This window comes from Capra hircus, chromosome 16 (assembly GCF_001704415.2).
Source record: "Capra hircus breed San Clemente chromosome 16, ASM170441v1, whole genome shotgun sequence".
NCBI lineage: Eukaryota > Metazoa > Chordata > Mammalia > Artiodactyla > Bovidae > Capra > Capra hircus.
In genome coordinates, this window is record NC_030823.1 from 65,031,294 (window position 1) to 65,103,382 (window position 72,089).

The window sequence follows — 72,089 nt, forward strand, 5'->3', positions numbered from 1 at the left end:
TTTTCTCTCCTGTTATACTTGGCTGAGATGATGCTCAGCTCAGTAAAACCACTAGAGAGCTATGTGTGGAGAGGAAAGTGTGTGTGTGTGTGTGTGTGTGTGAGTGTGTATTTTTAAGTTACTTTGTTTCTTTAACCTTCCTGAGACTTGTGTACTAGTTCCAATAGCACTGTCAAATAGATTTTTCTGCAGTGATGGAAATGTTCTGCATCTGGCACTCCTTGCTCCAATAGTCGCTAGCCATATGTGACCAATGACACTTAAACTGTAGCTAGTGCAAATGGGAAAATAAAAATTTAACTTTATTTAATTTTAATTAAACTCTAAATGGTCACTTGGGACTAGTGGTTACTGTAGTGGACCTCACAAATTGAATGCCTGGTTTCTGGAATCTGATTGTTGCCAGCTGTGTGATCTTGGGTCAGCCTAATTTTTCTCATCTGTTGGATGGAGGTAATTATGTACCTCTTTCATAGGCTTGGTTTGAGGATTAAATGATATATGTGGAGCACCATGCTTGCTTTATGAAAAGGGATCAATAAAACTTAGCTGCTATTTATTATACAGTTACCATGGCTCCAATCCTTTTTATCTGCAGGAGTGTTTCATCTTTTTTTTTGAAAATTACCTGCTCTAAGTATTTGTAAGGTTCCCTTTGATGCACACTGTGGTCAAGAATTAATGCTTTTAATACTTGTTTTCTACTACCTTGCTGGTGGGGGTAGGACAGGAAGTTAGTGAATGTTTCTTAGTGAACTGACCCACCTGCAGGTCCTGAAATCTCATTTGCTTCCATGCTTCCCTCTGACCCTAATGTAGACTTGCCCAGGTGTCCTTGGTGAGAAAAAGGTCATATTCCCCTTCAACACTAGACTTAGTCAGAAAAGTGAAAAATGAAAGTCACTCAGGTGTGTCCAACTCTTTGCGACACCATGGACTACAGATATATAGAGTCCATGGAATTCTCCAGGCCAGAATACTGGAGTGGGTAGTCTTTCCCCTCTCCAGGGGATCTTCCCAACCAAGGGGTCAAACCCAGGTCACCTGCATTGCAGGTGGAGTCTTTTACCATCTGAGCCACAGGGGAAGCCCAAGAATACTGGAGTGGGTAGCTTATGCCTTCTCCAGCAGATCTTCCCAACCCAGGAATTGAACCAGGGTCTCCTGCATTGCAGGCAGATTCTTTACCAGCTGAGCAATCAGGAAAGCCCTAAGACTTAGTCAGAAGAATCCCCAAATAAGAGTATTGGGGCCACAAATGAACACTTTAATACAATAGCTCTTTCGGTTTCTATAGACACTTTCTCCAAGGCACTTATATAGAGGACAATTTTTGACAAGTTCTGGCAACTGCCACATCCTGTGTCCCTGCCACTGTGCCCACAGACTATGAAACCCTTAACCCCTGGTGAATTTACATACAGAATTCCTCTTTTCCTGTCTTCATACTGATGTGCTGGTCTCCCTTGGTTTAAGCCTTGTTATTTTCAGTGGAGGGAATATGAGTTCTAGGCTTTTTACTCCCATGAGATTTCTCATCTCTAAATAATTGAGAACAAAGTGGATTAAGTAGGAAGAGAGATAGTACCTAACTACCTGGTAGCATTTGAAGCCCACATGTAAATAGCTCTCTTGGGGAAAGATGAAGAGCCTTAGAGTCTTTACATCCACTCGTGTTTGAACTTTTTCAGCTCAGTCCCTGAGAATCCTAGCCCCATTCTTTTGTTATTTCTTTGTGTGATGAACTTTCCTAAACAATCACCAAAATATGGAAGTATTCATCTCATAGTAAATTCTTAACTTAGGGATTTGTAGACATCTGAGGAGATTTCAAGGCAGTCCTAGAGAGAACATTTGCTTTATAAGTCAACTATGGAGTATTAAATGAACTCACTGTGTTAGTAATAAAAATCTGTTTTTCAAAAGAGAGAGGTATATATGTTTTAATTTTTTTAAAAAGTGTTTACCTACTGGTTTTGGGGGGGTTTTCTCCAAATGCTTGTTTAAACAAAGAAATAATCAGTAGGTCTTATTTTGTATAGAAGGATAAAAAATTCAGTCCTTTGTGATGTGCAGTCGGAAAAAGTGTTTTGAAAATGCACAGTTATAACACAATAAATATTAATGTATAATAACTGCTTCACTGAATTTAAGCTTATGGGTTATGTATACATGCTTTAAATACTATTTCAACAGTAAATAAGAAATTCAACAAAATTCTGCTTATAAAAGACCTTAATGATATAAAAGTGAAGGCTACTGAAGGAAAAATAATACAAAACATCCTTCCACAACTCTTTTCCCTCATAATTATTAGTTAATGCTCCCATATGTTTTGGATTGACTTTCTTTTGAAATTTCCTTTATTTTTATGTTTTGATTTCATATGTAGTATTCATAATTCTTGGGTATACAAGGAAGAAGATATTATGAATAAAAGTTAATATTACTGGTTCAAGTGAGAAGTGCTATTACAATTTTACAATATTGTTTAATCAAAAAGTGGCTTTAATTATAGAGGAATATATAGGCAAAGCCAGAATATGGATGGCAGAATATTTCCTTTAACAAACCTACTGAAACCTGGAGGTTATTATCTTTTTTTCTACTTTTATTCTAGAGCTCCAATTAATATATATTTTATATATCTTTATAGGTAACCTTTTTTCATAGGTTACTGGAGTTCTGTTCCTTCTTTTTTCTCTTTTAAAAGCTATTTATTTATTAATTAGGAGAAAATCAAACAAAAGTTAAATAACATATATGCATGGGAGAGACCCAGGAAAACTGAGTAACTTGTGACATGACTCAGCCCCCATCTTTAATAATTCTTGCCTTAAATACCACTGTCAAACAAAGACATGAGAGGATATTGAGGGTGGGAGTCAGTTTTGGAAGGCTACAAAGAGAAGCACAGTAATTATGGTTAGTTGACTTAACGTTCAGAAAGTTGAAGACTCTCATGTATGACAACATTGTGTTTATTTCATTGCAAAGACACTGGTCTTCATTGCAACAGTTGTCAAGCTCAAAAGCAAAATTAGAAATATCAATTTTGTCTGTTATTTTAAGGACTATATGGTTCCATGTGACTGAATTTCATAGATAAATGAAGCACTGATATTTTCTTTAATAAGATTATAATCTCCTTATGGACAGAAATCAAGAATTATTTATTTAAAGTGTATTTCCTAGAGTAAGAACTACAATATTAGACATAGGTGAGTAAAAATACACCTTTTGACATCTACATAATTTATTTTTCACAGCCTCTTTAAAAGGAGCAGGGTGGATAGAAGGAATTCTACTTGCATACTCTGGAACAATTATTTGTTCATGTGCTTTCATCCTCTCATAGACATTTTGCTTTCTGTGTAGTTCACCTCTGTATCCTTGGTAGGGTTCCCCTGATGGCTCAAGTGGTAAAGAATCCACGTTGCCAATGCAGGAGACTCAGGAGAGGAAGTTTATATCTCTGGATTGGGAAGATCTCCTAGAGGAGGAAATGGCCACCCACTGCAGTATTTTTGCCTGGGAAATACCATGGACAGAGGAGCCTGGCGGGCAACAGTCCACGGGGTTGCAGAGAGTTGGACATAACTGAGCATGCATGCACTTATTCTTGGTAACCATCAGGTGCCAGCTCAGTGACTTGCACTAAGTGTCAAATGGCTTGACCTGAGGGCTTTGGAGTTAGATTCTCAGAGTCTGTATTTTCACTTTGCCAATTGCTAGTTGACTGACTTTTTGCTGATTATTATTCTTGAATCTCAGTTTGTTTATCTGTAAAGCTGGGAAACTGATGCACCAGTTATTATGAGACTTGCATAGAGAGATTTACCTAATCCAGGGTCTGTCTAGCATGTAATAAGTTCAGTTCAGTTCAGTTCAGTCTCTCAGTTGTGTTCGACTCTTTGCGACCCCATGAATCACAGCACGCCAGGCCTCCCTGTTCATCACCAACTCCTGGAGTTCACTCAAACTCATGTCCATCAGTCAGTGATGCCATCCAGCCATCTCATCCTCTGTCATCCCCTTCTCCTCCTGCCCCCAATCCTTCCGAGCATCAGGGTCTTTTCCAATGAGTCAACTCTTCGCATGAGGTGGCCAAAGTTGGAGTTTCAGCTTCAGCATCAGTCCTTCCAATGAACACCCAGGACTGATCTCCTTTAGGATGGACTGGTTGGATCTCCTTGCAGTCCAAGGGACCGAACACCACAGTTCAAAAGCATCAATTCTTTGGTGCTCAGCTTTCTTCACAGTCCAACTCTCACATCCATACATGACCACTGGAAAAACCATAGCCTTGACTAGACGGACCTTTGTTGGCAAAGTAATATCTCTGCTTTTGAATATGCTATCTAGGTTGATCATAGCTTTCCTTCCAAGGAGTAAGTGTCTTTTAATTTCATGGCTGCAATCACCATCTGCAGTGATTTTGGAGCCCCCAAAAATAAAGTCTGACACTGTTTCCACTGTTTCCCCATCTATTTCCCATGAAGTGACGGGACCAGATGCCATGATCTTCGTTTTCTGAATGTTGAGCTTTAAGCCAACTTTTTCACTCTCCTCTTAAGCACCAATAAATGTCTCCTCCTTTCCCTTCCTTATTTCTTTGCTTGGTGGATATTCTTTTCCCTTGTTTTATGCATGAAGTAATTGAAGTATAAAAAAGATATGTGACTTATCAAACTTCACTTTTTTTTTTTTCCCACACTGCTCAGCATTCAGAATCTTAGTTCCCTGATCAGGGATAGAACCTGTGCTCCCCTCAGTGGAATTCCACTGGACTGGACTGCCAGGGAATTCTTATTTTTGTATTTAGGAAAAGCACCGGAATTAGACTCTGTCTCTTGACCTCCTACTCATGTTTCTGGTATTTGACCATGCCATCTTGTGTTTATCTAACAAAGTCCATACATAGTTATTGGATTTAGGGACTCAAGCCCAGATGAAGCAATAGATAACAAATTTCAAGCAAACGACAATGAGGATTTCATGAATTGATAACAATGTTTTTTCATTGTAGGCTCAGTAAAAGACCTCTAATGTTAGTCTTATGTAAAGTTTGAGTTGAATGTGGCACAGTTATTGCTTTAAAGAATCTACAGATAGTAGAAATAAAAAGACATGAATCCAAAGGGTGATAATCTGGGACTTCCCTGGTCATCCAGTGGCTAAGACTTTACATGACCAATGCAAGGGGCCTGGGTTCAATTCCTGGTCAGGGAACTAGATCCCACATGCCACAGCTAAGACCTAGCACAGCCAAATACATACATACACACATATATACATACATAGGATGATAATCCATTGCAGAGCCTCATGAGCACTGTAAAGCACAATGGGAATTCAGGGAGCTGGGAGGGATCACTTCTTAATGGCAATATGCTTGGGCAGGTGTAAATATCCCCCCTCCATCATGGTGAGTAGGTTGAAGGGGACTCCAGTAATGCTCATTTTCAAGTTCTTCTGCCAATGGGACTTACTTCTTGTTTTAGGTGCTGTCATCATAGGAAAATACCTGGATTTGAGTCCAGAGAAAAAACTCTTTACTAAACCAGTTGTGCAGTAATTTTTGCTGTCTTGTCTGTCTGAAACAGCTGTTCTGGAAAGTATTGCCTTTTTTCCCCACATTTAATTAGTCACTAATGACCAATATGGTCTATAAATGAGTTCTTTGCCTATTGTTGATGATTCAAGTCAAGAATGGCAGATGGTTCCTTATGCTGAATTCTCCAACAAGCATTTATTACAAGAAGATGAATGCCTCAAGTTCAACAGAACAGCCAAGAGCAAACAGTTTGCAAACTTCCAGGGTTCCTAATGTGGGGATATTTCACCACAGGATGCTTCACCACAGAGTTCAGCCTTCTTTTTGAAGCTGGCCTTCCTTTTTGCTTTCTTCGTTCTCCTTTTTCCCTCACTGCCTCTTCTCTCCCTTTCTTTTTGCTTTTTTTGTTTGTTTTTAAAATTTCTTGTGTTCCTACCCAAGAGGAGTATACAAAAGAAATAGAAGCTAAGATTTACTCCCAGGTGGAATTGGCAATAAATTTAAAGAGATTAAAAACTTGAAACATAAAAAGATGTATGTGTGAGGCAGACCAACCTATGTACTTAAAAGTGGAGAGAATTCACAGTAAGTGATCAGTTTGAGGTGGGGTTTTCCAGGGAAGTTTCTTGAAGTTGATTTGCTTGCTTTCTTTCCTGCTTGCTCCAAAGCAAGTTATGTCAGGTTCTAGTCATTTGATTTCATATGCATTTTGTTCTTTACCTGCATCATCAGCTTATCTACATTTTGGGGGGTTTATCATCCAAGCTGAGTGATACGTAGCATTCTTATCTTGTTCCTCACTGTTTATATAGTGGTCAAACTTAAGGCTGATTTGTGATCAGTATTTTTATTCTCTGTATATTCTTTTTTTTTTTTTTAAGGTATATTTACTTCCTGGATTACAAAGCACTTTTCTTTTCTTTTCTTTTTTTTTTAATTTTTTATTTATTTATTTGGCTGCTCTGGGTCTTAGTTGTAGCATGTGGGATCTAGCTCCCTGACCAGGGATCGAACCTGGGCCCCCTGCACTGGGAGCTCAGAGTTTTAGCCACTGGACCACCAGGGAAGTCCCTCTCTGTATATTCTTATGTTGGTCTGTGGGATTATAATAGTGATGTCCAGGTGATGGTGATAATAAGAAGGCTTGTTTTGAGCACCATTTAATTCCATACTCCAAATTAAAACTTCCCATTGGTCCAACATTGCCAGGGAAATCTTTGGGGGCACAAAGGCACAGAACTAATATTTACTGAGGACACGCCAGCTATATACTGTGCTGTGTATTCTAGACAAATCCATTCAACGTTTGTTTATAATAACTTCAGCATACAGAGGAAAGAATTGAGGTATAAAGAGATATGTCAGCTTGCTGAAGATCATATGACTGGTATATGCTGGAGCTAGAATTCAAACCGAAGTCTGCCAAATCTGTACCATTTCCACTGTGCTTAAAAGCTGCCTTACTGTAGGACTTCTAAAGAGTTTTGAGATACTGGGAATGCAGCGGAATCCCAGACATGCCCCTGCCACCAAAGCCACCACCACTGCCCCTGTGGGAAGAACTGGAGTCAAGGGCTCATGGTGGTTCCAGGAAATGCTGTGGAACCTGAGTGATGTGTGTGAGGAGGGGGCCAGGGAAAGGGGGATGGATAGTGTGTAAAAGAGGTTTCTCTATCATCAGTTTTATGTTCGGCTCTGAACACTCTGCAGTAAAGAACATGGGTGTCCCCAAAGTTACAGCTCTGTAGTTACATTGGTCTCTCACCCTGCCTACTGTTCATAGTACCAGTATTGTCTCTGTGGAGTCTAGGTGGTGTCATTCACCTTATAGATCCAGAACCAGTATCCCCCTCTGATGGTCTTAGGGCAGGGACCAGTCCGCTGATTCAGTCTCAGTCAATTGTTATTGTGTCTCATTCCCTCAAGGGTCTCTTTGCCTTTTTTGGCATTCAGCCTTGGACAAAGCCAATTCAGGCCAATGCAGTTCATCCCATTAGTGTGTTTAAAAAAAAAATTTACTTATATGGCTGCATTGGGTCTTAGTTACGGCCCCTTTGATCTTTGCTGCGGCATGAGGAATCTTCAAGTTGTGGTATGTGGGATCTAGTTCTCTGACCAGGGTTTGAACCCGGGCCCCCTGCCTTGGGACCATGGAATCTTGGCCACTGGACCCACCAGGGAAGTCCCCATCTCATTAGCTTTTATAGCTTTGAAATCTCTGGGTAAATACATAGTAATCTTGGTTGCTTTTCCTTAGAAGGCCCTGGGTTCTTTATATAAATTGCACACCTCATTTCCAGAAATCTTCATATCCTCTTTTCAATGGTATGAGAGAGGAGTGGCTTGCCCTCATCTGTTAAATACAAAAGGTTGCTCTCTAATTTACTCAAAATGTAATCTCTGTTTAATGTCAGAATGAGAGTAACCAAAAACATGCTCCTTTCTAAATGAGATGACAGTACTGTCTGTGGCCTGGGTATTTCCTGAGCTCAGCCGTAGCTTTGCATCCCCTCACTTGCTCATCCTGTTGCCATCCATGAACCAAAGGGGACTGGAGGTCAAAGAAAGGCAGTAGCAGGAAAGCCCATTTAGAACAAAACACAGACACACCAGAGCTGAAGGAGGGAAATACCTGAGTGATGGATGGGGAGGGAAGTGAGGGAAAGAATTTTTAATACAGAAGGGTTTTGATTTTGAGGCAGCTTCTTCCTTGTAGTGTAGAGAGATATACCATTTGGAACTAAGCTTAAGCTTAATGAGAAGCACTGGGCTGGAAGAAGCACAAGCTGGAATCAAGATTGCTGGGAGAAATAGCAATAACCTAAGATATGCAGATGACACCACCCTTATGGCAGAAAGTGAAGAGGAACTAAAAACCTCTTGATGAAAGTGAAAGAGGAGAGTGAAAAAGTTGGCTTAAAGCTCAACATTCAGAAAACTAAAATCATGGCATCTTGTCCCATCATTTCATGGGAAATAGATGGGGAAAGAGTGGAAACAGTGCCAGACTTTATTTTTTGGGGCTCCAAAATCACTGCAGATGGTGATAGCAGCCATGAAATTAAAAGACACCTACTCCTTGGAAGGAAAGTTATGACCAACCTAGACAGTATATTCAAAAGCAGAGACATTACTTTGCCAACAAAGGTCCATCTAGTCAAGGTTATGGTTTTTCCAGTAGTCATGTATGGATGTGAGAGTTGGACTGTGAAGAAAGCTGAGAGCCGAAGAATTGATACTTTTGAACTGTGGTGTTGGAGAAGACTCTTGAGAGTCCCTTGGACTGCAAGGAGGTCCAACCAGTCCATTCTGAAGGAGATCAACCCTGGGATTTCTTTGGAAGCAATGATGCTAAAGCTGAAACTCCAGTACTTTTTGGCCACCTCATGCGAAGAGTTGACTCATTGGAAAAGACTCTGATGCTGGGAGGGATTGGGGGCAGGAGGAGAAGGGGACGACAGAGGATGAGATGGCTGGATGGCATCACTGACTTGATGGACATGAGTTTGGGTGAACTCCGGGAGTTGGTGATAGACAGGGAGGCCTGGCGTGCTGCGATTCATGGGGCTGCAAAGAGTTGGACACGACTGAGTGAACTGAACTGACTGAACCTTAAGCTTCCAGCCTCTCACTTGCATGGGACTCTTCCAAGGCCTTGAGAGGGATTCTACAAATTATTGTCTATAATTTTATATTCTTTTACTTACAGAAGTTCCTCTTCTTTTTGGAGGGTTTATCATCCAACCCAAGCTGATGGTTGCTTAGTGTTCTTATCTTGTTTGCCACTGTTTATATGGTGGTCAGACTTAAGGCCAATTTGTCACCTGATCTCAGGCCCCTAGCCTCCAGAGCAGTCAGAAATACATTTGTGGTAAGTCACCCAGTCTCTGGTGCTTTGTTATGGCCGCCCTAGGAAGCTAGTGTGTGTGTGTGACATTCCTTCAGGATTTTGTTCTTTTCCGTATACTGTGAACTTTCACATATTTTCTGTTGTATTCAGATTGAAAAGCTCTCCCCTCATTTTTCCTTTTTTTTTTTCTTTAACCACGAAAGCTCTGGGCATAACACTTCACAGTGGTGATTTTTGCCGCAAGCTAGACTGACTTGATGCTATTTCTGTTTAAACTGCCAGCAAGATTTATTGAGAAGCTGGTGAAAAAGGAGGACAATTCAAATTAATTTTGCTGAAATGTACCAGAGGATGTAAATAACCCATGGCTTGAAAATCTGGTTTAACAGACCTGTCAGTCCAGAAAAAATTGTTGCTGGAGAGGGAATAGCAGAAAAGGTTATTAAAGTACAGACTTATCATGGAAAGAGTGGTTTTGATCTGTATTTTGAATAACATGGTTGAGGTTAGTAATATGTTTATTTCAGAACAAGATGATGAATTTCTGTAATTCTTTGGTGTGTTCATAATCAACTGCAGAGTCAGAAAATGATGTGCTCTGTACCCCTCAAAGGCTGGATTCAGAGGGGAAAAAAACCCACATCTTGATTAACCGTAATTCATTAACCAGAGTTCATTTACAATCTTCTCTTAGGAGAAAAATGTATGATAACAAAAAACAAACACAAGACATTTAAAAAACAAATAATCAAATATCTAGAGTGTTATCCTAAGATTCAGTATATATTCAGGCCAATCTCATGTGTCATGTACATCTATATCCAAGTATGAATTATTGGCAAAAATTAGGATACTGAGGTAATGCAAATCTTCAATCATCAGAAGCTGAGTTAAAAGTTTGTTTATTAAGCAGCATTTACTAAGGCAAGAAAGTAAGCTGGTTATATTAAGAAAGCATTTTCCATAGCAAGGGTAAAAACAAATGAGCTTTCCTATTTGTTGTTTAAACAAGAGCTTTAAAGAGTAAACATCAGTCCTTAGAAATAGAGGTACTGTGTTTCCAGTTCCACTAGGAACAGCCTTTTCCTACTAGTCACTCCCATGTAAATGTTGACTTGGCCTTCAAAACTTCCTGATATTAAAGACAATAATTTTTTTAATTTAAAAAAGGCTTTTCTGAGAAAATATGATTGTCAGTCCCTGGCACCCATCTGCAAGAACTGCTGGGTGGGCAACCATTTGCAAGGAGTCTTTCTCCGTGCATACTGCAACCCCCTGGCCTGAACCTCCATCCTCTCTTGCCTGGACCACTTCAATAGACTCATATAAAGCCTGTGTGCATGCTAAGTCGCTTCAATCGTGTCCGACTCTTTGCAACCCCATGGATAGTAGCGCACCAGGCTCCTTTTTCCATGGGATTTTCCAGGCAAGGATATTGGAGTGGGTATTCCTCCAGGGGATCTTCCCAACTCAGGGATCAAACCCACGTCTCTTATGTCTCCTGCACTAGCAGACAGGTTCTTTACCACATGCACTACCTGGGAAGCCTCCTATAAATCCTGCCTTGTTTTAATCCTCTGTAGTCTGTGCTCAATACAACAGCCAGTGTGATAATATAAAATATGTGTGTCATTTCATGGTTTTCCTTATTTCAAACCCCCTATGACTCAGAGTAAAAACCAAAGTTCTAACAGTGGCCTCCATGATCCACCCTGACCTTCTGTCCCTTCTGTCACTGGCTTGATTTGTCCTACTCACCCCCCTCTACTCTGGTGGTGGTGGCCTCTTTACTATTTCATAATCCTGTCAAGCCTGTTCCTTGTGTCTGGAATATTCTTTCTACAGGTATTTATTTACCTGACTGCTTCCTGCATGCACCTTTGAAATTTTGCTCAAATGTCACTCTTTCTGAGAGTCTCTTCTCTCACTTTAAAGCAGCCAGCTGGACTTCCCTGGTAGTCCAGTGGTTAAGAATCCCCCTGCCAATGTAGGGGACACAGGTTCAATCCTTGGTCAGGGAAGATCCCACATGGTGCGGGGAAGCTAAGCCCATGGACCACAACTACTGAAGCCCACGGGCCCCCTAGAGCCTGTGCTCCCCAACAAGAGATGCCGCTACAATGAGAAGCCCTGCAACAAAGAGTAGTCTCTTCTTGCCTCGACTAGAGAAAGAGCCCGTGTGCAGCAACAAAGACCCAGTGTGGCCAAAAATAGATATTAAATAAATTACTAAAAATTTTAAAAAGAATAATAGCAAGTTAAAAAAAAAAAAAAACACCACAAAAAAAGCCTGCCAGCCCTCCACAGCAGCATTTCCCATTCCCTAGCCCTGATTTGTTTTTCTTTATCAGTCTTATCACTGAGGACTTAGTCTCTACTTATATGTTTGATTGTCCTTCTTCCTGCACTAGGATTTAAACTCTGTGAAGGCAGGGATTTTAGTCTATTTGTGCACTGTCTTGAGTCCTGTTTGGTCCATAGGAGAGCCAGTAAATATTAGTTTAAGGAATGAATGACTGGTGAGGACTTTCCCCAGTAACTTATTTACTTGTCAAAGGTGTCAGAAAGAAACTAAATGAAATTCTAGCAATGGATTAGAGTTCTTAATGAAATGGAATGAAACAGAGGAAAATAATAAAGCATTTTGTTTAGTGCCATCTTGCATTCTGTGGAATTTGACATAACATAAAAAAGCAAAAAGAGATAGATTGATATTTCTGTAATAATATCTCCTTCTATATATTAAGACAATAAAAGAAACAGCAGGCTACAAACATTCTCTTTCAAAATAATATTTCTTCCATTGTTTTTTATCTAATCACATAATTTATAAAAAAATGAAAGATGATGCTATAAAAGTGCTGCACTCAATGTGCCAGCAAATTTGGAAAACTCAGCAGTGGCCACAGGACTGGAAAAGGTCCGTTTTCATTCCAATTCCAAAGAAAGGCAATGCCAAAGAATGCTCAAACTACTGCACAATTGCACTCATCTCACACGCTAGTAAAGTAATGCTCAAAATTCTCCAAGCCAGGCCTCAGCAATACATGAACTGTGAACTTCCTAATGTTCAAGCTGGTTTTAGAAAAGGCAGAGGAACGAGAGATCAAATTGCCAACATCTGCTGGATCATGGAAAAAGCAAGAGAGTTCCAGAAAAACATCTATTTCTGCTTTATTGACTACGCTAAAGCCTTTGACTGTATGGATCACAATAAACTGTGGAAAATTCTGAAAGAGATGGGAATCCCAGACCACCTGACCTGCCTCTTGAGAAACCTATATGCAGGTCAGGAAACAACAGTTAGAACTGGACATGGAACAACAGACTGGTTCCAAATAGGAAAAGGAGTACGTCAAGACTGTATATTGTCACCCTGCTTATTTAACTAATATGCAGAGTACATCATGAGAAATGCTGGGCTGGAGGAAGCACCAGCTGGAATCAAGATTGCTGGGAGAAATATCAATAACCTGAGATATGCAGATGACACCACCCTTATGGCAGAAAGTGAAGAGGAACTAAAGCCTCTTGATGAAAGTGAAAGAGGAAAGTGAAAAAGTTGACTTAAAACTCAACATTCAGAAAACAAAGATCATGGCATCTGGTCCCATCACTTCATGGGAAATAGATGGGGAAACAGTGGAAACAGTGTCAGACTTTGTTTTTCTGGGCTCTAAAATCACTGCAGATGGTGATTGCAGCCATGAAGTTAAAAGATGCTTACTCCTTGGAAGGAAAGTTATGACCAACTTAGATAGCGTATTCAAAAGCAGAGACTTTACTTTGCCAACAAAGGTCCATCTAGTCAATGCTATGGTTTTTCCAGTGGTCATGTATGGATGTGAGAGTTGGACTGTGAAGAAAGCTGAGCGCTGAAGAATTGATGCTTTGGAACTGTGGTGTTGGAGAAGACTCTTGAGAGTCCCTTGGACTGCAAGGAGATCCAACCAGTCCATTCTGAAGGAGATTAGTCCTGGGTGTTCTTTGGAAGGAAAGATGCTAAAGCTGAAACTCCAATACTTTGGCCACTTCATGCGAAAAGTTGACTCATTGGAAAAGACTCTGATGCTGGGTGGGATTGAGGGCAGGAGGATAAGGGGACGACAGAGGATGAGATGGCTGGATGGCATCACTGACTTGATGGACATGAGTTTGGGTGAACTCCAGGAGTTGGTGATGGACAGGGAGGCCTGGCCTGCTGCGATTCATGGGGTTGCAAAGAGTCAGACACGCCTGAGTGACTGAATTGAACTGAACTGAATGAGTCGTAACCATTTTCCTGAAGTTTGAAAAGTGAAAATCCATTGATGCCTTTTTTATTGTTGCTATTGAACAGATTTTTTAATGAAGCTTAATTTATTGAGTTTTATCATTGCAGGTAGCTGCTGATTATGGCTGCTCCTAAGAAGTGGATTAGAATATACTTTTTCTCCTTTCTTCTCAAATGAAAACCTAACATAAAATTAGCCATTGATGATTTGTAGATGATGATTTCAGTATTTCACCATTTTGGCTCCCAGTGATTCAATATTCAGAATCTTATAGACGAGTACTTGCTTGGCTGCTCATTGGCAAAAGTAAGTGAGGCACTTAACCAGTGTAAAATGATGGATATGATTTACATATGCTCTCAAAGTAGTAACCTACTTCCTGGGCAAGAACATCTTTCATAATAGCAAAGTACCAAAATACATGATTTTCCCTTCAGATAGTGATATAGAAGACCTGAGTTTCCTCATGGTGTATATTCTTGTTTTCTCCACATCCCTTAACAACTCTAGCATCTATCAAAAGCTTGGCTTGGAGAAGTAATATTTTAATACATCAAGGGAAAAGAAAGTAGAAGGCAGTGAGTATTTGCATGTTAATAATATTTTCTCCGTAAGACCAACCACAATTTCTTACCAGTTGTATTTTCTTTATGCTATGGCTGCCAGGAAGTTCCAAGCCAGGTTTATTCATAATTTTAGTAACAAAATGAGCACTTAAAGCTAGCATATTTGCTTCTTCCAGGTACTCTTGGCTTTCAGATAATTGTGCATTTTCATTTCAATTGCATTACTGTGTATGTCTGTAGTGAGCATCTGAACATCATTTTATAAAATGTATAGATTATAAAAGAAACAGAATCTTGTTCTAGTCCTGAATGTCTGTTCCTTTTCACCTTTCTTCCTACTCCAATTTCAGCAGCATGATACAAATTTCACAAAATGAAAAACAACAGAATTACTTTGTTTACATTGCATTATGTTCTAGGCCTATGTCACTAACAGTACTGACAGTATATATAGGCCATGTATTAATAATTGGATTGTTGTATTGGATTACTGAATTATAAAGACAAATGAAACAACCAAACTGAAGATTTTGCAGTCTGAAGGGAATCAAAACCAATACAATATTGTAAAAAAAAATAAGAAGAAGAAATAAATAAAACAAAATTAGCGAATTGCAGTGTGATTTTGATACTATGTTCTTATGTCTGTGAATTAGAAGGTCAAATGCTGGAGTGTGAGCTCAATGAGCTTGTTAAGGGGGCTCGTCTGTTTTAGTGAGCTTATCCCCAGTGTCTGAAATATAGTACAGCCTCAATGAATATTTATTGAATGACTATTGAATAAATCCAGTTTACCATGTAGGATCTATGTATAAAGTATACATGAGTAGTGAAGCCTCATTCAGTTGTGTTTCTAAGTGAAACATGGACTGAGTGGTGATGGGAGGGAGGAAATGACAGAGATGTTTCCGTCTAGAACCTGCATAGTTACAGATTTGATATTTTCCTTCCTTGGATAGATCTAGATTTCCATTTGCTGTTGTTTTCCTCTGCTCAAAGGACTCCCTTTAACATTTCTTATAGGGAAGGTTTGCTGTTGATAAATTCTTTCAGCTTTGTATGTCTCAATTAATCTTCATTTCACCTTCATTTTTTAAAGTTATTTTTACTGAGTATAGAATTCTGGGTTGACAGATTTTTATCTTTCAGTGCTTTAAGATGTTGTCCCATTGTCTCTTGGTTTTGTTGTTTACAACAAGAAGTCTGCTGTCATTTTTATCTTTGGCTCTCTGTACTTAATTTCTTTTCACTGGTTTCTTTTTAAGATTTCTCTTTATCAGTGGTTTCAAGAGATTTGGTAATGATGTGACTTGGTAATGATGTGACTCAGTATAGTTTTATTCATATTTCTTGTTTTGGGAATTTTTAAGATTCTTGGCTCTGTAGTCTTCATTTTCATCACATTTGGAAATTTTGGAAAAAATTATTTCTTTAAGTAATTTTTTTCTCTTTCACCTCTCCTTTGGCAGCTTATTTGCCCAGATATTAGGCTGCTTGAAGCTGTCCCACAGATCACTGATACTCTGCTCATTTTTCCCCAGTCTTTTTTCCTCTGAGTTCCACTTTTGGTAATTTCTGTTGCAGTGTTTTCAAGTTCAGTAATTATTACTTCTGCTCTGTTTAACCTGCTATTAATTCCTTCCAGTGAATTTTTCATCTCACACATTATATTTTTACATCTCTAGAAGTTTCAGTTGAGTCCTCTTATATCTTCCAAGTCTATGTAACAATCATACCACTTTCTTCTAACTTCTTGAACAAGCAGAACACAGTTTTTTAGTAATTCCTCTAATGGCTTTATCAAATACTAATTCTATTGTCCCTATTGTTTCATTTCAACTGATTGACTTTTCCCAGTATATGGTGTATATTTTATTGTTTATTTGAATGCTTGGTGTTATAGATTGAATTGTGTACACCCTCTCCCCTCCCCACCCTGGCTTATATGTTGAAGTTCTAACCCCCAGTACCTAAGAATGTGGTTTTATTTGGAGATAGGGTTAAAACAGAGTTGGTCAAGTTAGAAAGAAGTCATTAGGGTGGCCCTAACTGAACCCAGTATGACTGGTGTTCTTCCAAAAAGGGGAAATTTAGAGACACATACATAATTAGTCAAGTGAAGAAACACAGGGAGAAAGTGGCCATCTACAAATCAAGAAAGAAGACCTGAAACATCCTTTCATTCCTGAGAAGGAACCAACTCTGCCAACACCTTAATCTCAGATTTCTAGCCTCAGAATTGTGAGACAATAAATTTCTGTTACTTAAGCCAACCAGTTGGTGTTACTTTATTACCCAAATCCTAGCAAACTAATATACTTGGTAAGTTTTGATCGGATGCAGAAATGGTGCGTTTTACCTTTTTGGGAACTGGATATTTTTGTATTCTTAACCTCAGAGTTACAGCTCCTTAACTCAGGCATATTGTGGGTCCCAGCTGGAAAGGCTTGGTTTTCCCCTGTGTATTTCTTATCTACTCATCAGGCTAACCTAAGTGTGTTCTCATGGTTAAGGCCAAGGAACATGATTGGAAAGAGAGCAAGGTAACTGGATAAATTACATGAGTGAACCCCAAATCAAAAGATATAATAATAGAGGACCATTCAGTTCAGTTCAGTTCAGTTCAATTGCTCAGTCATGTCCGACTCTTTGTGACCCCATGAATTGCAGCTCGCCAGGCCTCCCTGTCAATCATCAACTCCCGGAGTTCACTCAGACTCATGTCCATCGAGTCAGTGATGCCATCCAGCCATCTCATCCTCTATCGTCCACTTCTCCTCCTGCCCCCAATCCCTCCCAGCATCAGAGTCTTTTCCAACAAGTCAACTCTTCGCATGAGGTGGCCGAAGTACTGGAGTTTCAGCTTTAGCATCTTTCCTTCCAAAGAAATCCCAGGGCTGATCTCCTTCAGAATGGACTGGTTGGATCTCCTTACAGTCCAAGGGACTCTCAAGAGTCTTCTCCAACACCACAGTTCAAAAGCATCAATTCTTTGGCGCTCAGCTTTCTTCACAGTCCAACTCTCACATCCATACATGACCACTGGAAAAACCATAGCCTTGACTAGACGGACCTTTGTTGGCAAAGTAATATCTCTGCTTTTGAATATGCTATCTAGGTTGATCATAGCTTTCCTTCCAAGGAGTAAGTGTCTTTTAATTTCATGGCTGCAGTCATCATCTGCAGTGATTTTGGAGCCCCCAAAAATAAAGTCTGACACTGTTTCCAGCGTTTCCCCATCTACTTCCCATGAAGTGATGGGACCAGATGCCATGATCTTCGTTTTCTGAATGTTGAGCTTTAAGCCAACTTTTTCACTGTCCTCTTACCATAATAAATCTTCATAACCAATTTTATGGCCCTTGATATATGAGGTCAACTTACACTTTAGAAAGAGTATACAATGTTACCAGCAATGTATATGTATCAGATCAGTTCAGTTGCTCAGTTGTGTCCGACTCTTTGCGACTCCATGAATCGCAGCACGCCGGGCCTCCCTGTCCATCACCAACTCCCAGAGTTCACTCAGACTCACATCTGTCGAGTCAGTGATGCCATCCAGCCATCTCATTCTCTGTCGTCCCCCTCTCCTCCTGCCCCCAATCCCTCCCAGCATCAGAGTCTTTTCCAATGAGTCAACGCTTTACATGAGGTGGCCAAAGTACTGGAGTTTCAGCTTTAGCATCTTTCCTTCCAAAGAAATCCCGGGCTGATCTCCTTCAGAATGGACTGGTTGGATCTCCTTGCAGTCCAAGGGACTCTCAAGAGTCTTCTCCAACACCACAGTTCAAAAGCATCAATTCTTCGGCGCTCAGCCTTCTTCACGGTCCAACTCTCATGTCCATACATGACCACAGGAAAAACCATAGCCTTGACTAGATGGACCTTAGTCGGCAAAGTAATGTCCTTGCTTTTGAATATGCTATCTAGGTTGGTCATAACTTTTCTTCCAAGGAGTAAGCGTCTTTTAATTTCATGGCTGCAATCACCATCTGCAGTGATTTTGGAGCCAAAAAAAATAAAGTCTGACACTGTTTCCACTGTTTCCCCATCTATTTCCCATGAAGTGATGGGACTGGATGCCATGATCTTCGTTTTCTGAATGTTGAGCTTTAGGCCAACTTTTTCACTCTCCTCTTTCACTTTCATCAAGAGGCTTTTTAGTTCCTCTTCAGTTTCTGCCATAAGGGTGGTTTCAGCTGCATATCTGAGGTTATTGATATTTCTCCCGGCAATCTATACCTGTTTTTTATATTGTCTATTCATCTTTGTGGTTTACCTATTGATTTATATTTTCAGTACTTGGTTATATACCTGTTTTTTCTCTTGAGAAACCTGGTTCTGAGCCATTTATATCATATTAATCTTCTTTTGTTTATGAATATATATAGCATAATTTCCTTATTGATTATCCTTGAAAGTAATTATCTAAATTCCAGAAATATTAATTTTTTCTCTCTCAATCAATGGAATTATGTTAATGCGTTTGGAGATATAGTCAGTACTGGCCTTTGTTTTAATAGGAATTTCCATATGATAAAGTCAGTTGACTTAGAGATGAGTGTGATTAAGTTCGAATATGGAAGTTAGAAATGGATTTAGAAGCAAAGACATTTAGAACTGCAAAGGACTAGAGAGCATCTGGTACAATGTCTTCTCTCTAAAGATATGTACAAGTAAGAAAACTGGAGCATAGATCAGTTTAGTTACTTGTCCAAAGTGGGGAAAAATAAAGTGATGCAGAGTCTGGTACTTAACAGATATGTAATAAGAATGTTTTGAATAAATAAAAAAATACAAGACTTGCATTTAGGTTTCCTATGTTTGGTACTCTCTTGATTGTTATCACCATTGAGGTATAATGTTTCTAGGATTGAAGACTAGCCTAAGCTACAGGACAGAGAGAGGCAACTGGCTCCATTTAGGGAAGCACAACATTTCAGGGTATTAAACATTTTTTTTTTCCTTAGTAAGAGATGGTGATGGCTTTCTACCAACATCCAAGTAGAGGATGTCTTCCTGTTCTCCAGAGGTGTGTGGGCCAACGGGTGAAGATGTGAATAAGGGAGAATGTCATGGCCTGGTGAAGGCAAAGGTGACACTAAGGAGGCAGCTCCTCAAAGCCTTTGGAATTCGGAGACAGACTAGGTTTATGACAAGTCCCATAAATTCATCTGTATGAATAATGAATGGATTGAATACCAAAAAAGTATATCCATTCCCAAAGTGAGGATGTAATTCTTGTGTGGAATTTGGTTTATTTTTAACTTTATGATGCTTTTAAAGCCTAGGATGTCAGCTCATCAGGAATGTTTGGTAAAGCTTCTCTTTTTGTAAATTAACTCTTTCTCAAATGAGGTACTAGAACTTTTACTAAATGACTAATCTGGTACCAGGCACAAGCCTGAGGTCTTAGCAGTGTTTCAACACAACACAATGGAAAAGACAGTCCTAGGTTGTTAACTACTGGTTTCCCACAGATCAAGAAAGGTTATCACTCAGTACAGCTATTTAGGCTCCTGGGGACCAGGAGAGGGATTGGACAAGGTCGTTATGCAGGAATGGATGGCCCAGCTCCCAAAGAACTGAGCTTAATCTCTTGCAGTTTTGTTTAGTAAGTATTTTATGGCTGACTGGCTTGCAAAATCTGTTTTCCATGGTCTGTTGGTGTTAATTATCAACAAGTATTGCTGGGTTTTTGCAACTGGTCCTGATAGGAATGCTCTGGAGGAAATAAAGACACAACAGTCCTGGAAATTTGGCCATTGTGGTGATAAGCTGTTGCTGCTGCTAAGGGGAATAAGAAACTCATCTTATAGATGTGATTTGCATTTTTTAGTCCACAACAATTAAGATTGACAGGATTTATGTATAAATTTTATAAAGTCATGAAGACAGTGGTGAACTCTCCTTGGTCTTTTTTTCTACTTGAAGACTTTGCATTCACTATTTCCTGTGTCTGGAACATGCTTGCTTGCTTCTTGGTGTTCAGGTCTTAGCTGAATGCCATCTTCTCAGAGAGGTCTTCCTTGATAACTCAGTATAAACTCATTTCCCCTGTGCCCACTCACTTCGTTTTCTCACACATCATTTTGTATGGTTTTCCTCAGAGCACTTATTATCTGGAGTGAAATGCTATATGTTTATTGTATGTCCTATTCTGGTGTTGAAGCTCCCAGAGAGAAATAATATTATCTGTCTTGGTCGCTGTGATATCCCAGAACTCAATAAATGCTTGTTGAGTAATTGAATGGCACACACATAGCTTATTCAGTGAGTCATAGAATCATGTAAGAAGTTCAGTTCAGTTCAGTTCAGTTCAGTTGCTCAGTCATGTCCGACTCTTTGCGACCCCACAGACTGTAGCCCACCAGACTCCTCTGTCCATGGGATTCTCCAGGCAGGAATACTGGAGTGGGTTGCCATTCCCTTCTCCAGGGGATCTTCCCAACCCAGGGACTGAACCTGGGTCTCCCGCATTGCAGGCAGATTCTTTACCATCTGAGCCACCAGGGGAGCCCAGAAAACTAACAAAAGTTAGTTTTCATGCTCATTAGAGATATTATAGAACATCTATAAAAGTTTCTACCTTGATAGTATTAGTTAATTCCAAAAGGCATGAAATATTAGTGAGTGATATATCCATTAAGTTCATTAGAAGGCAATAAGAATTGTGGCATGCAGCTATAGATGTCTTTTTAAATACATATCTTTATTTACTATTATTAATTTTGGCATGCCACACAGCTTTCGGGATCTTAGTTCCCTGACCAGGGATTGAACCCGTGCCCCTGCTGTGGAAACAATTGTAACCACTGGGTCTCCAGGGAGCTCTCTGTAGGTGTCTTTTACAAAATGTCCTTTGTTTTTTTCTGTCAGAATGTAGAATACTGTGCTGAGCAGCCTGAGGTCTGATTCAGAGTAATGGTTTTAAATGTTTCTGTATCACACCTTTATTGGAGACACCAAAGAGCGTGCACATTTCTCAGTTAGAGATGGGAAAAGGCAGAAGGAGACTTTGGGATATGACATGGAGAGATTTCTACCTGAGAAATTACCTAATTGTGGGGACACATGGGTGTGGTCAAGCAGCAAGTATTTGACATCAGAGAATGTAAAGAAGAAGAAGGAGAGAAGGAGAAGAAAACAGGCTGTGACTTCACAAGAGTTTATTTCACCTGAAAACACACTCGATGCAGAACCAAAAATAGACCCTGAGGTGGCCTGAGGTTGAGCAAAGAATCAAGGAGATTTAGCAAGTGTTGGCCCCTACACTGCCCAAATTTGAATCCTGACTCTCTCTTATAAACATTCTGAGACTCGGTTTGCTTGCCTGTAAAATGGGGATAATAATAGTAGCTTTCTTCAGATTTTGTCATGAATGTTAAATGAGTAATACCTTTGAAGTGGTTTAGAATGGAATGGGGCCTGGCACATAAATGTTAGTTTTTTACTTTTTTATATAGAAGGAGCCAAGTAGCCGGTTACATAGGAACTGATGATGGAGGAGTCAAGTATTTAATAGCATTAAAAAAGGTATTAGGAAAGAGAGTTGAGGGGAAAACAGAACAGGACTAGAATTGTTTAAGAAGCCTAAGGGAGTTAACAGAAGAGGCTGAAAAAGAGTTCCACTTTGGACTGTGGAACTGCAGTTATGGGTGGTTGGAGGCTAAAAAGCTTTGGAACATGAAGTTATCATGGACCCAGGAAAGCCACATGGACCCAAGTACTGGAAGTGGGATTGCCGAATGCCTACTTGGTGATACACACACAGTGTGTATCAGGGAATATCTAGAGCTTTTATCCTCTTAAGTATCTATGTGCTTCCTTGTTTTGGAGACCATGTTGAAATTTACGAGTTGGAGTCAATAGCACTGAGCTATAGGATCAGATGGGCATCCAACACTTGGAGGCAGATAAAAACACACCTTCTGGCAGAACCTGGATTATTTGCCTCAAAGCCAAAGGAATTTATAAGCAGGTTTATTAATTACAGGATGAGAAACTCTGGAAGTCTAATGAGCAGGGAGTGGTAATTGGAAAATAATACCACAGTAGTTGTAATGACTAATTATAAGGTCTAAATGTCATTGACATTGTTTTTATTTAGCAAGTTGGATTATAGTTTCATTTTACTGAATTTAAAACTGTTCAGGTTTAATGATGTCCTTAGTTCTCTAATCTTGTTTCCTCTATAATGTCTAAAGTTTCTCAACTGCAGATTGTCTTACCATCAAGGCACTCAGAGACTTTGGAAGTCCTGCCATGCTACAGCAGAGATGAATACTCGGCAGGTGAGCTGAGAGGCTTCTCAGAATAGCAGGGATTTAAGTTGGGTCTTAAGAAAGAAAAGAAACTGGCATTTATTGCATGCTAAGTGCCTAACACCTAAGCATACCAGGAACTTTACACATATCTCAGTTTTCTCCCACCATGCATTAGCGGGACTATCCTCATTTTACAGAGGAGAAACTAGGTGTCATAGATATTAGGTGACTTAATAAGAGGATATTGTCAGAGTCTGAATTGGAGATGTCTAATTCCAGAATCCGGATTCTTCCTTCTATACCATCTTCCTTCCACTGTTGCTTTAACAGATGAATGTGATGAGGGGGTGGGCAGAGATTTGTGGTGGGACAGGAAGGGAAAGGAGATGTGGAAATAGAAATTGACGTAGGATAATTTGATCCAATAAATAGAAGTAGAAAAACTCATTTCTTTACAAGTCTAAAGCAGTGCTTACATTGTATGCAAGACTGTATAAAAGTTAGCTGATTAGTGAGCTGAAGAACATCTGGGGAACTTTGGTTATATGGCTAGAGGGCAAGCGATCAGAGGATGGGAGACTGTTTAGGTAACTGTGGCTTGGAAGGGCAGGTAAGAAGGAAAACTGGAGGGACTTGGGAGTACAAAGGGCTCTAGCTCTGTCCTAGGTTGCTTTTGGATTTGATTTGGCCTTCTCTTGCTTTTCTGGTTATAGGCAACCAGGAGTCGCTTGAGATTCTCTGGATTATTTAGGGTGATCTTGAACCTTGTAAACTCAAAGTAGCATTGACTTTTGTTTTAAAGGTAAGTGGGTGGTTGAGTAGGTTACCTAGAGCTGGTGAAGTCTGTTATTCTTTCTCTTTTTAAAATCTTTTTCGGTCTTATGACCAGTTGAATTAAACACTAAGCTCCTGATAGAAAAATAAGTGGTTTTAATCATGTTTGGGAACGCATGTAAGAATTAAAGATTTTAAAATTTAAAAAATAAAAAAATAAATAAAATTTAAAAAAATAAAAAAAAATTAAAAAAAGATAATAGCAAAATAAAAACTATTTCAGATAAAAAAAAAATGTGTTTTTCAGGAAAGCAGTTGAAGAATGGTAGTAACCTCTCTTTCTTTGCTGTTAGCACTGTTGGTATCCCTTTCAGCTGTGTAACCTTAGTTGGATGATTGCTATTCTTTGCTTCTCTTGAATCCATTGTGTTCTTCCTGCTTTTATTGTGGCAGCTACCACAGTTTATTAAAATTATTACCTGTTTGTCTTCACTATTAGGTTGTTAATTTATAAAGGCAAGGTAAGTCTTTCCAGGTGGCTCAGTGGTAAACAATCCTGCCAAGTAGGAGAAGTGGGTTTGATCCCTGGGTCAGGAAGATCCCCTGGAAAAGGAAATGGCAACCAACTCCAGTATTTTTGCCTGGGAAATCCTATGGACAGCGGAGCCTGGTGAGCTACAGTCCACAGGGTCATGAAAGAGTGGGTGGCTAAACAACAGCAACAAAGGCAAGAATTGCCTTTAACTGCCCCTGTTCCAGTTCAGTGCTTGGAACCTAGTAGGTGCTTAATATGTGTTTGTTGAGTTAATTTAAAAAATTACAAACCTCTCAGACAATTTGGTAATAATATTGAGCAGTGCAGGACAGCCTAAGCTCCCACCATAAGTAAGTCTGCTTTAAGTCTTAAGTGGTGGACTTCCCTGGTCGTCCACTGGTTAAGACTCCTTGCTGGGGAACTAAGATGCTGCCTGCCACCTGGAGTGGCCCCCTCCATAAAAGGGTAAATGTGTGAGTAAATCTAAATGAAATCTTGACTGTTTAAGTGCACCTTGTTGTATTGGGCAAGTGCAAATTATCACCTATGGTAACCTGATTGTACTAGGTAGTGCCCAAATGTGGAAAAGCGCATGAGACTTGTCTTTAATCAGTACTAGTATGCTGGTAGTTATATGTTAGTATCCTTTTTCATTTTCAGTGGCATTTTCCACTGAACAACATGACACCTCTGAGCCTCGAGCAGCTCACACAGGGAACGGGCCCTTGTTTTGAACTCTAAGGCATCCACAGCTTTGTAAACCACTGAACCGAATAAATGCACAAAGTTCTCTGATGCTGCCTGAGGAAAATAATCTTTCTCAAAGTTCAAGTTGTTTCTGTTTTTGTCTGAACAATCTTATCTGAGGGAGTGTGCTACATGTATCCTTTTATTTTGACTAGAAATTTTGCTTTTAACTTCTGGGCATCAGTCTTTTGGAAACTTACTGTTGCTTACCCTAAGTATGTCTTTCTTTTCAACTGGTCCTTGACGAGAATCTTCCTTTCCTCTGTGGAAATTTAGGGATATTGGAGATATAGGTGTCAGCAGCATCCTAGGAAAGAGGAATAAATATTTGACCCCTGGTCAGAATTATTTTTGAAGTAAAAATGGTTTTAATGTCACGCCGACCCAACTATTTGAACTCGTAGCCCAAATTTATTGTGTTTATAGAACGAAAAACACTTAGATAATTTCTTATCACAGTGGCTTCCTACATAGATCCATTGGAAGTGACCGCCCCCAAAATTTAGTCTTTTCCTTCTCCATTTTGAGAATAGTCAAGAATTTTGATGACTGTGTAGCTTTAGGTGGTAATTTTGTTCTTTACTCACTTAAACCATGTTACTAAACAATTAGTGAACAGTAAGGATTGACTCTTGTCAAGTACTGTGCCAGGAAGAAAGACACAGGAAATCCGAGACTACTCTTTAGGAACTACTTGCAATCTAGTTGAAGAGAAGGGGCATTTGAAACAGTACATATATTATAAGCATCAACAAGACACATACAGGATGTTTGAAAAGAGCTATCTAAATGTAAGATTTTAAGGCAAAACATGATGCATTGCCAAGTTGTATTTTGAAGGAAGAGGAGGGCAAGGGACAGGGTAGGAAGGATATTTCCAGTGGCCTTTGGTGAGGAGACAGAAAAGCCCAGTGTGACAGCACTTAGAAAAGGGGTCAGTTTTCCTATTTCACATAAAGTGAAGGGCTGGGATAGAAACATGTTCTTGGAATATTGATCCAACGGCTCAGGGACTTCATCCGTGCAGTTACCTCTGCTTTAGAGTCATTCCCTTTCTTTTCCCACCTTTCCATCTGGCTAGGTTTTCTCACCTTTAGATTTTGTCTTAGACCTCACTTTCTCTCACCAGCAATCCTCTGGCCACATCTGTTAAGTGGCTCTCTCTCTGTTTTTGGCTACCCCGCACACTTGTGGGACCTTGGTTCCCCAGCCAGAGCTGGGACCCCGGCCCCCTGCAGCGGGAGTGTAGAGTCCTAACCACCCAACCACCAGGGAAGTGGTTTTCTTGAACTGCAAACCAACACTACTTGCATGCTAAGTTGCTTCAGTCGTGTCTGACTCTTTGTGATCCTATGGACTATAGCCCACCAGGCTCCTTTGTCCATGGGATTCTTCAGGCAAGAATACAGGAGTGGTTGCCGTGCCCTCCTCCAGGGGATCTTCCCTACCCAGGGATTGAACCTGCGTCTCTTTTCTCTCCTGCACTGGCAGGTGGGTTCTTTACCACTAGCACCACCTGGGGAGCCCAAGCCAGTACTACCTTCCTTTAAATTTCAAGTGTCTTTTCTCCTCAACTAGGTTGTAAGTTCCAATGTTAGGCCATGTATCCCCCTGAGCTCCAAATATGTCTCTTTGCATTATAATTGACTGTTTATTCATTCCTATCCCCACAAAGATTCTAAACAGACTGAGGGTAAGACCAAACGTGTCTTCCTGACTGTTAATCGCCCTAGACTAAGCAAAGTGTCTCACACCTACTAGGGGCACATAACTTGCTGTCAAGTACACGTTACTATGTTTAAAATAAACAACAAACACGGACCTACCATGTATGCCAGAGAACTCTGATCAATATTATACAGTAGTCTGGATGGGAAAGGAATTTGGGGAGAAATGATACATGTATTTGTATGATTGAGACACTCTGCTGTGCACCAGAAACTATCACAACATTGTTAATTGGCTATACTCCAATATAAAATAGTTTTTTAAAAAGAAAATAAAGTATTCCATTTACAAAATCTATCTTAAAATGTACAAATCTGAATACATTTTTTATTTTTCCTTTCTACAAAGAAAAATATGTTAAAGTATTATCTTTTGTTTCTTTATAAACTTTCTTTAAAGTTTTTTAAACACCTCTTCTAAATGAAATTCCACTTATTAATCCTTATTTTCAGTTTCCTCTACAAATCTAAGTGGTTGTTTAAATCTGAATAATTTTCTTGCCTATTTCAATCGTAATCTAAAAACTAATGGATATGAAAGATGCCTGCCTTGATGAATGTAAAAGTAAATATATCAAGAAATATTTTATATGCAGAACAGAAACATAATTTATGATAAAACATGCCACATTGGATTAAAATGATACAGAATCACATGAGTCAGACTGTACAAGAGAAATGCATCAGTTAGATGTTTATTTAAAATTAAAATTTAGATATATTTACTTTAATATTTGCATTCTTATATTTTGTTCTGTTTTAAAGAAGTTGAATAAAACATACTCTGCCGGTTAAAAAAATAATAATTCAGTGACGAACAAAGAATTGAACAGACATAGTCCACTGAAGGTGTCAGTGTTACTAGTATAAAAAGAATGAAGTGCCGTTTCTTCTTTGAAAGCTCTGACAAAAAATTTTTCAAAGGACTAGTGGTTAGGGAAATGGGATGGGAGAAGAGGGAAGAGAGGTGATTAGCAGATAAAGGGTGTGGGGGTAAGGAAGGAGAAAGAATATTGCGTTATAGCCTGATTTCTAGTCAGTTACCTTCTTAACAGTTTCACTGAGATGATAGCCCATTGTATATCAGTCATCTCCCAGTCATCAGTTATCTTGATTTAAATTATATTTAATGTCTATACTCGAAGCATATTTAAATGTTTTTAATTCTTGCTATTGAATTTCATTTCCCCTCTTCCTTTCATCCTTTAACTGTCATTCACTGGTTAACTCATCTAGCGAATGTTTGAGAACCTACTTTATGCTAAGCTCATAAAAACTTTGGTAACTGGATATATCTTGTGAAACACAGTAGTCCAAGTTTACGTGCTTTAATTTTTTTCTCTTTGCAATTTAAGCCCAAGCAATTGTTTTCACCCATTTGGGTTTTCTTAGCAGGATACAAGGATTTAAATGGAAAGTCCTGGCTGCCATGACTATATTAATAATGGTAATCTGAGTCAGGCCCTTTGAAGTTTTCTACACAAGGTCACAGGGTAACTTTTTTCATCTTGGCCAAATTCTCATCTTCTTCAGCTATTACCAGGGAGTAAATGGCTGAGAAATTAAAGTACAAAAAGATGGATTTCACATTGCACTAATCCATAGCAATTTCCAAACAGGAAGGATAAAGGCAAAGTGAAAAAAGGAGCTTTTTCCCTGTCATTTTCCATTTCTGATTAGATAGAGAGAAGCAAAGATTTTTACTTTTAAATCTCAGCTATTTCAGAGGCTGCCCTTAGCACTAAATGATATACAGTGAGTACTTAGGTCTGCCACAAAACCCCACCGTGGTCTGATTTGGTGTTACATGTGATGCTGAACATCCCTTCTCAAATCAATGACTGGGATGGTATTGGAGTTTGCCCTTCCTTGTGTCCACTGATAAACCTCAATAAATGATACTAAAAGTTACAATAGTGATGGACTTTGTTCTAGAACTGTGGTATAATCTGGAACCTGGGAAGCCACTGCAAAATCCACTTAGTGACTACTGGATGGTGGTCAGTATTTCAAATTATCAGACAAATCAAGTTGGCATAATTCAAAATAGTAGATTATCTGTTAAATACAAGCACACTGATGGACAAAAACCTTGAGAGAGATGTTTATGGTGATTAAGACATGCTTAATATACTTCCCATGATCCTTTCTGATCTAGCCCTGGAACTCTCTCTCATTTTGTTCGGGCTAATTCCACCATCCTTAGGTCTCAGTTCATAAACAGCTTCTCCTGAGTCTTCCCTGACTCTCTTGTGTATCGGTTGACTGCTAGTTATGCTCACTTCTATTATAATACTAAATGCATTCCTTCTCTTGCCTCCCTTTCTCCCCCTGTCTCCTTTCCTTCCTCCTTCCCTTCTTTCCTTCCTTTTCCTTTTCTACCTCCTTCTTTCATAGAATCTTCCACCCTGTTGAGAAGAATCTATTAGACTGGTTCTGGTTGGGGCGATACTGCTGTGAGCAGTCATGCCAGTTAATTTTTCCTACTCCTTCTAGAGGTTAACTCAGGCTCTACTGAAATTCTTTGCCATCCTCTCTGAAATATGTTAATACATGATTCTCTTGGCGAATTAAGAAACATTGTACAAACAAGTGTTTTGAATATCTGGGAGATTTCATAAGTCAATGAAGTATAAATATACTATCACTCTAAATATAATATGAATGCAATTAATCTAATTTTATTCTGTTCACTCCTGCTGAAGAAAACCTTCTAAGACACAAGTAAAATGACCGTTTTTAAGGTTTCATCCTATTTGACTACGTTGTGGTGGTCTTTTGGTCTCAACTTGGCTTTCCTATCTAATCTGCTTTTCTGGTTCCCTAACAACAGCTGTTTGTTTCCTTCATTGCCCCTCTTCTTCCATTTGCCTTTAGAATGCTGTCTCAGCTAGGATTGTGTTTGTTTGTACGTATTGAAAAACCTTACAGCAGTAAGGTTAAATATTAATAGATTGGAATTTGTTAACAAGTGACAATAGGTGAGAATTTATTTGCTATTAATACATCCCTGGGCAGTTCTTTTCCACCTAGCAAGGATACGCTTTAATTTTTTAAAAACTCTTCCAAATATAACATATATAGGGAAACATGCATAAAATATAAATATTCCAGTTATCAAAGTCTACAGTAAACCTCTGTGTTACCATCATCCAAGTCAAGAAATAAAACACTGTCAGTATCCCCCAGAGACACCCTATGTATTCCATTCCAATTCTTGCTGCCTTTCTCCACCCCAAAGATCAACTGTCTCCTAACTAGTTGCTTCCTTACATTTTCTTACAGTTCTACCACCTCTGTATTATTCCTGAGAATATGAACTATAGTTGAGTTTTTCCCATTGCTGGCTCTTTTATATAAAAACCATATAAAATGTGTTTTGTGAGTTTGGTTTCTTTTGTTCAACGTTTACTTGTAATTCATTCATATTGTTTTGTGTGTTATTTGTTGATAAATGAATTCTATTCCATAAGTATGCCAAAATTGATTAACCTAGTTTGCTTTTGTTGGATATTTGAGTTGTTTCTAATTGTTGAGTATTATGAATAGAACTGATATGAACATCCTTGTTTGTCTCCCGAGGTGTGTTTCTTTAGATGTACAGGTAGGAGTTAAATTGTTGTGTTTTTGGACAGGGAAGTTCTCTTCAGTGGTGTGACAGAACTGGCTAATGCTCATTCAGCATGACCCACAGAGTCACCTCTCAGACAGATTCCATCTCAGAGCAGGAGAATAAAGCAAGGCCGACTCCTGCGTGGGTGGGGTTGCAGTTGTCTAGCTCTTTTGGTTGTTGAGAAAAGCAGCTGCTGAGAAGGCGAGGGAGGGGAGTCAGTTAAATGCTAGGGAAAGGAATCCTTCTACCTCTTGGTGTTGCTGGGGATGGAAAGAGAGGCTCAGGATTGGCTCTATTTGGAGACCTCTTAGGTTCACTCAGGACTAAGTGAGCATCAGTGATTACATTAGAATCAGAAATTTGGGCAGGTGGTCATGGAAAACTTTTCTCAGAAGGTGACATTTGAAGAGAAATCTGGATCATTTGAGGGGGAGAACATTCTAGTGAGGGAAGAGCATGTATAAGGCCCTGGAGGGAGGACATATTTGGAGATGTTAAGGAAACACAGATGGTCAGTGAGGCTGGAGCATAGTGAGCAGGAGGGAAGAGGGGCACAGAGCTGGATGGGGGAGGCAAACCAGAGCAGGCTTATAGCACTGTGGCCCCATGGCAGGGAGTTGGTGGAGCTCAGTGTAAGGAAAGGAGTCTTGGACGGTGAACCTATCTGGTTCATGTTTGAAAGAGATTACTCTGGCTGGATTGCAGTGTTGGCAGGAGTGGAAGCTGGGAGACCTGTGGGAGGCTGTGTCTCAGGGAGAGACGAAGGTGGCTTGGACTAGAGAGTGGTGGTGAAGGGATGGGTTAGAGATGCAAGGACTGAAGCCAGAAGAGAAGTTGACTATGTTTTTGTGGCTTGGACATTGAATGGATGACAGTATATGAACTGAGACAGGCAGAGCAAAGCTTGGGAATCATTTGGGACAAGAGAGGAAGGGAAGGAAGCTGTACCAAAAAAAGAAAAGTTTTGCATTGGCCATGTCAAGTTTGAGAGGCCTAGTAGATATTTCAAGGAGGCATTCAGATGCATGAGTCTGGAGCTGAGAGGAGTGTTCTTTATAAATTTTGAGCAAATCTTTATACCTCTGGGCGTTATCACATGGCATGTTATGTGGTGGGCACTCAATACATATTCATTGTGTAAATTTATTTAAAAAATATGCACGGAGCACTTACCCTGTGCTAGGGACTGTTCTAGGAGCTGAGAATACAGCAGTGAGCAAAAATCTCTGTGGCCTCCTTAGAACTTAGAATGGTTAAATGCATGTTTGTGTACATGAATGAATAAATGAATGAATCTTGAAATGTATATCCAGGTATTAAAGTGTCTCAATTTATTTTTTCTCTATGTCTTAAAAAAAAATCTTTGAAAAGACTTTTAAAAACAGAACTCTCCAGCAGGATTGATGACAAGAGTCACGTGTAGAGAGACTTTATGGTAATAACCCATTTTGCTTTCTCTTTCTCTTCTCAACTTGGTTTTCTTTACCTTTATATGCCTGAGACCTTTGTATCAGTTGGTGGTACAGTGATTGTGGTAGATGGGTGTTATTTACCATTGCTTCAGAGTCGATTTCTAATTTTCCCTTGAAAAATGTTATTTACAGGCACACTATTTTTTGCTCACAGGTGTGAAATGGCTCTGTGACACATGAAGAAGCAAAATGTCACTTCTGAGGTTTGTGATAAAATTTCTTGATAGATTCTTCAGGTAGCATGAGACACCTTTCTCACTGCTAAGATACTGTGTTGCCAAGGCTGAGAGGCTGAAGGGAAAATATGTGCTTTAGTGGGGAATGCCTGTGGTCACACCACTGTGCTAAATAGACTTCCAAGAAGTTTGGTGTTAGTTTATATTTTGTAAATGGAATTAACATCTTCTGAGCTTTCAGGGAATTTGTAACTTATAAAAGCTGCAGTTATTTTTTTTCCCCAGTGAGGTTTCCATTAAGTAATACAAAAATTTGTTTCTGTGACTCGTCCTTATGTATTTGGATTCTTATATATTAAATAGCCATGCTAATTCCCAGAACAGATTATTCAGTTTTCTATACGAAGCCCTACTCGACATGATGTTTAAAAAAAAAAGTGTGGTGTTTTTTTTTTTTTTAACCCTGTGTTTCATTGATAACAAAGAGGAAGCCCAGTAGCAGAGTATTTATCTTTTGCCTCATCAACAAGGTGGATATTTCTTAGAAAGTTTATTTTTAACCTGGATTTCCCTTTTTGATTGCCTTAATTGGAGAAAAGATAACCTCTCTAAATGAAATACCCCAGTTTCATCAGAATTAGGAAAGACAAGTACTTAAAATTATGTTTCAAAAGGCCTGAACTTGAAAAGGAGTTAGTTAAAATGTTTACACATTAAGGGATATGTTCCTGAATACACAGTACGTGCTTGCCAGAGAGTTGATATATGCTGATTTGGGAGAGCTTGGAAAGGACTTTTCCAAATGTGTGTTTTGTGATTTAATGTATGCTCTCTGCTTTTCTTCTTCCTGTCCAATGTATTCCCACTTGAATCCTTGGACTCGCTGAACCAAGTCCTCTCCAGAATAAGGTTAGAAAGCTGGTTCAGAGATATCAGAGTCTGCAAAGAGGACTCTGCTAGTGCAGCGAGCATCCTTCCCTTTCCAGTACACCACACAGCTGATGTGAAAATATGAGCTTTCAAAGGTGGGTAAGTTATGAAGGGCGTGGAGTCCATGCTAAAGATTTTGATTCACTTACTGTAGGTGATGGCAAATAGTTGGAGGATTTTAGGGAAGAAGAAGAGACTCATATTTATCTCTTAGAATGTGACTGGTGATGATTGGGTGGTGGGATGTTCTGATATAGCATGATTCTCGGAGCTGGAGACCCACCCTTTAGGGAGCCGTGGCAGGAGGTGGTCATTTTCCATTCCCACCCTAGCTTTGTGTTGAGTGTTCTCTGTATGTAGGCTTCAGTCTCTGCTTCTAGCAAACAGTTTGTAGTGTAAAGAAGTTGGAGCTGTTGATGCAAACAAAGCTTATTCATCTTCCCAAGAGGGAAGGCTGCAGCCCTGGTCCCATTTCCCTTCCTGGTTTGTAGAAGAACAACCTTCCCTGGTGTTGCCTTTCTTTCCAAGATCAGTTATCTTCTACCATGACAAAGTTTTGTGCCTTAAAAAAAAATCAGCAGAATTGGGAAATCTCACCTTGGAGATGTCCTGGTCCTTCTTTATAACCTGTTCCTCCTAGCAAACTTGATTTACTTGTTAAAATAAACATGAAGTAGGGAACAGACATGTGGACATGGGAGAAAGAGGGGACAAACTAGGAGAGTCGCATTGACATAAAGACACTACCATGTGTAAAATAGATAGCTAGTGGGAAGCTGCTGTAAAACAGGGAGCTCAGCTTGGTGCTCTCTGGTGACCTAGAGGAGTGGGGTGGGGAGTGGGAGGGAGGGAGGTTCCAGAGGAAGAGAATATATGTACACACACAACTGATTGACAGTGTTGTGCAGCAGAAACTAACACAACATTGTAAAGCAATTATCCTCCAATAGAAAATATTCTCAGGCAAAATAAAAAACAAAAAAACCCACAAAAAACTTACTTTCAAGCCTAAATATAAAAGGGAAACCTTTTTCAGCTTTATTGAGATATACTTTGCATATAATGTTGTGTACAGGTGGTTGTGGAGAATAATAAATGAATCCTCACTTTTTGTGAATAATTGCCGATACTCAGCCACCAGAACATTTCTGTTATATCTCTCTTTCACCACTGTAAGAATTAAATGATGATTTCCTCAAAAAATAAATAAATTTGAAGAAACTCTTCTATGAAGCTTCCTTTTGAGTCTGACATGTACTAAAGGCTGTGTAGAGATACCAAGGGAACATTTCATGCAAAGATGGGCTCAATAAAGGACAGAAATGGTAGGGACCTAACAGAAGCAGAAGATATTAAGAAGAGGTGGCAAGAATAACACAGAAGAACTGTATAAAAAAGATCTTCATGACCAAGATAATCATGATGGTGTGATCACTCATCTAGAGCCAGACATCCTGGAATGTGAAGTCAAGTGGGCCTTAGAAAACATCACTACGAACAAAGCTAGTGGAGGTGATGGAATTCCAGTTGAGCTATTTCAAATCCTGAAAGATGACACTGTAAAAGTACTGCACTCAATACGCCAGCAAATTTGGAAAACTCAGCGGTGGCCACAGGACTGGAAAAGGTCAGTTTTCATTCCAATTCCAAAGAAAGGCAATGCCAAAGAATGCTCAAACTACTGCACAATTGCACTCATCTCACATGCTAGTAAAGTAATGCTCAAAATTCATCAAGCCAGACTTAAGCAATACGTGAACCGTGAACTTCCAGCTGTTCAAGCTGGTTTTAGAAAAGGCAGAGGAACCAGAGATCAAACTGCCAACATCTGCTGGAGCATTGAAAAAGCAAGAGAGTTCCAGAAAAATATCTATTTCTGCTTTATTGACTATGTCAAAGCCTTTGACTGTGTGGATCACAATAAAATGTGGATTACCTGACCTGCCTCTTGAGAAATCTATATGCAGGTCAGGAAGCAACAGTTAGAACTGGACATGGAACAACAGACTGGTTCCAAATAGGAAAAGGAGTACGTCAAGACTGTATATTGTCACCCTGCTCATTGCATTTATATGCAGAGTAAATCATGAGAAACGCTGGGCTGGAGGAAGCACCAGCTGGAATCAAGATTGCTGGGAGAAACAGCAATAACCTCAGATATGCAGATGACACCACCCTTATGGCGGAAAGTGAAGAAGAACTAAAGAGCCTTTTGATGAAAGTGAAAGTGGAGAGTGAAAAAGTTGGCTTAAAGCTCAACATTCAGAAAACGAAGATCATGGCATTTGGTCCCATCACTTCATGGGAAATAGATGGGGAAACAGTGGTAACAGTGTCAGACTTTATTTTTTGGGGCTCCAAAATCACTGCAGATGGTGACTGCAGCCATGAAATTAAAAGATGCTTAGTCCTTGGAAGGAAAGTTATGACCAACCTAGATAGCATATGCAAAAGCAGAGACATTACTTTGCCAACAAAGGTCCATCTAGTCAAGGTTATGGTTTTTCCAGTGGTCATGTAGGGATGCGAGAGTTGGACTGTGAAGAAAGCTGAGCACCAAAGAATTGATGCTTTTGAACTGTGGTGTTGGAGAAGACTCTTGAGAGTCCCTTGGACTGCAAGGAGATCCAACCAGTCCATCCTCAAGGAGATCAGTCTTGGGTGTTCATTGGAAGGACTGATGCTGAAGCTGAAACTCCTATACTTTGGCTACCTGATGCAAAGAGCTGACTCATTTGAACAGACTCTGATGCTGGGAAAGATTGACGGCAGGAGGAGAAGGGGACGACAGAGGATGAGATGGTTAGATGGCATAATTGACTCAATGGACTTGGGTTTGGGTGGAGTCTGGGACTTGGTGATGGACAGGGAGGCCTGGTGTGCTGCGGTTCATGGGGTTGCAAAGAGTGGGACATGACTGAGCGACTGAACTGAAAGGCCGTGTGTTCCAAGAACTTGCTTGATCGAAGAGTTTTGATCCTCCAACAGGTACACCTCAGCCTTCTGCCCCCAACTCCCGCCTGGCACCAGCTTTTGGTGCCATCAGAGCTTCCTCGGGGAGGGGCTCTTGAAGGGCATGACCTGACATGTAGGGTGTTGAGTCTTCCTTGAGGTGAGCTGGCTCTTTTCTTGGGGTGGAAAAGAAATGAAACTCTTGGTTAATGCAGTTCTTTTTTTTTTTTTAATTCTATTTATTTAATTTTGGCTGTGCTGGGTCTTCATTGCTGCGCAGGCTGTATCTCTAACTATGGCAAGTGAGGGCTACTCTGTAGCTGGGCTGCATGCGTGGGCTTCTCATTGTGGTGGCTTCTCTCATTGCAGAGCATGGGCTCTAGGGTGCACGGGCTTCAGTATTTGTGGCTCGTGGAGTGTAGAGCACAGGCTCAATAGTTGTGGTGCATGGCCTTACTTGCTCAGTGACATGTGCGATTCTCCCGGACCAAGGATCGAACCTGTGTCTCCTGTATTGGCAGGAGGATTCTTTACCACTGAGCCACCGAGAAAGCCTGGGTTTATGCATTTCTTAAGCATGTCTGTATCACTGGAGATTTGTCTTCCTATTCCAGAATGGAGTCTTATGTCTATGTAAGTATGAGGCAGGATATGATATTTCATGGCAGAGTTCCTCCCGAATTGGTGTTTCAAGTAGAAAGAAAATTGGGCTGGGAGTCTAGAGAGCTAAATTTTAAATGTGCTCCTTTACTAATTTAAATAAAAATTCAATAGTATTTTATAGTACATAATTTTTTATACAAATTCTTGCAGCTGACTTCATTTATTTGATTTCTCCTTTGATTTTAACATAGATATATACCTCAGAAAATCTTCCCATTAACGTATCCATATCTGTCTTTCTTTCCACACAATGTCCTCAAGCTTTCCTTGACTAATGAAAAAAAATGGCTTGAAGGACTTCCCCAGTGGTCCAGTGGCTAAGACTCCATGCTCCCAAAGCAGGGGGCCCAGTTTAAATCTCTGGCCGGGAAACCAGATCCTGCATGCTGCACCTAAGGCTTGGCACAGCCAAATAAATAAATAAAAATAATTTTTAAAATGGCTTGAGATCTCATCTCATACACTGAAAGAGCTCCAAAATTGTTCCACTTTTCTGAGGGGATAGAAGTAGTGAGTCTGTCTTATAGCCGATAGTCTCCATAAACAAGGTGATAGAGAACACTCCCTAATTTGGATCCAGATTGCCTGGGATTAAATCCTGATTCTGCTGCTTCCTTTGTGACCTTGGTCAAGTTACTTAACTTCTGTGTTCCTCAGTTTCCTCATCTTAAAAATAAAATAGCTGTTGTGTCTGCCCCGTGGCTTGTTTTGAGGGTTAAGTGAGTCAATAACTTGCAGGGTTATTAGTAAGATTGAATAAATTAATATATATAAAATACTTGGCACAGTGCCTGGCTATAGTGAACATTGTTTAGCTGTTTATCATCCTTTCACGGCTCATTTTTCCATTGCTCACTGGCTCCTACCCCCTACTGTCTAACCTGCTATTGCCGCCATGCCTTTGTCTGCACCATATTGCCTCATGCAAGACACCAGCCTTCTTCCTTCATTCTCCTGAAGGCATTGCACAGCTTAGGCTGCTGTGAGTAACAGCAACAATTGATAATAACTTACACTTACTGAAAGCTCTCCTTATGCCAGAACTGTTATTTGTACTTAATGTCTATTCACTCATTTAATTCTCATATCAGCTCTTTGAGATAAATATGATCATTTACAGATGATGAGTCTAAGGAAATATCTGGAGTATAGTAAGAACCAAAGGTGTGAAGCCTTTGTGTGAGGCATTCTGCAGCATTCTCTTAGGGAAATCTCACAGCCACACTCCACTTTCTTTCTTTCTATTTGAAAGATTTTTTTTTTTTTAATTTGGACCTTTTTTTTTTTTTTGGTTCTACCAGTTTATTGCTACCAACCCATCTCCGTCTACCCGCCTCATGCCTGCGTGCTCAGTCATGTAACTCTATGGACTACAGCCCACCAGGCTCCTCTGTCCATGGACTTTTCCAGGCGAGATTACTGGAGTGGGTTGCCGTTTCCTTCTCCTAATTTGGACCATTTTTAATGTCTTTATTGAATGTTTTTTAGCAATATTGCTTCTTCTGTTGTTTATGTTCTGGTTTTTTGGTTATGAGGCATGTGGGATCTTTGTTCCCCAACTGGGGATCGAACCTGCAAACCCTGAATTAGAAGGTAAGTCTTAACTACTACACTGCTAGGCAAGTCCCCACATGCACTTTCTATTATTGTCATTCACATAGTTTTAGGAAGGTAAGGACTTGCCTTCAGGTTGCACATTGTTCATGTGTTGTTAAGACAAATTTGAACCTGGGTCCCTCTGGCCCCAGAACATCATAGAGCATCTTTTCACCGTACCATCCTTCCTTCATCAGAGTCCACTGGAGCCTTTATGCCTTCAAGCACTCCATGCTCTGTGACTTTTCTTTTGGCAATCCTCTTCTCCCCTTTTTTAAAAAAAACCTCTCCAATTTAGCTTTTCTTTTCAACAGTTTAATCATATGAACAAATATTTGAGTGTCTACATTGTTAACATTAGGTAGAAGTACTTAAGTGGATTAAGGATGCTTATTGAAATAATTAACCTTATCATCCCAAGGGGCTATAAATGTGATATCAGTAAATGTCATTAAGATTTGTTCATCTCAATGGCAGCTGTTATTATAGTATTATAAGATGTTAAAGCAGTTTCTGCCCTTGAAATGGTCACCTTGGGTGGGAGGTGTGTGTGTATATGTGTGTGTTGCATACAGGCACCATTTCTCATGAAGTATGACAATCAAGACCCTTCCTAGGTTAATTCAAAGCAGGCACCCTCTTGAGCTGCTTTGCCTGCTGTCCGAAATTATTCTGGGATTTTTTTTTTTTAGTAGTAATTATTTATTTAGCTGTGCTGAGTCTTAGTTGCAGCATGTGAGACCTAGTTCCCTGACCAGGGATCAAACCCAGTCCCCCTGCATTGGGAGCACCGAGTCTTAGCCACTGGACCACCAGGGAAGTTTCTGGGAATGTGTTTTAAGGGTTTGGGTCAGACGATTAAGGCAGTCTATAGGCTTGAATGTTTTGTCTTTTTTTTTTTCTTTTTGCATGGCTTGTCAACTTAATTGAAAGGCAGTTATTGGATGAATGTTTATATCATTGGTGGGGGGATGTTTCTGGAGAACTCTGGATTGCCTACCATTAAGCCACGTACACTCAGCTGTTGGGTTTCTAGAACTTGCTGATTGGCCATGGTCAGCTTCCAGAAGCTGATGGATTATAGTCATTACTGTCATGTTAATGTGCTCTGAACATGACTTAACTTTAACCATTTTGACTGATATATGAATAAAAACATGTCCAGACAAAGTGCTGTATAACGAATGACCACAAATTTTGTGGTTTAAAAGAAACACCCTTTCATTTTCTCTCAGAGCTGCAGTTCAGAAGTCTGAGCAGGCTTGAGTAGGTTCTGTGCTCAAGGTCTCACAAGGTTGAAATCGAGGTTTCGTGCGAGATTATATATAAGAAACATTTTTGCCCCTCTGAACTGTAGATTATATGACCATTTTAAGGACAGTCTTGTAGGACTCGATACATCAGACAGTTTAGCTATAGAGATTTGAGAGGATGAACATTTTGGTATTCCATTTAATCTGTTATAACTGGGTTTATACAAGCAACATAATTTCTTCTCTCAATCAACCAGTGACCATCTTTTCCCTGACTAAAGCACTGTATTGACTGCCAGAATACCCAAATTGAGCTTTTAGTTCTGCCACTTGAACAAATCATTTTTCTTTGTCCCTATTATTTTTGCTCCTTAAGAGTATTTCATTTAGGAAAACACATGCTCAGCAGAGGTCCAGCAGGTGGAAGAGAGCTTCACTTTCTTCTGTAGCCAGTGTTCCTCTCAGACTTTCATGCTGGGAGAAGAAACTTCTTTGTGAAGTGGCTGTGCATGCCTTGCCCCTCCTGTCTATTGGTCTCTTGGTTACCTGGTGCAAGAACATGTAGCATTTGTATTGTCCTTTACAGTTCCCGAGGGGGACATGATCCGTTCATACTACAATGTGCTGAATGTTTATGTCCCCCCTAAATGTATGTGTTGAAATTCTGATTCCCAAGGTGATGGCATTAGGTGGAGGGGGTCTTTCGGAGGTGATTAGATCATGAGAGAGAGCCCTCATGAATGAGATAGTGCCCTTATAAAAGAGATCTCAGAGAGATCTCTAGCCCCTTCGACCATCTGAGGTTATAGCAAGAAGGCAGCTGTCTGTGGGGAGGTGGGCTATCACCAGACACAAATCTGCCCAGGCTATGATCTTGGACTTCCCAGTCTCTAGAACTGTAAGGAACACATTTCTGTTCATAAGCCGCCCAGTCTGTGGTATTCTGTTATAGAGGCCCAAATGGAATATGAGTGTCTTTCCAAAATTCTATGAGATAGATACTGTCACCACTTCTGTTTTATGGGTAAGATGAATAAGATTCAGGAAGTTAAATGATTTGCTCAAGTTCACATAAGAAGCAGAGCCAGGACTGGCACTCAAGTTTCTGGTTTCAAATCCAGTGCTCATTCTACCTCACCTCAGCCTCACCTCTACCTCAATGAGAAAACGCAGAGGAATATAAAGACCCAGTTGCATGTGAAAAAGGTTCACCTTGCTTATATTTTCCTTTGTTGTACAGAAGCTTTTAATTTTAGTTAGATCCCATTTGTTTATTTTTGCTTTTATTTCCAGAATTCTGGGAGGTGGATCATAGAGGATCCTGCTGTGATTTATGTCTGAGAGTGTTTTGCCTATGTTCTCCTCTAGGAGTTTTATAGTTTCTGATCTTACATTTAGATCTTTAATCCATTTTGAGTTTATTTTTGTGTACGGTGATAGAAAGTGATCTAGTTTCATTCTTTTACAAGTGGTTGACCAGTTTTCCCAGCACCACTTGTTAAAGAGATTGTCTTTACTCCATTGTATATTCTTGCCTCCTTTGTCAAAGATAAGGTGTCCATATGTGTGTGGATTTATCTGTGGGCTTTCTATTTTGTTCCATTGATCTATATGTCTGTCTTTGTGCCAGTACCATACTGTCTTGATGACTGTGGCTTTGTAGTAGAGCCTGAAGTCAGGCAAGTTGATTCCTCCAGTTCCATTCTTCTTTCTCAAGATTGCTTTGGCTATTCGAGGTTTTTTGGAAGATGGCAATGACGACCCTGTATGCAAGACAGGAAAAAAGACACAGATGTGTATACCAGACTTTTGGACTCAGAGGGAGAGGGAGAGGGTGGGATGATTTGGGAGAATGGGAATTATAACATGTATACTGTCATGTAAGAATTGAATCGCCAGTCCATGTCTGACATAGGGTGCAGCTTGCTTGGGGCTGGTGCATGGGGATGACCCAGAGAGATGTTGTGGGAGGGAGGTGGGAGGGGGGTTCATGTTTGGGAACGCATGTAAGAATTAAAGATTTTAAAATTTAAAAAAATAATAATAATAATAAAAAAAATAAAAAAAATAAAGTTTTACCCCAAAAATTTCAGTCCAACTTAATTTTCTTTCTAGCTGTATTTTACTATGTGAGGAGTAACCATGTCAGCATATTTGGATTAACACGGTGTTTAATATGCTTAAGTTGTAGTGTATGGTTGGCCCTTTCATGTATTTTGTTAATGTCAGGTATAATTTAATAATAAAACAAATTGTATATTAAAAAAAAAAAAAGGTTCAGACTTCAGCTTTTGGTCATTCTTTTTGCTTGTGCCATTTCAACTCTAATTTTTGGCTCTTTGGGGTTTTTTTCTCAGATGTATTTTCCCAGAACCCAAATCTGCATATTGATATTGTCCTGCACGGTCATCAGTGTACAGCCTGGGGGACAGCTGTGCTTGGTGTGAAAGACTGGGAACAAAGGATTATCTATAATGTTGCTTCAAGGTCAAAAGGAGCTCTACCATTCCCATATTGGGCTCAAATGTTTACAATTCAATACATTTTAAGTCTGAAAAGGGAGAAAATTTAATTGTAGGAGATTCTCAGATATATGGCGATCTCTAGGATTTATATCTTTGAGACTCTGAATCCTCTTCATGGAACAATTAGCATAAGAACTTATATACAAAACTTTCTATACAAATTAAGGAATTTATTCATCTTTAGCATTGTCTCTTAGCTATGACAAACCTAAACAGTGTACTAAAAAGCAGAGACATCACTTTGTTGACAAAGGTCCATGTAGTCAAAGCTATTGTTTTTCCAGTAGTCAGGTATGGATGTGAGAGTTAGTCCATAAAGAAGGCTGAGTGCTGAAAAATTGATGCTTTCAAATTGTGGTGCTGGGGAAGACTACTGAGAGTCCCATGGACTACAAACAGATCAAACCAGTCAATCCTAAAGGAAATCAACCCTGAATATTCATTGGAAGGACTGATGCTGAAACTGAAGCTCCAATACTTTGGCCACCTGATACGAAGAGCCGGCTCATTGGCAAAGACTATGATGCTGGGAAAGATTGAAGGCCAAATGGGAAGGAAGTGGCAGAGGATGAGATGGTTAGATAGCATCACTGAATCAGTGGGCATGCATTTGAGCAAAGTCTGGGAGATAGTGGAGGACAGAGGAGCCTGGTGTGCCACAGACCATGGGGTCACAAAGAATCGGACACTGCTTAGCGACGGAACAACAGCAACATGCATTATTTCTTAGTCCCATTCCTAACACAATTATTCATGTGTTCCTTAATTCCAGAAATAGTAAATTGAATAACAGTGTAGAATAGTGGATAGGAGGTAGGATTCTGAAGCCAGGCTACCTGCACTGAAATCCAAGTCCTGCCATTTACTAGCTAGGTAACCTTGGCTAATAACTCTCTATGCCTCAGCTATAGAATGGGCTCTATAATAGACCCTACCTATTAACAGTTGCTATGAAGATTGATGGATTATTGAATGTAAAACACCTGGAACCATGACTGCCTATACAGATAGGACTTCTCAAATGGTGTTCAAAGATGTCCTGCCCTAATCCCTAGAATCTGAGTCCATGATGAAGCATCACTGTCAGGATCATGTTATGTAGGCACCGCTGACATTGGGTAGGAAGAGAATCTGGTGCAGGGGTCCCCAAACTCTGGGACCTAAATGCCTAATGATCTGAGCTGGAGCTGATATAACAATAATACAGATAAATGTAATGCACTTGAATCATCCTGAAACCATCCCCCTCAACCCCGATCCACGGAAAAATTGTCTTCCAACAAAACTGGCCCCTGGTGCCAAAAAAGGTTGGGGACCACTTCTCTGGTGGACCTAACCTAATCGCACAGGCCCCTTCTAAAGCAGAGAGCTTTCTCCAGCTGATGACAGAAGAGGAAGTCAGAGAGATCCCAAGTGTGAGAAGGACTTCATGTGCTACTGGCGGTGTTGACCTTGGAGCACCCCAAGTGAGAAGGAATGTGGGCATCCTTAAGGAGTTAACAGGGACCCTGGACTGATATATGATAGCCAGCAAGGAAATGGGGACCTCAGTTCTGTAGCTGCAGGGAACTAAATTCAGCCAACACAAATGAGCTTAGAAGTGAATTCTTCCCAGAACCTCCCAATAAGAGCCCAGCTGTGTGATATTCTGACATCAGTCTGAGGTGCTCTACAGAGAACTCAGTCAAGCATGCCTGGACTTCTGAGCTGTGAGATAATGAACTGGTGTTTTTAGCCACTAGGCTTGTGGTAAATGGTTTTGTAGCAACAGAAAACTAAAGAATCCGCCTGCAATGCAGGAGACACGGGTTCGATCTCTGGGGTTGGAAAGATCCCCTGGAGGAGGGCATGGTAACCCAATCCAGTATTCTTGCCTGGAGAATCCTGTGGACAGAGGAGCCTGGCGGGCTACAGTCCATGGGGTCACAAAGATTCGGACACACCTGAAGCAACTAAACTCGCGCGCTATTGTATTTCTTATTATCCGTCTTCAGTGTGTGACATACTGCATGCAGCCCTGGGAAACAGTGTTGAACAAGATGTGGTGCCGGCCCTCAAGGAGTTTACAGTCAGGGGGATGAATCATTTCATTTTTTCTGACACCCAAGCCCTTTGAAGATTGATCGCTTCTGAATCTTGTATACATTTCCTTTTACTTTCCTTGCTTTGGTTCACTTTTATCATAAATATTCATGCTTTAGTTTCTCACATTTTTAGCCAGTGGCTAGGCTCTGTTTAGCCACCGGCAGCAACTGTTCACCACGAGGTAAATGGGACTAGGAATTATTGATTGTCTTCTGTGCGATACCATCAGGGGGTCTGCGAAGCTCCAGCGCTAGTGCTCAAATATTGGAAGTCATACAATGAGAATGGCTGTTTTCTAACAGAGGAGCGATATAACCCTTTATCTCTAGAATCTACCACCTGGTGTTCTCAACAGCCCCCGGAGCACAGAGCAATTCCCAGTTTAATCAAACTGGAATATAAAAGGAGCTGTGGGGGCCGCAGAGTGTGATCCCCTTGAAGTTGTTCCAAGGGAAAGGGACCTTTTGTTACAGAGACATCTCATTTTAGAGTTCAGTGACCTGTGACACCTCCCCAGCTGGCAGCTCAGCAGGGACCTGCTGATACCTTCCTGCACTCAAAAGCCATTTCTGGTGGGCAGAACAGAGAAAGGACCATTAAGGGCTGCTTGGTGGGAGGGTGGTGGGGAAAGAGCGAGAACAATGATGAAACAGTGGTATTAATGAATATGCCTGCAGTGATTTTATGACTTTTATTCAACTATGAACTGTCTTCATTTTCTGAGTCTTTGCTATATGATAAGTTTGGTGAGGGTTTGTGTGTATTTACTATAGGTAATAGGGATAATATCACTGAATTTTTTTTTTAAAGATTCATTTTAAAGGTCTTTGCATTGAAGCTGGAGTGAAAGAGGGGAGCCCATGTGTTGCCTATATTAATTGTGAAGTACCCAAACCCCTTCCTGAACTGGAATCTTGTTCCTACTGAGGTTTTTCAGAAAAAAAGACATGAACCATTCCCATTGGAGTCACTGCAATATCAAAATAAATTTTATAGAAACCTTGAGCTGTAAAGCTGGGAAGCATCTGAGTCATTTGGTCTCACTCAGCCAAACTGCCCTTGTGGGCAGGAGTCCTCATGACCACATCCCTGGGGGAGATCATGCAAGAATTTGAACAGCAAGGCACTCTGAAGAACAGGAGCTTGGGGGCAGGCAGACTAATTTTCAAATCATCATTCTGTTACTTCAGGGCTATGTGATCTTGAGCCAATTATTTGGCTTCCCTAAGCCTCAGTTTCCTTATTTGATAAGGGGGATAGTAGTATTTAACCTTCAGCTAATTGTAATGATTATAATAACAAATGTAATCAACTCCTAGTAATTTCCATCCAACAACGGTTTTAAAATTTCCATGGTTTAAGTTACAGGAAATGATCTTGGGCAAAGCTCTGTCTAGACTGGAGAGGCTGGAGGTGAGGGAAGAGGAAGGGGTGTTAGATGAAATCCTTGAACTTCAGAACCTTCTGTCCAAACTACTGGGTTGGCCAAAAATTTCATCTGAATTTTTCTGTAACATCTTATGGAAAAACATAAGCAAAATTTTGCCAGCCCAATACCTATCTTCAAATAGGGGGTCAAATAGGTTTCTCAGACTTAATATATTAAAAATCAAGATCCTATTCTTTTTTCCCCTCAATTTCCCCCTGGTCTTTACATCTCAATGAATGGCATTCCGTCTCTCCTTCTAGTTGTAATAGTCAAAAACTTTGTTGGCATCCTTCATTTCCTCTCTTTCTCCTGCTTGTTCAGTCTGTTAGGAAATTCTATTGACTCTGCCTCCAAAATACGTGTAAAATCACCACCTCCACTGTTTCTCAATTTGGTTCAAGTCATCAGCATTTTTCAACACAGGAGTCAGAGTGATTCTGCAAATATGTGTCAGACTAAATCACTCTTCGGCTCAAAACTCTCCAACAGGCTTCCTACGTCATTAACTACAAGTCAAAGACATACTGACCCACAGCACCTGTGTGTGTCTGTAAACTGTCACGAGTCCATGAGGAGATTAGGAGCTTGGGCCAGAATATGAATCAACCATGTTATGTTCAATTTGTTTTTGTGATTCTCTCCTGAGAGAGTCTTGGAAGACGCCCATCTTGTTCTGTTCATAGTTATGCTGGCCTACTTGTTCTTCAGACACACCAGCCATGCCCCTGTCTCTGCACAGGCTATATAGCCCAGAATACTTTCTTCTCGGATGTCCAAGGCTTATTTCCTCACCACTTTCAAGTCTTCACTCAAATATCACTTCTTCAGTGAAGTCTTCCCTGATGACCCCGACAGTCCTTACATCCCAACTTCCTGCTTTATTTTTCTCTCTCATCCTATCACCTTTCAAAATGCTGATATAATTTACTCATTCATTTTAAAATCATCATTCTTGCAACACTGGAATGTAGACTCCGTGAAATGAGGGACTTTTTAATACATTTTGTTTATTGTTTTACCCTTGGCATCCAGAAAAATGCTGTTAAGTCGTAAACACTTGAAAACACTCTAAACAAGAGAATAAATGAGTGCATTTGAAATTAAATGGCTTGATGGAAGCTATGTATTTTTAAATATTTATTCATAATTTGTCTGCACTGGGTCTTAGTATGGCACACTGGATCTTTGATCTTCGCTGTGGCATGTGGGTTCCTTAGTTGCTGTGGCATACAGGTTCTTTAGTTGCAGCATGTGGGGTCTAGTTCCCTGACCAGGGATCAAACCCAGGCCCCTAGCACCAGGAACATAGAGTCTTAGCCACAAGAACACCAGGGAAGTCACTAGTTATTGTTTTATGAGATCACATTTTGAAGGCTTTTAAGAAATTATACAGAGGCAGTAAGGTTTGAACTAAAGGTATGGCTCAAGTCAGGCATGGATGGAACTTGGGATGGCTAGGAAAGCAGTGAAAAGACTTAGTAAATCAAAGGCTTTGTCAAACAAGCAGAACTGATGCTGAAATTTATAAGTATCAGTTCTTTTCTGGGTGCTCATCATTATTTGCTTTTGCCCATTGTTAGGTAAAAATGGTATCATCTTACTCTTTTAATTTGCTTTTCTTTAATTGCAAATAAGGATGAATATTAGATTCATATTTTGCTCCTTTTAAAAATGTTATCTTGTGAAGTATCACTGTTTATTTTTCTTTTATTTAATGATTGGTCTTCTAATATTTTAACAATTCTTATCTATTTGTATAAAAATTTTTACCTCTATATAAAGATATGAAACAACCCTAGGCTTTTGTATTTGCTGTACATATTCTTCTGTCAGATATTTATATTTTTTATCTTTAAGTTTACATATTCAAAGTTTTGAAATTTTATTTAGTTGAATACATCGGTCTTCTAAATTTTTAATATCTTCTGTCACTTTTGGATTTAGAATTCAACCCTCCTTCAGACTTCTAATTGATAGTTTTTGACTTTTAATTTTGAAATGATTAAAAGTTGCAAATATAGTATAGAGTTCCTATGTATTCTTCAGTTTTTGTGTCTCCTTGGTCCTCTCTGCTGTAACAGTTTTGCAACAGCGCTTCTGTAAGAGTTCCTCAGTCTCTCCCGTGTTTTCACAATACTGACACTTTGGAGAACTGGTTCATTATCTGGTACAATGTCCCTCCATTTGTCTGATGATTTCTTGTGAGCAGATTGAGGTTGTGTGTGTTTGGTAAGAATACAGCAGAACTAATGTCACTGCCCTTCTCATAACCTGAGCTTCACGTTGTCATATGTCATTACTGGCAATAGTAACCCAGATCACTTGGCTAAGGTGGTATCTGCTGGGTTTCTCTTCTGTGAAGTTACCATTTTCCCCTTTGTAACTAATAAATATCTTTAGGGAGATGTTTTGAGATCTTGTAAATTTTATCCACTAATTTTAGCTTCTGTCTGTGTGTCCTGCTTGCAGTAATTATTGCTGTGGTGTTCTAATGGTGAATTTCTTACTGCCTGTGTTTATTCTACTTTTATTAATTAGAATTCTTCTGTAAGAAAGAACAGTGTTTTGCCCCCTCTTTTAAAAATTCATTTCATTGTGGGCTCATGGATATTTACTTTATTCAAGGGGTTATCATTCAGCAGTACTATTATTTCTTCTGTTGCTCAAACCATTTTGGCTCAGTACTATTGACTAATTCCTATGCACCTCCATCCTTTCTAAGCAAAATTTATTTGAGTTCTTTTCCTTCCTCTAATTTTACTATGAAAGTGTGTCTGTTTCAATTTGGGTAAGTGGAAAGAGATAGACATAGGGTTGGTAAGGTCACATGGAAGCTAAACAGTCTTATTGGGTCTTGAGGCCTTCCAAGACTTCTCTAGGGTGGGAGAATCCTTGGACCTAGAGAAGCTGAGTACCCTGAATGCTATGGTTGTTGCTGTTTAATTCATTTGCTGTGAGCTGAGTCTCGAGTGATGCTTTGGTTCCAGCCATGGCCTAACGTATGTCATCTCAATGATTCTGAAATTATGCTTGATAGAAGAGCTAGGTGTCCTAACTTCTCATTCCTAGTCCAGTGCTATTTCTGTGTTCTGAGAAAGCTTAGGGTTGAGTGTGGCACTTCTGAGGATATAAGATTTTGAGACACAAGGAAGGGTGGAAAGAGTGGTAGCATCCTCAGTTCAGTCAGTTCAGTTCAGTAACTCAGTCGTGTCTGACTCCTTGCAACCCCATGAATCACAGCACTCCAGGCCTCCCTGTCCATCACCAACTCCCGGAGTTCACTCAGACTCACGTCCATCGAGTCAGTGATGCCATCCAGCCATCTCATCCTCTGTCATCCCCTTCTCTTCCTGCCCCCAATCCCTCCCAGCATCAGAGTCTTTTCCAATGAGTCAACTCTTCGCATGCGGTAGCATCCTAGGGGTGTGCAAACTTTATTAAAGTGATAATTTTCATTGGAGGAGGGAGTGATACTGCCAGTTAGGGAGTGCGTGACATCTCAGTTAAATGAGTGTTTGTGTTGAGTCGTGGTGTTGGGTCTCCTTCTCAGCATCCCAGCTCTCAGCTGCCCTCTTCTAGTTGTCACCTGATACATCGGCTGGACAACTCTAATCCCTGGGTTCCTGTCCGTGACTAACCAGCACATCTCTTGCTGGATTAGTCCTCAGGGATCACAGAACAGCTTGGCCTCTTCCTTCCCCAAGCAATGTACTGCTAACGCCAAGTACGGGGAACTTGGTGTAATGCAATACAGATACTTGGAATCGCTGACTCACTTCACAGTGATATTGATGCCCATGAATGTGAGTGGGCAGCACGGAAGTAAAACAGTCTTTAAGGACATTACTAGACTTTTTAGACTCTCCAGTCTTTCCTACACTTGTGTTAAATGTTTTGCTAAATAATGAATTCCAGTTAAGTCGAGAAGGATTTTCTGATGCTAAGGACTGAGAAAAGTAAATGAGATATGACTCATGAGAACTTCTTGGTGGAAGTGGCTTAGACCAAATGAACATAGCACCTTAATCCTTTCTTGCTATGTATGTAGATTCTTTTCTTTATTTTCTGTTTTGGCAGTCTATCCATAATTTGAAAGATAAATTTTGGGGGAGGGGGCTATAGAAGGGATGGGACAGTCGTTTGCAGTTAGCAGGTGCAAACCAGTACGTATAGAGTGGGCAAACAACAAGGCTCTGCTGTGTAGTGTATATATTCAATAATATATTGAATATTGAACCATATTCAATATCCTGTGATAAACCATGATGGAAAAATATACAAAAAAATATATATGTATGCATGTACAACTGAATCACCTTGCTGTACAGCTGAAATTAACACAATATTGTAAACCAACTATATTTCAATAAAAAAGAAATAAATCTAATTGTTCATAATTTTAGATAAATATGTGACTTCCCTGGTGGCTCAGACAGTAAAGCGTCTGCCTACCATGCGGGAGACCCGGGTTTGATCCCTGGGTCAGGAAGATCCTCTGGAGAAGGAAATGGCAACCCACTCCAGTACTCTTGCCTGGAAAAGCCCATGGACGGACGAGTGTGGTGGGCTACAGTCCATGGGGTTGCAAAGAGTCAGACACGACAGAACAACTTCACTTTAAATAGATATACTATCAGTTTGAGCCAGTGACAAGCTGTCCCAAACTGACAGCTTGTTGTTTTTTAAGACGTAATTATTAATGTATTGATTTTGGACTGTGCTGCCTTTCTCTAGTTGCGGCGAGTGGGAGCGTCTCTAGTTGCGGTGTGTGCACTTTCTTATTGCAGTGGCTTCTCTTGTTTCAGAGCACAGGCTCTAGGATGCAAGGGCTTCAGCAGTTGCGGCTCGTGGGCTTTAGAGCATTGGCTCAGTAATTGTGGCGCAGGGACTTAGTTGCCCTGCAGCATGTGAAATCTTCCCAGACCAGGGATTGAACCCATGTCCCCTGCATTGTCAGGCAGATTCTTAATCACTAGACCACCAGGGAAGTCTCCAATCTAACAGTTTGGACTCTAACTTGTAACTAAATGTGCAAGGCTAATAGAAGATCTGATGCCCATGGCAGGTGGAGAGCATGCAGAGGATGGGTGAGCAGCTAAATTCCCTTGTTTCTAGTGGTTTATCTTCGATTTCTCTTTTTTTGTAAAGCATAGTGGGCTTCTCTGGTGGTGCTAGTGGTAAAGAACCTGCTTGCAAATGCAAGAGGCATAAGAGACATGGGTTCTATCCATAAGTCAGGAAGATCCCCTGGAGGAGGAAATGACAACCCATTCCAGTATTCTTGCCTGGAGAATCCCATGAACAGAGGAACCTGGTGGGCTATAATCCACAGGGTCGCAAAGATTTGGACATGACTGAGGCAACTTAACATGCACACATAAAGAACACTGTTTTCCTAATTGTCTAAAAAAATTGTATTCTTTCAAAATAAATTTACTAATCTTGTTACCGTATAACAAGATGGCCTTGACCTCTTGGAGATTAAGGTCTGCAGCAGCACAGCCCAATAGGATTATAATGTGTACACATGTTGTGACTTAAAATTTTCTGGTAGCTACATTTAAAAAGGTAAAAAAAAAAACAGGTAAAATAAATTTTGAAAATATATTTTACTTAATTCAGTGTATCTAAAATATCATCATGCCAACACATAACCAACATAAAAATTGTTAGTGTAATAGTTTACAATTTTTTATTGTACTAAGTCTTGAAAACTTGCTATATATTTTATGCTGACAGCACATCTCAATTTAGACTCACCATGTGTTAAATGCGCAACTGCCTCACATGGCTGGTGATTACTGAACTGGGCAATACAGGTTTACAGAAACCTGATACATAGTCACACAAGTAAATATTTGGATGACAGTGGTAATAATCGCTTGGGAAGAACTTGGGAGTGCTAAAGGTGAGACTTGAGGGATGAACTGCTATTAACCAGGTATGAAGGAAGATTAAGAGTACTCCAGGCAAAGGAAACAGTCTGTGTAACAACTTTTGAGTTGAAAAAAGGAGTGAAAAGGAGGCCAGTGAGCTGAAATTTGTGAGTAAGTGGGGAAATGAAGACATTAAGAACAGAAAGATAGAAAACATCCAAAAGAAATGTAGTTTTAGAGAAAAGGTAAATGTGACTTTGAGACATTGACTTTTTTAATGGATATCTTTCCACATCACTATTTTGTTTTGTTTATTTTTTATTTTTTGCTGCACCAGATCTTTGTTGCTGTGTACAGGCTTTCTCTAGTTGTGGCGAGCAGGGAGTACTCTTCATTGCGCTCCCCAGGGTTTCTCATTGAGGTGGCTTCTCTCATTGTGAAGCACAGGCTCTCGGCCACCGGCTTCAGTAGTTACGGTGCACAGACATAGTTATCCTGCAGCATGTGGGATCTTCCTGGACCAGGGATTGAACCTGTGTCCCCTGAATTCACAGGTGGATTCTTAACCACTAGATCACCAGGGAAGCCTAAGACATTGACTTTTGGTTGAGAAAAATAGAGATGTGGGATAGGAAGACGGGAGAAAGGAAAGACCAGAGATTTAGCCTTTGGAGTTGGTGGAGCTGGCAAGTTACCTCTTTTGTCAAAGTCCTAAGGTCTGGACTTCTTTTTCTGGGGCCACTCCCAGGTGGGCTGGAGACCACAGCTGGGAGGGAGTGGATTAAGTTGATGAAATAGATCAGGAGCGGGCAGAGACAGAGTGAACATAAAGTGCATCCTGGAAAGGGCCAAAGGTCATGAAGGGGAGATTAAACCCAGCAATGAAGTCTTGGGGGCCAACAGGAAAAGGAATAAAAGTTTAAATCAAAGAGATGGAAGCCTCAGAGTGGTGGAATGAAGTGAGGGAGCAGAATCAAGAAGTAAGGGGTCAAAGTCAGCAGATCAAAAGTGATTGGTGGACAGTTGTATACCTCAGGCCAGCATCTTCGTGGGTGGTGGGTAGACCAGGTTTAAAATTGAGGTGAAGAGTCCAGTAGATACTCTCAACAGCTACCATGTTTCTAGTACTTCTATACAATGTCAGCTTCAGACGAAGTGACCCAGAGTCTGGTCCTGGAACATGAATTGTTCCCTCTCAGGGCTATGGTACGTTTCTGTGCCTGGAGAGAAAGCTTACTTGTTGGGAGCTGTGGAAGCCTGCCCTGACTGTTACCTCCCTGGCTTACAGTCTGGCACATGAGGTATCTGCTGCTGTCAGCAAATCTGAAGGAGATGGCGGTATGAAAACTGCTATTTATTTTTCACATGGTGAGGTCTCTCTTCCACCCATCACCAGGAGAAGGCAGGGCATTTCTGCATCACTCACTAGACCTTGGGTCAAAAACCTGCTACTCCTAATTCCATCATTATTTGCTTAAAGCTTGCTGTGTCCCTGCTGAGATCATATGAAGAAGCCTAATTCGTAGGTTCCCGGAGTTTATATTTTCCTCTCACCTGGTAATGCTGAAACAGCAAAGTGTTCTCTTGGCTGAGTGAGAGAATACAGCAGTTGGTAAGATGGGCAGTGAGCCTGTTTGAAGACCCAGTCCTGAGCTGGGCACAGATCGCAAATACTGCAGTTCAAAAGCAAACCAAACCACCCTACAGACCAAAGTCTTTTAGCAGGAAAAAAGCTGTTTCCTTCAAATAATGTGATAATGTCCTGCCTTGGAGATGATAATTGGCTTTCAAGGACAAATGGTTTGCTCAGTGATGTTTGTGGAAATGTTGCCATCTACTCTCTAGGTCTTAGTTCTGAAGGTATTGTCCTCTCATAATCTCTGAAAGTTAAAGATGATAGGTGCATGAATAAGAAGGGTAACAATGTATGGGATAGGGATCATTTCCAAGGCCAAAGGAGTCGTTTTTAATCTAGCTTGTCAAAATTACTGTCTACGTTTATTGATTGTGTTGATTAAATAATGATTAAGAGCCGTGTTAAATCATTCTGGAACCATGCAGACTTAAACAATTTTGAGTAAACTTTGATTGTAAGCCATGCTCTTGGATGACAGTGCATTCAGATCTTTTGTGAATGACAAAAGGGAAAGAAAGGAGAGGTGGTCGAGGAGGTGGGAAGCTACATAGGCTCACTCAGGGCTTGGAGGTCATGACCAGGTGTTTGGGTTTTATTCTAAGAGTAATAAGAAGCTAGGGGGGATATTCACAGGGGGAGTATTCACAAGATCTGATTTGTGTTTTTAGAAGTGCACACTGGCTACCTTGGGGTGTAGCCATATTCAATCTAGAGGGAGGGTGAAGTTCCCATTCTAGTTCTGGTCATGTTGCTGCTGAAAGGCATGGATTCCCAGGTGATGTGGCAACAAATAGAAAAAACTCAGAGGAGAGAAAAGAACAGGCCAACCTTGTAGCAAGAGATTTCCTCCACCCAGATGTCCTACTGGCTTGCAAATGTAGCCAGAATCAAAGGGTGTATAGCATCATCAAGGCTTTAGGGGGAGTTTTGTCATGCTTGGGAACAGGTTTGGAAAACTTGAAAATGTGATGATAAAAGTCAGGCCTGCCATTCTTCGGGGTTGGTACATGTCCTGAACAGACTTGCCAGGGCAGGCCCCACACAGAATGTTCCACTACAGGCTTCTCAGTACTGCTTCTCTAGGGGGACTCCCACCCTGAAGAGGAGTCGAAGGGGATTTGGCTGCAGAAGGACCATCTGGGATTGGAAGTCCACCCATTTCACTCCTGATAGAGATATTTTCTCTGTCCCTCTGTGTCACCCTCCCTTCATCCAGTTGCATAGCATCTCTTCTCCCCTTTGCCAGGTCTCTGTGAGTCATAGGGGCACCCGGCCCATAGGCAGTTGACCCTACAGAGAGGAGACACACAGCACATCTTTTTCAGCGATTTTAGTGGAAGTTTCCTTTATTACTGAGAGGAAATTTCGGGGTACAGGTTACATACAGTCCTTGTCATTCTCCTTTGAGTGGAGTCAGTTAAGAATTAAGAAGCCCCTTATTTTGCCCCTCTGCTTTGGCTAAAGGAAACCAGCGTTTAGTGTAGCATAGCGTGCATGGTCAGTCATGTCTGACTCTTTGCAACCCCATGGACTATATTCTGCCAGGCTCTTCTGTCCATGGGATTTCCCAGGCAAGAATACTGGAGTAGGTTGCCATCTCCTCTTCCAGGGGATCTTCTCCACCCAGGGATTGAACCCATCTCCCCAGGGTCTCCTGCATTGCAGGTAGATATATATTTTTTTTTAACCACTGAGCCACCAGGGAAGCCCTTAACTCCTCTGCATAAGTCTGTGTGATCGAATTCTTCTGTTTCATCCTAACTCTCACCCTCCAGAGCTGGACTGGACTGGTTCAGCTAATGTCTTTCTCTATCTGCTTCTGAGGTTTCTGAGAAAAAAAGTCCCTTTAGGTCTGGGTGCAGACTTATCTCTTTAGTTTCAGGCTGAAGTGGTTTTTCTTGAAGCTGCATAAGCCCCCTTGCAGTTAGCAGTCTCTGGATTTTGTTCTTGGACCTTGCCAGACTCCCTCACACCTTTGTGTATGTGTGTGTCCCAGGCTCCTTCTCCCTGGCTCACTCTGCTCAGCTGAGACTTCTGTCTCTATCCACAAAATCTCTTCTGTAGCAAAGCCTTGGCTGACCCAGTCTGCCTCCCTCTGTTGAACCTCATCTCTCTACAAAACGTCACCACCTAACCTTTCAGACACAGATTAGCAGGCCCCTTCCCATCATTTTTCTCATCTTGAGCCCTGGGACATGATAAAAGTAGAATAACGTGTTCTCATGCCGTATCCTAGGCCTGTATGCCATAAATTTTACAATGTTAAGATTTTGAAAATTCAGCTTGGTTATTTTAAAGGTCATCTCTATGGAGTTTTATTAAATTCCTTTTAAAGTTTTTTGTTATATTTTTATTTGAAAAATTTTACCCTCTATATACGATTTTCTAAGTATCTGGACCTCCCAAATTTATTGATATATTTCTCTAAATATTTACTGTTTATCTTACAGAATATATGTGTGTGTGTGTATATATATATGAAAAGTGTAATGGAAGTGTTAGTTGCTCAGTCATGTCCGACTCTTGCGAACCCATGGACTGTAACCCCCTAGGCTCTTCTGTTTATGGAATTCTCCAGGCAAGAATACTGGAGTGGGTAGTCATTCCCTTCTACAGGAGATCTTCCTGACCCAGGGATTGACCCCGGGTCTTCTGCATTGCAGGTGGATTCTTTACTGTCTGCGCCACCAGGGAATTGAGAGAGCTCTATGATTAGATGACTTTTTATAAAAAGCATTCAGAATAATTTTAAGTGTATGTTTTGAACTTTAAATTGAGATGTGTCAGATACTTTTACTTCAGTAATTACAGTTAAAAATAATTTTAGCTCTAATATTTAAAGGAGACCCTAATAATTATATCCCTTTGTACATTAGCGAAAGCTGGTATTTCTATTATCAGAACAAAGGTTCATTGGAATTGCCCCTTTGCCCAGCACTCTGGCTGAGTTGCATGTGCATGAGGAAGGGTTAAGGTAGTGAGATGGAGTCTGTATCTGAAGTGTTTAACAAACACAAGTTTAATGGGCTGGTAGGGGAAGAAACAGCATTTGTCTTGGATATTGTTTGGGTCAAGCTTCAGGAACTGTAATGACTTCTCAGAACTTAGGTTGGGTAACCCACTGATCATTCTTGGATCTTTTGTTTTTCCAGTTATAGATTCTCTTGTGGCTTAATTATATATGAAAATGTAAACAAAGAAGGGTCATTAAGCAGCCTATAATGAGGTCAAAGTGCCTGTGGATTCTCTACCTGCCTTTTGCTGGATTACATATTAATATTTCCTGGTAATGGACAATCAACTGGGTGTTCATAAACTTTCAGGACTCAAGACAAAAAAGTATTTACCTAAAACCCTGTATTCACTGGCTTCAAAATGGGGTCATACGAACATCTCCCTCCTGTCTTCTCTGCTCCTGACTTTGAAAAGCAGGTGCCTTAACAGTGGTCCAACCCAGAGTCTTTGTGGAATTCCATGTCTGTACTCTTTGCTTCACCTTGACCTATGGCTTTTAACAATTTATGTCAATAGAGCTTATTATGGGAGTCTTTTCTTCTTAAAAAAGAAAAGAGCAAAGAGGGATACAGTTTAGAGATATCCTTTTTTCTCTCTATTCATATTCCTCCCACTTGTCACTGTTTCCATCAAGATGATTTTTTAAAAATTATATGAGCACTCCATGTTCACTGTGAAAAATTAGAAAATACAGAAGAGCAAAAAGAGAAAAGTTACATCAAATTTTTACCATACAGAGGTGTCCAATTTGGTTTATAGCAAAGTTCTCATTGGAGTGCACAGCAGTTTCTATGCATTCTTCATGGGGGTGTTATCTACTGTGGATCTATGTCTAAAAGTTACTATTACTGGAACCAGGAGAGACAAACTGTTCTTGAGACCAAGTATAGTAGGACAAGAACATGCTAAGACTACAGTGTCTTGTGCAGCCAAGGAAAGACGGCATCGACTCACCCTTGCCATCCTGTGGGACCACTTGGCTGTGTGTGAGGACAGAAGAGGTTTCTGTCAGGGCTGTGAACAGCTTGATTCAGACTTTGGACTGGCTGCAGAATGACAAACAATAGCATGGGAATACTCTGGGATGGCTTACTGCTTTTTTTCCTTTAAAAAGTCTTTGAATTCTTTTAACTGTCTGGCTTCACTTATAATTAAAGAAATGCTAATTGGAACATCCCTGAGCTCTGCTACTACTTATTAAATTAGCAAAAAATTAGTAACTGGCAAAATCCAATGCTAGTGGAAGGGTTGGTGCACAGATAACATTTGTATGTTGCAAGTGACATTTCAGTTGCTCCAGTGATTCTGGAAAACATTTTATAATAAGGACAGTGACACTGATTTTGTTCTCTTTTACTCAGCTATCACCCATGTTATGGGATATTGCTTGAGGAAATAATAAAAAATAAAATCATTTCTATGAAAAAGTTAAAATTTAGATTATCAAGAAAAGCATTGTCAAGAGACACTCCTTCTATTTTATTATTTTCAAAATGTGTTTTATCCACTTAAGAGAGCTTTTCTAAGTATTGTAGTATTTGAGCGGTGACTGAGCCCAAGGCTGTAGGAGAGAAACTTCTCTTGTTTAAGTGGAAGGGCACAACTGGTGACTTTCTGCTCAGGAAAAGCTGCCTGTGGATTTTCCTCATTCCTGCCAAATTTTCCCAATATGTACACTAATGTTGAGTGACAGTGTAACAGAATACAGAATGAATGGGGGTCTTAGAGGACATCTTGTTTAACTCACTAACTGAGACAAGTACCTCCTCTAAGCTTGTGGGCAGATGACTGGTCACTGGTTCAACTCATAACCTCTTGGAACCATTTGTTGGAAGTTCCATTATTCAGAAAGTTCTTCCTTTAGGTTAAAACAAAATCAGAGACTTCTTGGTGGTCCAGGGGTTAAGACTCGAACTCCCAATGCAGGGGGCATGGGTTTGATCCTTGGTTCTGCTCAGTACAGCGAAAAAAACAAACAAAACAAAATCAGCCTACTTGCAATTTCACCCATTAATTCCACTTCAGTCTTCTAAGGACATGTAGAATAAATCTGGTTTCCCTTTAAGTCTTTTTCCCCCCAGGCTGAAAATAGCTCTTTTAGACTTTGCTCAGATGTTCAACATATGGTTATTTTTCTCTGGAAGCATACCAATTTGTTGATATTCTCCTTAAAGCATTGCAGAAGAAAATGACCACAATCCCCTGTATGTAGTTTAAACATTTCAGAGAAAGCCTAGGAGGATTGCTCATTCTTGACACCACATTTTTATGAAAATTAAGACCTTATTAACTTTCATTCCTGCCATTTACCCATATTGTATGTGTGTACAACTAAAAGTTATTAATATCTTCATTTATGTGGTTGTTTGGTTTCTCTATTCTGTAGAAGTACTTCATTATATATAAATATATAAATACTTTGATGAGGAATCATTCAGAGATAGTAACAAGCACTAATCTGAATTTTTGCATATGTAAATGTCCATCTAACCTAGAACAACATGTAGAAATTTTCCAGCACCTCAGTTAACAGCTCCCCAAATGTAACTTTTATTCTGACCTCTGTAACTGTGGGTTAATTTTGCCTGTTTGAACTTCATGTAAATGAAATTGTGATATTCCAGTTCTTACTTTGGTGTCTATGAACTTTATTCATATTTTTGAATGAAGCTGAAACTTACTTTTTTCAATGCTCTTTTGCATTCTATAGTATGAATTATACCACAGTTTATTTATCTATCAGTTGTTAGCCTTTCTTGAATAAAACTCCTATGACAGTTCTAATATATGTCTTTTGGAAGATATAATTACTCACATCTGTTATATACTCAGCTATATAATTGATGATGAGTTTGCATGGTTGCTCAGCAGTAAAGAATCCATCTTCAATGCAAGAGACAGGGGTTTGATCCCTGGGTTGGGAAGATCCCCTGGAGAAGGAAATGGCAACCCACTCCAGTATTCTTGCCTGGGAAATCCCATGGACAGAGGAACCTAGCAGGTTATAGTCCAGTGTTTGTCACTCAGTTGTGTCCGACTCTTTGTGACCCCTCAAACTGTAGCCCGCCAGGCTCCTCTATCCATGGGATTCTCCACGCAAGAATACTGGAGTGGATTGCCATTCCCTTCCCCAGAGGTTACATACAGTCCATGAGGTCACAAAAGAGTTGGACATGACTTAGCAACTAAATAACAAAAGAATTGATAAGTTTCACTTAGTATATACTGTTTTGTTTGGTATCCACCGCCAAACAATTTCCAAAGTGTTTATACTACTTTATATTCTCACTAGTAATGTATGGAGTTTCAATTCTCCATATCTTTTCCAGCACTAATTATTGAAAGTCCTTTTCATTTTAGCCAGTTTAAAGAGATGTGCGGTATTATCTAATTGTTTTGCTTCACATTTTCCTGATGACTGGTTAGCAGTATAACATTCAAGTAAAATTAATTGCATGATTCAGCTCTCTTGAATTCATTTTGGATTGCTACTTTATTATCCTATGAATTTGCCATTCCACTAGCTTCTTATTATTCCCTCATTTTAATTATACCATTTATCCTCAAAGTCCCCATAATATGTGGATGTGTACGGAATAAGGCATCAAGCCCCTTTAAGTTGATATCATGTTTTGATTGGCGTCCGTGGGTAAGCCTTTCAACCAGCTATGAAATCAGCCTAACTGTGTGATTATCAGCCTATATATATTTCACCATGCTTTCCATGAAGTTGTCTAGAAATATTCAGATCTTCTTATACCTATAATATTCTTCTTACCTATCAGTCTAGTTGGTATTCCTACCAAAAAATGAAGTAAGTCTAAGTTGGTATTCTCTGTGAATCCAGAATGGCTCCTGTTAATCATGTATTCCCTTTCTAGAGCTTACAGATTATCCTTTTGATTTCCTAATGATATATCTTCCACTTTAGAAACGTAAGACAGCATTTTCAACTTCTTACTTAAAACAAAAGTGGGGTTTATGATGGTCTCGTTGCTTCATTCAATTGATGTGTTTAAGCTGATTTTCTTTTTTATAAATTGAGCTCTTCCTTAAGGATTTTAAGATAGCTCATTAGTTGACAACTACATAATCAGTACTTTTTTCATAGAGGATAGGAATTAAGCATTTCACAGTGTAAGTAATCATTTTTAATTTATTTCTAAACTTAAATTTCTAATTATCTGATTTTCCTAATCCCATATATACTAAAATAATGCTTTACTTTTGCAAATGGGCAGAATTATAGAAAAGATGGATAGTGGGAAATATTTTTTAAAAACAAGATACTTTAAGACTTAAAATACTGTGGATCATTTAATAAAATTATCTTGGTCTATTAAATAGCATCTCAATGAGATTAAAGAGGTAGTCAACTTTTAAAGTGGAATCTGGTCTAGCTTTGAGAAATACAGAATCAGTAACAGATATAACCAAATTATATCTTAGGGCTATTGTTGTTGTTACATTTCTTTGTGAATTAAGCAAGAAAAGTAAAGATTTCATGGAATATATTCAGTTAGCTATAGCAGCTGCATTAAGATTAAAAATTTGGGGGCTGCTACAACCCCCCAGTTAACTTTGTTTTCTATTTCTTCATTATATTGCAGCAAAATATTTGAATCAGAAAAAAAAAAAAATTTACCTAGTTCAATGTTTAAAATTTACCAGTGAGGAAACAAAAACGCAGTGAAACAAAATGATTTGCTTAAATTTTACCACCCAAGTGGTGGTTGAAGAAGCAGATGGACAATATTTCTGTTTTCAGGGAGATCACATTTCAGTTGTAAAGGGACCTGGAAGAAGAAAACACAAACACTAGAACAGAATAGATGGCGGTAAGTTTTAGACAGAGACCAGTAAGTTTTAGACAGAGACCAGGATACATTACAGAGAGTGGTCAGATTTTGTGGAATTTTGTTCTCTTTCTGCTTTACCAAAATGTTTCTTGAATGACTGTTTCAGAGTGGGAGGGGTGGATGGGATGAATTGAGAGAGTAGCATTGAAATATATACATTACAATGTGTAAAACAGATAGCTAGGGAGAAGTTGCTTTATAACATGGGGAGCTCAGCCTGGTGCTCTGTGACACCTAGAGGGGTGAGATGGGAGATGTGGGAGGCAGGCTCAAGAGGGAGGGGATATACGTACACTTAAAGCTGACACATGCTGTTGTACTGCAGAAATCAACACAGCATTGTAAAGCAATTATCTTCCAATTAAGATTAAAAAAAAATAGAGGAGATGATAGACAGTACTTTCCATGTATATTGAAAGTCAAAATACAAATTTATTTTCTTTTGATTAACATATCCCCATTTGTGTGGTTTATCTGGGGGGGTCTTATTATTGTTATTGAAGTACAGTTTTTTTACAATATTGTATTAGTTTCAGGTGTATAGCACAGTGATTCTGTTGGTTTTATTTTTTGAGAGATTATGTTCCATTATAGGTTATCACAAGATATTGAGTGTAATTCTTCATGCTACACAGTAAGTCCTTCTTGCTCTCGCTTGTTTTTTAAGAAATACAAACTCAGAATCTATTTACCGAATGAAGATATGTGTAAATGAAAAATATACTCGAGGAACTCAGAATGTCCAGCAGTGTTGCTTAGGGCAAATGAATCATATCTTTTCACCTTTGAAATTGTTTTTCCAGATGTATTGATTAAAATCTTCTCAGAGGAGTTTGATGAAATGGTATGACTAATGACTAATCTAGAAAATATTTCCATAGCTTTTCAAAGGAAGATTGGAAAGATACTCTTGAGGCTCCTCAAATCCTAGTTTTGACATTGAAGCTCTACCAGTGTACACTTCGTCTACTTTGGTGGTCCTTCAGCTTTCCTGCCACCGAATAGGAAAAACATTTAACATCAAGAACTATGTTAGACTTCAGGGAATAAAAATGTCTGAGATAGGATCCTGGCCCTCAGGGGTGCCATACTCTAATTAAGGAGATAAGTCCCAGGTTAGTATGTTGAGCAAGTAGACAGAAAAGAGGCTTGATGGCTATCCAGAGGGGAAAATGCCTTTCTGTAGGAGGAAGGCTTCCTGGAAGAAGTTATGAGGTGGACTGGACTCTGGAGGATACGTGCTTTGAGAAGGAGAGTGCTGTAACTATAGCCAGTACTGGTGGAAGGTTTCTCAGATAAAGCTTCTGCAGGGACGAGGGGAAAGGTTATTGTTGTTCCCCAGTGACATAAGTCAAAAAAGCCCATTTGTGATGAACAAGCCTGGGTGACCGAAAGAGGTAAAATGGGGTAGGGCAGAGCAAAGAGGGAGGTGAAAGATGACTTTGTAGTCCGTGTCTGGGTGACAGATGGTTTCATTCACACGACTGAGAAATTCTGAAGGGAAAGCAGGTTTGAGGGTAAGGTCATATCTGATGTTAGTAGCAAATCTGATTCAAAATGTCCATCAGATAATAGGAGTGAAGGACTGGGCCAAGAGTGAGGTGATGGTAGTATTGAGGAACCGCAGATGTGAGCACTGGTCACTGAGATGGGGAATGTGGGAACTCTAAGAGAAGCACTGGCTAAGAGCCACTGCTGATTTCCACTGGGGCCTTTCTAATTGATCTCCTAGAGTTAAATGATTCCTTGGAAGCTCAAGAGAGCTGACGATTATTGACCCAATACTCACCTCATTGAATACTTGATGTTAATGACAGTAAATGGGATAATCTATATTAGTACCTACATAGTCCTACTCTTGTTTATTAATAGGATGAAAGGTATATGTTATACACCATGTATCTATCTCATATACTTTGTGATCTAGACCAACGCATACTTGAGGGTAGAAAGAAGCACAATTCAATCATTCCAGGACACCATGTGTACGCTAAGACTGCCCCGGGCCAAGCAGTAAGTATGGCAGACTACATAGTGAGGAATTACAGTTGTAAAAACCGTGTAAGGTAAAAAAGAACACTTTTTATTGTTTTATTAGCTAAGTGACCCTGTATAAACCGCTCAACCTCTCTAAGCCTTGGTTTTCTCACCTGTAGAATTTAAAGAGGAACTGTCCGTCTACAGTTCTTTTCACATCAGAGTGACCCTTCCAATATGTTTGCTAGTTCTGAGTACGTTGTTGTTGTTGTTCAGTTGCCCAGTTGTGCCTGACTCTTTGCAACCCTGTGGACTGCAAGTACATAGGTGAAAGCAGAGAAATAGTTAGAACCACTAGAAAACTATTGCAATAATCTAGATCACAGATGATTTTAGTTTGGACTGGAATGGTAGCAATGAAAGTTATGAGAAGAGATTGTTCTGGATATAATTTGAAGGAAGAGTCTACAAGAATTTTTGATGAGAGAATGAGAGATGTTAAGGAAGAATATAACTATTTTTATCTAAGTAACTGGAGGAATAAACTTTCTATTCACGAGGCTGGGAAAACTATGAATGGGTCTTCAGAGGAAGATCAACTTTGGAAATGTGACGTTTTAGATGTCAACTAAGCATCCAGGTAGAGGCATTGAGTAAGATACTGAAGTCTGTAGTGCGGGAGAGTTTAAGCTGCAGATATATATATATTTGGAAGTCCCCAGATGACATCAGTAAGTATGTGATGGTCCAAGAGAAGAGAAGGGATCCAAGGTTTGAGCCCTGTGCATTCTGACCAAATGCGAATGTGAAAGAGATGGAAGGACAGGAAATTGAAAAGGAGCAGCCAGAGTGCTAGGTGGAAAACCAAACAAACGTATCTTGGGAGAAGCAGGAGGAATATTTATTAATGAGAAGGGAATTATCAACCCATATGAGCAGTTGTCTGCTGCTAGTACATCAAGTCAGATGAGAACTTAAAATTGATCATTGGATTTAGCGACATAAGGGTCATTGAGGAAGTTCAATTCAGTTCAGCCTCTCAGTCGTGTCCAACTCTTTGCGACCCCATGAATCACAGCATGCCAGGCCTCCCTGTCCATCAACAACTCCCAGAGTTCATTCAGACTCATGTCCATCGAGTCGGTGATGCCATCCAGCCATCTCATCCTCTGTCGTCCCCTTCTCCTCCTGCCCCCAATCCCTCCCAGCATCATGGTCTTTTCCAATGACTCAACTCTTCTCATGAGGTGGCCAAAGTATTGGAGTTTCAGCTTTAGCATCAGTCCTTCCAATGAACACCCAGGACTGATCTCCTTTAGGATGGACTGGTTGGACCTCCTTGCAGTCCAAGGGACTCTCAAGAGTCTTCTCCAACACCACAGTTCAAAAGCATCAATTCTTCAGCGCTCAGCTTTCTTCACAGTCCAACTCTCACATCCATACATGACCACTGGAAAAACCATAGCCTTGACTAGACGGACCTTTGTTGGCAAAGTAATGTCTCTGCTTTTGCATATGCTGTCTAGGTTGGTCATAACTTTTCTTCCAAGGAGTAAGTGTCTTTTAATTACATGGCTTCAATCACCATCTGCAGTGATTTTGGAGCCCCCCAAAATAAAGTCTGACACTGTTTCCACTGTTTCCCCATCTACTTCCCATGAAGTGATGGGACCAGATGCCATGATCTTAGTTTTCTGAATGTTGAGCTTTAAGCCAACTTTTTCACTCTCCTCTTTCACTTTCATCAAGAGGGTCTTTAGTTCCTCTTCACTTTCTGCCATAAGGGTGGTGTCATCTGCATATCTGAGGTTATAGCTATTTCTCCTGGCAACCTTGATTCCAGCTTGTGCTTCTTCCAGTCCAGCGTTTCTCATGATATACTCTGCATATAAATTCAATAAGCAGGGTGACAATATACAGCCTTGACGTACTCCTTTTCCTATTTGGAACCAGTCTGTTGTTCCATGTCCAGTTCTAACTGTTGCTTCCTGACCTGCATATAGGTTTCTCAAGAGGCAAGTTCAGGTTGTCTGGTATTCCCATCTCTTTCAGAATTTTCCACAGTTTATTGTGATCCACACAGTCAAAGGCTTTGGCATAGTCAATAAAGCAGAAATAGATGTTTTTTTCTGGAGCTCTTTTGCTTTTTGCATGATCCAGCGGATGTTGGCAATTTGATCTGTGGTTCCTCTGGCTTTTCTAAAACCAGCTTGAACATCAGGAAGTTCACAGTTCACGTATTGCTGAGGCCTGGCTTGGAGAATTTTGAGCATTACTTTACTAGTATGTGAGATGAGTGCAGTTGTGCGGTAGTTTGAGAATTCTTTGGCATTGCCTTCCTTTGGGATTGGAATGAAAACTGACATTTTCCAGTCCTGTGGCCACTGCTGAGTTTTCCAAATGTGCTGGCACATTGAGTGCAGCACTTTCACAGCATCATCTTTCAGGATTTGAAATAGCCCAACTGGAATTCCGTCACCTCCACTAGCTTTGTTCATAGTGATGTTTTCCAAGGCTCACTTGACTTCACATTCCAGGATGTCTGGCTCTTGGTGAGTGATCACACCATCGTGATTATCTGGGTCATCATCTCATCATTGAGGAATGATGAGGGCCAAAGCCTGAGGTAGAAGGGTTTAAGAGAGGAAAGGGGAAAAGTTGGAGACAGCACTTAGACAACTTTTTAAGATTATCTCTAACAGGGAGAAGAGAAGTGAAGTGACAGCTGGAAGGGAAAGTGAAGTTGAGTATTTTTTTTTTCTGCAAGATGGATAATGATCAAGTAGAAAAGAAGAAGTGGAAAATACAGCAATGAGGAATAAAATTTGTAGAGTGATGTCAAGAAGGAACAGAGCTAGTATGAAGAGTTAAAGGGGGATGGGCTCTGCTTGTCCAGTAATAGCACATGGCAGCAGATAGAAGTGGGGCTAACGTGAAAAGAGGTCAAGTCTCTGGTTTGCTCTGAGTGTGAGCCTGGTCATTCCACAGTGGCTTTCCATTGTGGAAGAGAGCTGTGTGCCCACTGTGGACCTTTGAATAAAGCTCACTGAAGCCTAGTGTATTAATATAAAGTTGGTGCTTTCAGTGCATGAGACACAGGAAGTCTAGGGTCTTAATCTCAGTTCCACATCAATTTCCCAAAGTGAGGTTATTTCGCTGACCTTCAGTTTCTGGGGGTTGGAGGGGAAGGAGAGGCAGGGAGGGAGTTAGGGAGAGATGGGGCGAGAAAGCACTTTTCTTTTTCTCTTTGGTCTGGAGCATTTATTACTTCTTAACTGTATGCTTTCCTCATTCCGTTTCACTAAATTCTCCTACCCTCTCTCTTTAAATTCCCTTGTTTAGAAGGCAAAGTTAAACCACTGTTATAAAATTTGCTTTTTGTTCAGAGTCAGTCTACTTTTGTTACTGTTTGATGACATGTATCGGAGGAGCATTTTTATGGCTCACAAATACTTTCTTATAATTTATATCATGTTTGTGAGCAAGGAAGTATCTATTTAACATTTAACATATTGGGATTTTGGGAAGCAGAGAGTTTAGGTGACTAGCCCAAGGACACACAGCTACTACGTGGTAGACCTGGGCCAGAAATTAAGGTATTTTTCTAATAGTACCTCTCTCTAATAATACCTTTCACAGTATTAAATTGCAGTATTAGAATGGAGGCTTATATTTGAATGTAAAATACAAAGAAACTAAATAAAGAAAATATTCAAAATATATTCTGCCATTTTGTTTTTGTTAAAAATAAATTATATAAGAATATATTCTTTTTTTTTTTTAAAGAATTCTGACAGTTCAGACAAAGCAAGTCCCCATTTACTCACTCAAGTCTCACTGCCCTTCATAGAGGTGACTACTGTTATCAATCAGCTTGTACATATCTCTCTCTTTTAAAAAGTGGTCTCTGGTGTTGCTTTATCTGATTTGAAAAGTAGTATATTGTCATTATAAGAAAAAAAAAAGAAAAAAATCACTCACTCATTATCTCCCTAAACAGAGATAAATATTTTAGTGTCTTTCCTACTAGTTTTTTTAAAATTAATTTTTTTGGAGTATAGTTGATTTATAATATTGTGTTAGTTTCTGCTGTATAGCAAAGTCAATCAGTTATATACACATATCCACTCTTAGATTCTGTTCCCATATAGGTCATCACATAGTTGAGCTCCCTGTGCTATGCAATAGGTTCTTATTAAATGTTATCTATTTCATAATAGTGTGTATATATCAATTCTAATCTCCCAATTTATCCCTCATCCCCCCAACCCCTCGATAACCTTAAGTTTTTTTTCTATACCTATGACTCTATGTTTTGTAAATATCCTACTAGTTTTTATCTATGAGATATTTATAATCATGCATATTTTATATATTTGTATTTTTAGTGCATGTACAGTTGCCTGACTTTTTAAAAGTTTCAACACTGTTGAGTAGCTGCCTGTTCTCCAGCCCAGTCACCCACCTAGCAGCTAGTACCACATCACAACCAGCTGTCTGCATGGCATCATGCCTCCAAATGCCAGATATCTATCCCTTGAAAAAGAAATTCTGCTCCAAAGAACATTTCCTACCTCACTAAGGATAAGTGAGGCATTGTGTGCTAACAAAAAACAACAAAGGGCCCTAACCTCAACCAATGGGAGAAAGGTGAAATAAATCATGTTGCATCTATAAGATGAATGCTGCCATCAAAAATCTTGATTTCCCCTTGAAGAAAAATGACATCTTTTCTTCTCAAGCTAGGACGGAAAACAACAACTAACAAAAGGTCAAAAGGGATTTTTGCATGTGAACACACAGGTTTTGGTTGATCCTGTATCTATTGAATACAAAAAATATGCTATACCCCAAACATTGTGGTCTATTGTTACTTAATAAGCAAACCTATCTAAAAAATCATGATTTTCTAATTACCTGGGAAAATGCTATAATAAAATAATAGGTATATATATCATACTGCTGCTGCTGCTGCTGCTAAGTCGCTTCAGTTGTGTCCAACTCTGTGTGACCCCATAGACGGCAGCCCACCAGGCTCCCTCGTCCCTGGGATTCTCCAGGCAAGAACACTGGAGTGGATTGCCATTTCCTTCTGCAATGCATGAAAGTGAAAAGTGAAAGTGAAGTCGCTCAGTCGTGTCCGACTCTTAGCAACTGCATGGATTGCAGCCCAGCAGGCTCCTCCATCCATGGAATTTTCTAGGCAGGAGTACTGGAGTGGGCTGCCATTGCTTTCTCAAATATATCATACTACTAATATATATATGAGTATGTATAAGCTGTCTGTGTATAAAATACATATAATATTATAAGTTTAAAATATATCTTTATGTATTTCATGCCTTTACATTAGATTGTGTTTTTTAAAGTATATTAATTTGTGCTAAATAATTTCATAACAAGTGCATTAAAATATTAACTGCAGTTATCTCTCAGAAGTTGATTATTTCCTTCAACATATTTTTCTGTGCTTTTCTACTTCTTCCAGTAAAGATATATTACTTTTATGAGGAAAACAAATTTTTTAACATTGTATTAGGGGCATTTTCCCATATTGCTAACAATTTTTTGGAACCCTTGTTTTTAATGACAGCATATTTCTTTAGTTAGGTGTGGTCCCCTAATTTAACTATAAAATTGGAAGTTTCCAATATTTTTGAAATTATAAATAATGTTGAGATAAATTATCTCCTTTATCAGCTGGGAATGTTCTTTTTCTGTCTAATAGGATGCATCTTCACTTATGAACCTCACTGAGTGTTTTTCAGGAAGAGAGAACAGATTCCATGTTAATTATTGAATCTCATTGTCTAGGTGAGTGCCTCACATCTACTGAGCCACTTATATCAAAAGAATAATGACAGGGACAACAATAATGAACATGCATCTTTGGTTACCCATTAATGCCATCTGCTCAGTAAACCATTAATGAGCTTACACTTTTGACCCATGAAAAGTGCTTTTAATTACACTTTTTTCCCTTCTTTTCGCTGCGTGATTCTACCAGACTGCTGGATCCTTTGAACATGCTGTCACTTGTTTGGAGTGGCAAATAAGCTCTCTGGTTTTATGCTGACTTAAACAATGATTAAAAACATATATCCCTCTAGGCTTTGGGTGTTACACTAAGTATAGGATGAATATTTTGGGGTTAAGAGTTCCCACAGTCTATTTAATTAATAAACAAATCATGTAACTTTTCAGTAATAGATAATTGCCCAATGATTACAAATAAAAACATAAAAATTATGAAACTAACTAGTAATCAAATAAATTAAAACAACTATTAAAATTAAATAACTTTTTAAACGTATGAAATTAGCAAAGATTTTTAAACTGAAACATCCAATTTTGTCAGATATAGAGAAAGGCATTCGTGAAAAGCTTATTGGCCAGTGAGATTGTAAACTGATTCCCTTTGGTCAATTTGGACATAAATATTAATGCCTAAAATCTACTTTCTCTTTGAGCCAGTGTTTATACTTAGAGAAATGTATCCTAAATAAATAATTATTACTGTGGGATTCTGGTAAAGATTAGTGACAAAAAATGTTCAGCAATATTTATACTAAGAAATAAAGAGAACAGTCTCAACCTGAATATATTCAGTCAATATGTATTTTTGAGTCCTATATTTATATGCCAAAGTTATATGCCAAATTCCATCATTCCTCAGAATCTTTGGATACAATGATGATAGAATAGGTGATCAAATACCTGTAGCCCAGTAGGTACATCCATTCAATGAAATTCTAGGTACCCATTTTAAAATTATGCTGCAGAAGTTTGCTTCAGTTAAGATAGAGTAACAGAGTTTAGATTTACCTTACTGTGTTAAGCAACAAAATACAAGAGAAATTCTTTTTACAAAGTAATGATATTCAAGCATTGAACAATGGGCAGTATAGGACTGTAATCTCTGAGAGAAAGGAAATTTTTTTAAAAAACTAAGATTTGGGGGAAGTCAAGGCTGCTAACATTGTTAGAGTGGAATGCTTGGGAGGAAGAACTCCATCAAGAGAGAGCTTCATATATCTCTAGAGGGATCGATCCCCTTGAGTCTTTGACTGAGTGCTGATCTGCACATATGTGAAAAGAAACTTTCTGAACCTAAGGAAATAACTGCTAGAAGGAATGGGTAGGAAATAGCAGCATCACACAAAGTTGGGGAGTATTAATGTTTCCTTTAGCCAGAGTACAAAGATTTTATAGAGCAGAATTCTTAGAAGGTAGTCACTTTAATAATAGGGATTAATTGGCCTTAGACTAAAGGCTGCTTTGGACCTATCATAACAAAGCTTAAAAGCAAGATACACAAAGATGCAGCTAATTGCTAATAACTTCATTGCACACCAGAACAAAATCCAATGCTGTTTAAAGTAATTTAACAAATATCAACTACCAATGATTTAAAATTAACTCTCTGTAGCAATCACTTCATGGGAAATAGATGGGGAAACAGTGGAAACAGTGTCAGACTTTATTTTGGGGGGCTCCAAAATCACTGCAGATGGTGATTGAAGCCATGAAGTTAAAAGACGCTTACTCCTTGGAAGAAAAGTTATGACCAACCTAGATAGCATATTCAAAAGCAGAGACATTACTTTGCCGACTAAGGTCCATCTAGTCAAGGCTATGGTTTTTCCAGTGGTCATGTATGGATGTGAGAGTTGGACTGTGAAGAAGGCTGAGTGCTGAAGAATTGATGCTTTAGAATTGTGGTGTTGGAGAAGACTCTTAAGAGTCCCTTGGACTGCAAGGAGGTACAACCAGTCCATTCTGAAGATCAACCCTGGGATTTCTTTGGAAGGAATGATGCTAAAGCTGAAACTCCAGTACTTTGGCCACCTGATTCGAAGAGTTGACTCATTGGAAAAGACTCTGATGCTGGGAGGGATTGGGGGAAGGAGGAGACGGGGACGACAGAGGATGAGATGGCTGGATGGCATCACTGACTCGGTGGATGTGAGTCGGGGTGAACTCCGGGAATTGGTGATGGACAGGGAGGCCTGGCGTGCTGCAATTCATGGGGTGGCAAAGAGTCGGACACCACTGAGTGACTGAACTGAACTGAGCAATCAATCAAAAATTACCAGGTATGCAAAGAGGTAGGAACATCTGACCCATAGTAGAAAAATCAGTCAATAGAAAAAGAATGACACAGGTATAGAAACTAGCAGAAAAAGAACATCAAAGCAGCTATTATATATATACACACCCATATGTATGTTCACAAAGGTAGAGGAAAACCTGATGATGATAGAAATTGAAGATATTGAAAAAGGACCTAAGTGGGACTTTTAGAAATGAAAAATAAAATATCAGAAACAAAATATACATTGGATGAGATTAACAGCAGATTAGATACTGCCAAAGAAGAGATCAGTTTAAAGATATAGCAATAGAAGTGTTCCAAAATGAGGCAAAGATATAATTTTTTTTTTTAAGGAACAGAATATCAGTGATGTGTGAACCAATATAACACATTCTATCACATGTGTTACTAGAAGCAGAAAATTTTTTTTCTTGAAATAATGGGCAAAGTTGGGGAGCGGATTGCTTGCAAAGGGCAAGAAGATAATTTTTTTGATGATGGAAATATTTTATATCAATTAAATATATATATTAATTGTGGTGGTTATACAATTTTATTCATATGTCAAAACTCATTAGACTTAAAATTGGTAAATTTTATTGTAGATTTATCTCTATAAAAATTATGGTCCCCTTCACAAAAATGATGTGGAGTATCATGAAATGATGATGAAAAATGTAGTAAGGTAAAAAAGAAAAGCTTGTAATACATGTTTACATTACATTTTATTTTTTGAAAAATGTAGAAAAGACTCTTGAGAGTCCCTTTGAAAGCAAGATCAAACCAGTCAGTCTTAAAGGAAATCAACCTTGAAGACTCACTGGAAGGACTGATGCTAAAGCCGAAGCTCCAATACTTTGTCTGCCTGCTGCAAACAGCTGACTCATTGGGAAAGACCCTGAAGCTGGGAAAGATTGAGGACAGAAAGAGAAGGGGATGACAGAGGATGAGATGGTTTGATGGCATCATGGGTTCAATGACATGAACTTGGGCAAATTGCGGGATATGGTAAAGGACAGGTAAGCCTGGTGTGCTGCAGTCCAAGAGGTCACAAAGAGTTGGACATGACTTAGTGACTGAACGACAACAAAGAAAAAGCCTGAAGAGATATATAACAAAATATTGACCCTACTGATTGCTTTGTAATGGGAAAAATTTTTTTAAGTAAATTAATTTTTCTTCTTTTTACTTAATGTTTAGTTTTAGTTTTAATTTTTTTCCCAAAGACTAGTTCCATTGTCCAGACTTGAAAGATGTGATAGGAATCACCAGCCCTGCACCTTTCAAGTCTTTGATGATGGAACTAGTCTTTCTGATGGTGGGCGGTGGGGGTGTTTCATAATACTCCACAGTGCAAGAGACTAATGTGCAGACTTTGCCCAAGTCTGAGTATGCATATTCAGACTATATACTCTGAACTGGGGATACAAGCACCTAATAGGTTTATGGTCACCCAGGACCTACGAATAGGTGGGCTGATCTGTACGATAATCTCTTAACTATAAGTGGTGTACCTCAGGATGGGTCTCCAAGAATTAGCACATTTTGGAGCTGGAGTCAGTAAAGATTCAGAGGACTGGTTATTTCCCTCAGTGCACAGTTTTCTTGCCAAATGGTCATACTTCCCACAGTTTTCATAG